This window comes from Acomys minous (genome assembly GCF_964271855.1).
Source record: "Acomys minous genome assembly, chromosome: 15".
Lineage (NCBI taxonomy): Eukaryota > Metazoa > Chordata > Mammalia > Rodentia > Muridae > Acomys > Acomys minous.
Genome location: NC_140497.1, coordinates 6,726,472 through 6,798,111, shown reverse-complemented (window position 1 = coordinate 6,798,111; position 71,640 = coordinate 6,726,472). Strand labels below are relative to the sequence as shown.

General features: G+C 48.5%; 2 long non-coding RNA genes across 4 annotated transcripts; both read right to left on the bottom strand.

The window, feature by feature from the left end:
- Positions 1-25,749: 25,749 nt before the first annotated feature.
- Positions 25,750-46,045, bottom strand: LOC311585442. 2 transcript variants are annotated; one of them, XR_014775227.1, is made up of 3 exons: positions 45,741-46,045; positions 43,389-45,497; positions 25,750-26,484 (listed from the first exon to the last, which is right to left on the bottom strand). It is a non-coding gene; the product is annotated as an uncharacterized lncRNA (long non-coding RNA). The 2 variants fall into 2 exon arrangements; XR_014775228.1 differs by lacking the exon at positions 25,750-26,484 and adding an exon at positions 41,205-42,270.
- A 10-nt stretch (positions 46,046-46,055) lies between these two features.
- Positions 46,056-51,777, bottom strand: LOC311585443. Of its 2 annotated transcripts, none has more exons than XR_014775229.1 (3): positions 51,613-51,777; positions 49,953-50,082; positions 46,056-46,713 (listed from the first exon to the last, which is right to left on the bottom strand). It is a non-coding gene; the product is annotated as an uncharacterized lncRNA (long non-coding RNA). The 2 variants fall into 2 exon arrangements; XR_014775230.1 differs by lacking the exon at positions 46,056-46,713 and adding an exon at positions 49,062-49,404.
- Positions 51,778-71,640: the final 19,863 nt, after the last annotated feature.

Sequence of the window (71,640 nt, the reverse complement as noted above, 5' to 3'; positions counted from 1 at the left end):
GGACTCCAGGGACCCTTCCCACAGTGTCTCCAGCTGGCCAGATGCAAGGGTTGTTTCATCTTATCTTTATTAGTAATGAAACAGCACCCACACAGCTACTTAGACAATAAGGAAGAAATCTTCCTTCCACCTGTCGCCAACTTCACGTGAGGAAACTGGTAAGCCAAAGGAGCAATATGGATTTCTGTGAGCATTGGGACACCGAGGTCATTCCAAATTAAAAATAACGAAGTTGAAAATTTGCAGTAAGGGGCTGGAGAGATGGCTCAGAGGTTAAGAGCACTGACTGCTCTTCCAGAGGTCCTGAGTTCAATTCCCAGCAACCACATGGTGGCTCACAATTACCTATAATGTGATCTTACTCTCTCTTCTGTCCTAAAAGAGTACATGCAGGCAGAGCACTGTATACATAGTAAATAAATAAATAAATAAATAAATAAATAACTCTTTAAAAAAAAGCTCAGTAAAAAAAGAAAGAAAGAAAGAAAGAAAGAAAGAAAGAAAAAAGAAAAAAATTGCGGTAAGAGGCTGACTGTGGTGTTTTAAGAGGGACACAGCGTGTGTTAGTGGGAAGTCTAATTGGCCCTAGGGGCTGGGAATGCTGAAGAGTCTGAGCTTGACTGGGAGTTAAAGAGTATGTGAGCGCTGTGGGTTCCCTGCTTTGTGTGAGGGGAAGACTGAAGGAGAAGAGCACCTGGCTCTTTGGTTTCATTTAGTGATTGAATGTCCCTGTTACTAGTGTGAGCACAGTCACTAGTTACATGGAAAAGTGAGGAAATGCAAACCAGCTCAAACTATCCAAGATGAGAAGAAAAAGATACAGTATAACAAATAATAACCAGAAAGTAAGACAGGAATGAAACGTAGGCACATCCGTTATTACACTAAATGTGAACAAGATAAATTTCCGAAGTAAACTCAAGAGGTTGTCAGGCTGACTCTGTAAAATATACACTCACGCTCACATTTTAAAGATCCTTCTGCCTGTGCTGAGAAAAGCTATCAGTGACCAATAGGTAAATGGACATGAGCAAATGAAACCATAAACAGGAATGCTCATAGCAGAGACCTTAGTGGCCGGCCATGGCTCTGAACAGCACACAAGCAGGCGGCACGGTCATGAGACTCAGTTTGTCAAGGTGGGTCAGTAACCAAGGGCTGGTGGGCTCAGTGACAGAGCAGAAACAAAAACGGTAACAGGATGACAATTTCCATTGAGAAGCTAAAACAGCCCCAGCACAAGAAGCTCCTTATGACTTGTAACTACAGGCGAGGGACTTCACAGAGTAACCAGAACTTTGTTTTCCCCCATCAGGTGCCCAGAAATCTGCAAGAGCATCTTAGGCTTCTCAGTTACCATGGGAACGACCCAATATTAATAGATGTCTCAGGCAGCTTGGTCTGCAAGCAGCCCATCAGCTGGCTGACTTGCTCAAGTCAAGTTAAGTGCAGAGAGAAGCCGTGTTGAAATTCTGATGACTGGCAGGGGGGTCCCTAAATCTTGGAGCAATTTCTTCTGCTTATGAGAGAAAGGGCCTTCACTAGCTGTAGTCTTAAATAAGTGCGGGGGCCCTTGGTCTCAGCAGACATTACCTGCCTTCATGCATAGTCATGTTTGTGAGTTTTATGTAAATCCAAGCCCATTTTCCAGTTGACTAGATGGCCACTTCTATTTGTTTTTTCTTTTTTCTTTTTTTTTTTTGATTGATTCTCCATTGACGGTGGTGCTCACACTTCAGCTCCCAGTCTCTTTCTCGCCTTTCTACTGAAGCATTAACTATCGCTAAACAAGTGATTAGCTCCACATGGAGACAGCGACTTAAAGCAACTTCAGTGAGTCCTGTGACACACCCTTTGTTAAGTGAAGGCTGCTTCACTGTCAGCAGCAACCCATAATTTACCTGCTTGGGCACTGTGATGCTGTCTCTTCTCTCCTGGTCCTGTATTCCCAGCATTCATCCCAGACCTCAGCCAGGAGATGGAGGCAGCGACACCAGACCGTTGGTGGCATCAAGAACCCCAGCAGCTGAGCCTGGGACACTCCTGTAGGGCCAGGTCGCTGCCCAAGCCTGACCTCTGGGAAGAGCGTGCTGCCTGCCACATCATACAGTTGCTACAACAAACCCCAGGAGAGCAGTGTGCTATGCACACACATCATGCATTCTCTAGTTAAGCACTGAGTCTTGGGACCCTCAGGTGAGTGTACATTCAGCCATGTGTCAGGTCCCCAGGCCCAGCAATTTCCAAAGTTTGAAAACTGTCTGCAGATGGCACTTCATGAACAGGGACATTGAGGTTCACAAAGCTGATAGCCTGATAGCCATCCACCATGACGCTCTTCCACTCCATGCATACCTTGGGAAAGCACCTTAATCCCTAGGGAGACCCTTCAAGTCAGAATACCCTCAGGGGTTCTGTTCTGGGGAGCGGTGATGGTTCCTAACTAGTAATAGGAAGTACCCTCCCCTTCCTCTTTTGGCCTAATGCATCCTCAAGAGATTGTGCCGTTGGCCTCCATCTGGGGACAAGTTAGATTTCCCTGGAAATGTTCTTTTGTATGAGACAAAAAAAAAAAAAAGTCCCATTGGCTGGAGAGATGGCTCAGTGCTTAAGAGCACTGACTGTTGTTCCAAAGGACCAGGGTTCAATGTCCAGCGCCCACATAGCAGCTCACAACTGTCTGTAACTCCAGTTCCAGGGGATCTGGCACCCTCACACAGACATACATGCAGCAAAACACCAATACACAGAAAAATAAATAAGTGTTTTGCTTTTTTTTTTTTTTAAAAAAAGAGTCCCATCAGAGATTTTGATCCAATGGCCTGAGATTGAACCTTGTGATCAGAGCTTTTAAAGTCTCCAGGTGAGTCTGATGCCTAGCCATGTACACAAGCCTCTGGATTCAGGAGAGACCCTAGTGGGTCCCCCAGTGCCTGAACCCCTCTTTTATTTTCTACAAACTTACTTTTGTAGTCACATCTCTCAGCAATTCTATTTGTTACTTTTCTGGTTACTGTGAAATATGCTGGACAAAAGCAACTTAAGGAAGGCAGGATTTGTTGTTGGTTAGGTTTTGGTGTTTTTGTCTGTCTGTTTTTTGAGACAGAGTTTTTCTGTGTAACAGCCCTGACTGTCCTGCAACTATCTTTGTAGACCAGGCTGGCCTTGAACTCACAGAGATCCACCTGCCTCTGCCTCCCGAGTGCTGGGATTAAAGGCGTGCGCCACCATGCATGGCTAGAAGGAAGGATTTATTTTAGTTGGAGGTGCAGTTCATTGTGCTGGGCAGTCGTGGTGGCAGGAGCAGAGATGGCTGGTCACATTGCATCTACAATAAAGAAGCAGGGGTGAGGGGACTGCTTAGTGCCAACATGGCTTTCTCCTTTTCTGCTTTTTGCCCAGCCCAAGATACCAGTGTTCAGGACGGAACCACCCGTCACCACAGCACTGTTCTACTTATTCACACCCACGGTGCCATCTGTGTACTAGGCAGCTTGTAACACACAAGAGAACTCCTTGGAGAGGACACAGCATCGCAGGTGACTCACCTGCACAGACCACAGCAGGTGCACACACCAGGCACAGAAGTCAGGAAGTGAGACCCACTGCTACTGTGGAGCAGGGCTGGACGTAGGTCATGCTGAACTACACCAGAACATGACAGCTATTGGCAAACGAAGGGTGAAGGCTTCCTGGAGCCGGGGTGGCCGAGGTTGGGGAGGTCTGTTGGTCTTGTGGAAACTGAAAAGCATGGGATTAACCATGTGAGGGTGGAGATGACAACACACAGGGTGCTCAGGAAGTCACACTTCATCTTTGAGGTTTGACTTTGCCCTCCCCCCCCCCCCCACTCATCTGGGAGTGACAGCGCCTCAGAGAAGACAGCCAAGGCCTCTCTCCTCTTGCCATCTGAGGCTTCTCTTATCCTCCTTTCCCAAGGATGCCACCCTTCTTGATAGTTCAAGGGTGGGGCTCCCTTAGTGGTCCCTCGGCACATCTAGGTAACTCTTGACATACCATGATAGCCCTCGCGTCCTTTGATGACAATGGCATACCATGGTGACTCTTGGTGTCCTTTGACAACTTTTGGTACTCTGGTGGTGTCCACTGGTGACCAGTGGTGTCCCTTGGGGACACTTGTGTCCATTGAACACCTTTGGCATCCCTTGGTGACCTTTAGTGACCTTAAGCAACCTTTGGTGCCCCTTGGAGTCCCGTGGTGGCCTTTGACAATTCTTGGTGCCCCTGGGAGTCCCTTGACTTCCCATAGTGACCGTGGTGGCTCTTGGAAATCCTTGGCTACAGCACGTCACTCTGCTGTGTCGTTGCACAGCATTTTCTTTTCGTGTGTCTGTTCTTATAAGAATACCTTTCACCAGGCAGTGGTGGCGCATGCCTTTCATCCCAGCACTCGGGAGGCAGAGGCAGGTTGATCTCTGAGTTCCAGGCCAGCCTGGTCTACAGAGTGAGTCCAGGACAGCCAAGGCTACACAGAGAAACCCTGTCTCGGGAAACAAATAAACAAACAGAATCCTTTTCATCTTGGACTAGAGCTCCTACTACCACAAACCCACTTCCAAATAAGGCTGCAGACTTGCTGTGGTCTGGGCCTCACATGTGGGAGAGACAGATGAGACCTTAGCATTCTGGAAGTCTGAGATTTCTGTGAGTGGCTGATGGACCTCTTATCTTAGGGCTGCCATTTGCCATAAAGCTTTCCAGTTACCACACTGGGAAGGAGAGTCCTGCGGGTGCAGTACGCTGGCTGCTGTTCTGGAGGTTGCTGGTACCAGCTCCTACCCCCAGAGGCTGAGATGACGCTGACCACCCTGCTAAAAACACTCTCGGGTTTTAGCAGACGTAGGCATGACCACTGCCCAGAAAGAGAGACATTTGGACATTGTTCCAAGGAATTCAAGGACCAGTGACACTTAGGGCCAAGTACTAGATCCAAGGGCGCTGCGTTTTGTTGCCTCAGCACCACCGAGCGCGATAGCCAGGCAGTGCAGGGCAGGGAGGAGGGCAGTGGGCCCTGAGATAGTTCCATCCAGCCCTTCCATTACCTTGATGGTGACCTTGTGAGAGCCCCCGTCCCCCTAGCTGATTTCATCTTCATCTTTAAAGTGCAGGTGGCTCGTGTCACACATATTTGTTTGATTCGGGTCTGGTTTTGTCAGTCTCATCTCGAGTGAGAAGTGCCACACAGCTGTGCGGCATTGTCTTCATAATAACCTCACTCTGGCACATTCTCACCCACGTCTCATACTTCAAATTAATATTCCACTGAAGGGAATATGTACAGTCACAGTGTGTCTGATCTCCTCTGCCTTCGCTGTGGGAAGTTGACGGAGTGGCCGCATTGTCCCAAGGCAGCCTACACTTGCCCCCTTCCAGGTCAGAGAGTCTGAGCCTGACTGCGACGTCATACAGAAACAATGCCTGGGCTGTAGCCATCCAATGCCAGTTGCCATGGTCAGCTTGGGACTGAGGGCTCAAAACACAGGCATTTACTCCACAGCTCCCTAGGCTGGAAGTCTACAAGGGGAGTTCCAGTCCCGGAAGCTCCTGCTAAGGACCCTCCTTCTGGCCAGTCTATTGGCTACCTTCTTACTGTGTCTTCCTGTGGCAGAGAGTGTGCTGGAGAGACAGACAAATAGCAAATTCTGTGTCGTCTCTTCTTACAATGGTGTAGACTCCATCAGGAAGACCCCACATGCATGACCTAATTTTGGGTAGATACAGGCATATAAATATATAAGCATAGGATTGTTTTGTATCAACCTGCTTTTTAAAAAATGTACTGTCTAGCCAGGTGGCAGCGGTGGCGGCTGCAGTGGCGAAGGCAGTAGGGCATGCCTTTAATCCCAGCCCTTGGAAGGCAGAGGCAGGCAAATTGCTGTGAGTTCAAGGACAGCCTGGTCTACTAAGAAAGACCAGGGCAGTCAAGGCTACACAGAGAGACCCTGTCTCGGAAAAACAAAAAACAAAAACAAAAACACACACACAAAAAAACCAAAACCAAACCAAACCAAACCAAAACAAAAATCCTGTCTACCTCACATTATTGGTGTGCTGGGGTCTGAGGCAGATCTGACGACATCTGTGTGATTGCCCTTTTGTCACCTCTGTGGTGCTTAGGGATGGACACCTGGTGTGGATACAGCACAGAGATCTGGAGCCCAGCACTGAGCAGTGAAAGCGTGTAGCAAGAGCTAGGCCTGTCTGTGTTTGGGTAGCCTCATCAAGGGTGCCACGAGGGTTCCTGGCTGGGTGAACAAAAGGCCCCAGGCCTTCTGTCTGGTCATATTCTGAGTTAGAGAGAGGGCTATTGTACTGTCTTGGTGGCTGAGACCGTAAGCATAAGCAGGGCTCTGGAGGCAGCCCAGAACATTCTCGCTCACCAACGTCCTTGTCTCGTTCCTGTTTCCCACACAGCTTTCTTGCAGTCTTGGGAGAAAACAAAAGCATCTTGCACCAAGGCCAAACACATCCACTGTGTCCCAGAACCCAGACAGCACACCTTGTGTCCTTGTGCGAGCAGCAGCAGCAGCAGCAGCAGCAGCAGCAGCAGCAGCAGCAGCCTCAGGACTCAACCTCTTCCTTCACAATCACAATGCTGTCAGCGTTCGAGGGGTTCCTGCAGCACGAAGGCACTGCTGACCAGTCACCCGGACAACTAGACTTCTCGAACCCTGTGCTTCCCGCTTTGCAGTGTTAAAGAACTAAGACATGGCAGCACATCCTGGAAACCACCTAGGGGAGCCAGGCTCCTACTGCACTACTGCATTGCTCTGTAGCTGCCTACCGCACTGTGAGAAAGCCTGTGCCTACCGCATTGTGAGAAAGCCTGTGGCTGCTCCAGGCTCTGCCCTTCCACCCCTAAAATCTGACAGCATTTAGTGCTCAAAGACGGATCTCTTCAACAAGGTCAAATGCAACAGAGTTGCAAGGAAAATCTCTCTCTTAGGGAACTTTTCCTAATAGAAGCATTCTCCACACCCGCTCCTAAAGTTCAGTCAACAAGTCGCCCAGCCTTGACCAACATGCTCCACAGCCCCTCACAGAACATTAAATGATGCTTGGTGCTGATGCTGGTGTACTTTAGATGATGAGAGGGCAGCTTTGCACCTCAGAAGATGCAGAACAGCACGGGAAAGCCTTGACTCACATGGTCCAGCGATAGAGAAGTGGGTGGCTTAATACGTGCGTGTGACGTTCCCAGGGAAGGGGCTCAGGGTTAATTTGGTGGTTGACCCATTGAAACTGTTGACTGCAAGGAGAGCCCTCGCTGATCACATGGTTATTCTCGCAAGCGCAGCAGGCTGAAAGCCGATCTGGCCCACCAGGTAATCAGGGGAAGCCGCTGCCTCGAAGAGCAGAACAGCTCTGTGAGATTCTATTACTTGTCGTCTTTCAAGCATTATAATGAGATTATAGTAACCCTAAACTGACTGAAAACAGAAATCTGGCTGGCTGTCAAGTTCATTGTGTGTGGCTTTGTCACAATCCAGATCCAGTTCCTCTGAACCTGTGGCAGTGATGGGGGGGAGAAGGTTTCAAAGAACTCCTGAGACCCTCTGGGTTGAGCTCCGGCCTGAACACTTGCTTCTGACCACTGTGCCCTGTTCACCTGTGGAGACTGTCAAGGCTCATTCCTTGTCACATGTGATTCAGAACCTTGTAGCATGATGTTGCCATGGTTCTCCCATCCCCAGTCAGCAGCAGGCTTTCCATGTGTCCAGGAAACACACTATTTATTCCGAGATGGTGACTCTCAAGGTATCAGTTCACACACCCACAGTGGCCTTCGCCTTGAGAAAGAATCTGGGGACACTTCGGCCCTAATTGGTGACACAGAAAACTCTCTTGGTCCTTTTTGTAGGTTTATTTTTTATTACCTTTAATTATGTGTGGGTATGTATTTGCATGTGGGTGTGTGCATATGCGTGCAGGTTCCTGCGAAGGCCAGAAACATCAGATCCCCTGGTGTTGGAGTCACAGACGGTTATGAGCTGCCCAGTGGTAGGTGCTGGCAACAGAACTCAGGACCTCTGGAAGAGCAGCAGGTGCTCTTAACCACTGAGCCATCTCTTCAGCCTTTCCTTTCCTTTAAAAAAAAAGATTTATTTATTTATTTATTTATTTATTTATTTATTTATTCTGCCTGAATGTGTGACTTCACACCAGACAAGGGCACCAGATCTTATTGTAGATGGTTGTGAGCCACCATGTGGTTGCTGGGAATTGAACTCAGGACCTTTGAAAGAACTGACAGTGCTCTTAACCTCTGAGCCAACTCTCTAGCCTCCCTCTCTTTTACTCTTAAAGAAGTCGTTTGTCTCACTGGAAAGGTACCTTCCTTCTTGTATCATGAAGAGCCAACTGGGCCACTTGTCTGCACAGCCACAGTGTGACTGGCTTATGAATGCCACATTCCTTTATCTGCATCTCCTGCTAACTGTCTACCAGCACACACAGGTGCCACTTCTGTGATTCCCTTTAGTATCTATATCAAATATGCCATCAGAGACTGGAAAATAAAGAAAGAGGCTCCCCAAATCCCTGTGGCCAGCAGGGACTCTGGGGCCTGCCTCAGGGCCCACAGCTGACACTGAGCATGCCACTGCTCCACAGAGCGACAGCTAGCGCTCATTCTGGATAGACAGTTCTCCTCAGCAAGGTAATATTTTAGAACAGCAAGCAGGAATGCATGAGAAACACCCAGTCTTGAAAACCCTTTGCTCTTGAAACTAACAGCACATAACCTTTGACCTGTAGAACCCGTAGAACAGGTGCCAAGGAGATGCATGGTCCGTGATCTCAGGCCTCCCAGGGCTGGAGACATTGTGTGAGCTTAAGGGGTCCTGGGAGGCCACCTGAGTTTAAATGGCAGCAAGCCTCCTCTTCAGAAAAGAGAATCTGTCACTCAAACCTCCAGGAAGACGTGAGGTGAGATGGCTGGGACTGTGGTGACCTTTCTAGAACTTCCCCTTGGGCAAGGACTTGCTCTGAAGCCTGCACTTCGTGTGTTATCTGGAGAAGGTGAAGCAGCCCTACTGTCTCCTCATGTCCCCGGGTCCTCGTCATCTTGCTGGACAGCCATATCACGAAGGAGACAGCCTGCTGTTGGAGGCACAGCCTGACGCTGCCTAGGTGCCTAGGATCATGGCAGGATGCATGCTCACTGACCTCCTTGCAGCTCAATACTGTTGCTGAACTACAGGGACTCCAGGCTCAGAGCAGGTGTCACAACACTTAACTGAGGGTGCAGCTGGCTTGGGAGGGGGCAGCACGGACACTCAACAGCTTACTGCCTAGGCTGGGTGGCGGGGCGGGGGCGGGGGAGGCGGGGTTTGGTAGGGCAGGGCAAGGTGTGATTAGGTTTGCTCCCACCCCTTCTCTCCTTCAGGCAAGGGCATCCGCTAGGTTAGATGATTCACTCTCTCTGGTTTTCCTGCTCAGCATTCCTCACCCCTGTCTCTGAGGAGCTGAGTCATGTGTACTGGCATCTGTGTGTCCATCCTCTGCTGATGAGGCACTCTGGGCAGAAGCCTAGGGGTGTCTCCCTCATTGTCCAAAGAAATGGGGGCTGGAAGAGGGGTGGATTCCTCTCTGCCACTGCCTGTTTTCCTGACTCCACTGTGTAGATCGCCTCTGGGCCCTGAAGAACTGGTTCTATGTATTCCATGACGTGGTCGTCCATTGCCCAGGGCTCAGGTTCAGTGAAGGAAGGAATGGCCTCTCCCAAAGCCCCACAGAGCCCTGCGCTCACACTTCCTACTTATTAAGTGCCCTGATGCTATTCAGAGCAGCAACAGCAATCTCGGTGACTTCCTCCCATCTCTGCCCCTCCTCCAGCCGTAGGACAGTGACTCAGTCCCTGTGAGGAGCAAAGGCACCTTGTCAATGTGGCACCATGAAACCAGCTACTCAGCTGTTGACTGTGGAAATCCAGGCATAGTTGGCCAGGTTTCCCTTCATACTTACAGCTGTGTCCTGTCAAGAGAGGACATGGCTGCTTATGCTGCACAAAGCACAGGTGACTTTGTCATCCAGAAGGAGCCAGAGAGGAGCCCCATGATGCCTGGCCATAGTCGTATAGTCGGGCAGCTCCACAGCTGAGGGTATCGCATCCTTGAGGAAGCTTAGTCATTCCGTGTGTGTGTGTGTGTGTGTGTGTGTGTGTGTGTGTGTGTGTGTGTGTCCTGCGGCAGAAATCAAGTGCTGGCAAATACCTAGTGTGGAACACAGCACACACACCCACACCCACACCCACACACACACACTCACCAGCTATAGCGAGGAGCTTCAAGGAATATAATGGGCTAGTGTGGAGGGGGCACTGCTGAGGGAGGGGGCACTGCGGAGGGAGGGGGCACTGCTGAGGGAGGGGGCACTGCTGAGGGAGGGGGCACTGCTGAGGGAGGGGGCACTGCGGAGGGAGGGGGCACTGCGGAGGGAGGGGGCACTGCGGAGGGAGGGGGCACTGCTGAGGGAGGGGGCACTGCTGAGGGAGGGGGCACTGCGGAGGGAGGGGGCACTGCGGAGGGAGGGGGCACTGCTGAGGGAGGGGGCACTGCGGAGGGAGGGGGCACTGCGGAGGGAGGGGGCACTGCGGAGGGAGGGGGCACTGCTGAGGGAGGCCTCTCTGGAACCATGAGCCCTGGACAGGATGGGCGTGCACAGATGTGGGATGTGGGCTTTGTGGAGGGATGGAGGCTGGACAGTGTGTGAACCACTCGAAGATGGGCTGTTCAGGGGGGATCTGCTCTCTGGGGAATGAAGTTATACCACGCGCAAGGGATGGAGGAGGGCAGAAGGTGGGTCAGAGGGCTTGGAGAACCAAGACTTCACTTTCATAACATTTCAGAGCAGAACAATCTGCAGAGCTGGCATGGCCTGTGTAGCCAGCTGCCTTTCTGGCCTATATGTCCAGCCTGCCTCTGCCAGCTCTCTTTTCTTTTCTCTGACCCATTAATGAAGCCCGTGAGCTGGCTGCACCTTCAGAGGCCGAGCTCCTTGCTCCTGGAGACAGCACCCAACTTATGGAGTTTCTTCCCAATGGACTCTACTCACTCTGGCAGGAAGATTCCAGCTCCCATGACCCAAGGGTGGTGTAGCAGAACACCACCGGGGAAGGTTGCCTAGGCCAGATAGCAGTGCCAGATGAGCCAGACTCCTTGGAGCCCCACCCACACAGTGACAGGCTTCTGACTGCCAGAAGCAGACAATTTGATCATCAGAGTATAACTGGAGCGGTTGAAACGCAACACATATGTTTAAATCCATGAGCTCTTAATTAAACTGAAAAATAATTGGTGCCAGTGGAAGATGCTAATGAATGATTCATTATCTTAACAACTAGTAAATAAAGAGAAAGGTATCAAATACTTATCCCGCCTCCCCAATATAAACTGCACAACTCGTTACCAGACTTAAAATGTCAGGAAAATGTTCTTCTTAGAGATGTGTCCAGCTGGTAAGTGGAGGAGAGAGAGTGATGGCCCTAGGGTCTGGTCTTGCTGAAAGCTGAAATGTATTCATGTGTCTCTTGAGATGCTGAGCGTAAGTAATTCACAGTACAAAAAAGGATGAGGTGACTCGGAACCTTCAGAAAGTCCACCTCAAACAGAATCTGACCAGCCCTGATCTAATCACAGCTCAGAGGACATGCAGAGCAGGAAGTTAAGTGCAACTGGGAAAAGCATGGGCACCTCACCTTGGGGGTGGGTGGCTGATGGGACGGATGGCTGCTTTCCCAGGAGTAAATCACAAGAAACTGAGGAAGAGTGAAGGAATGGTGAGCAAGATCTGCAACTTAAAAGTCAGGACATATCTGAAATCACGATGGTGCCTGTCTTATATTCATCTTAACTTGAGTTAGAAGGCAAATTAACAAAACAAAACAAAACAGTGAGAGATCACTGCTGATCAGGCATTTTATGGTGTTAATGAACTAGTGTTAGATTTCACATAACCTTAATTTAAAAAGAGAATCCTTCTTTGAGGGTTCATTCTTAAATCTTTATATACAACCTTTTACATTTGGGATTTGCTGCGGTGGGGTAGGGAATGAACAATGCTTAGCAGATGGCAGCTCATCACTATCCTCGGCACTGTTGTAGGTGTCACATGAGTTTAAAAATGAAACACACATGTATGCACGCACAGGCACTCATAGGCTCACCTGATCAGACAGCGGACTACTTCTACTGCGGAAACACAGATTTTTCTTTCTCTGTGTGCGGTGTTCTTGAGGGTGTACGTGCTCAACACACACAGACATAGGTGGACAGTCTGCCATGTCCGTAGGCACACATACTCAGACGACCTGCGCTACAATTGCTTTCCTTGTCGGAGATAACGCACAAGGGAGCCTGTGAGCAAAAATTCGAACCAGGAAGTTATGCTATAAAGTTTAGGAAACTTTGGGAGGTTACATTTTGACACACTAGGATCTTGCTTTTAACAATGACAGAATGCTACACAGAAACACTGCGCTTCCTCCGGTATGGCTCTTTATCTTATTCTGACACATTATTGCTGGTTAAATTGTAGCGCTGACTTAAAGGCAGGACTCTTCAAGGGAGTCAGAAATTAAGGCTTCACCAAATGGTAATAAAGCTATTAAAAATGCAAACAGCAAACAGCTACCCTCTGCAGGTTAGACAGCTAATCCAAACTAGCAGTTTAAAAAGCAGAGCAATTACACTTTTATTTAAATGCAAGGAATATGAGCAAGAATAGAATGAGGAGCCTTGTTTAAATGCATTCTTTTGAATATTTATTAGAAATAATACATGTAGTTAAGCCACTTATCTGATTTCAGCGAACAAGTAAAATGCAAAAGATCAATTTTCATAATTATAGCAAAGAAGCCTGTCTTTCATAAAAATCTCATTAATAACACCATTATTACCGAAAAAATATCTTGGTATTATTATTGTTATTCTAATTATCAGCAAAATGCTACTGATAATGTTGTCATAAAATTTCCTTTTAGTATCCTATTAAGAGAGATCGACTAAGTAGTGGTTTAAGTTCAATCTAGACCCTAAGTGGCGGCATAAAGATCTCCTTTGTGTGTTTGGGAAAATACATTCTGTGTATAATTACAGAAATCAGTATGAGTTTGGCAAACAGGGCCTTAGGAGGATATATATGTCCGAATGTGGTTATGCAGCCAAACGCATCTACAGATGCACACACCCATAGATTGCTGTGAAGGTCAGTTGTGTGTGTGTGTGTGTGTGTGTGTGTGTGTGTGTGTATGTGTGTGTAGTGCACGCCATCATTTTTTAACAAGATATTTCTGCTTTGTGGCCAAGAGTGGAAGGGATGCCTTTAAAGTTGGTGCATGCGGGACTTTTAGCTTCATCGACATCTTTATAGGGAACCCTTCCTTGATAGTGTTCGGGAACTTCTTCTGCGAGCTGGGAATGTCACCTCACACTCAGAAACCTGCTGGAGAAGGCTGCACTCCCTGCTTGGTTCCTGACAGTTTAGTTGATGTGGGACAATGGCCAGTCCAAATCTTGGCAAACATCACTTCGGCAACACGAAATACTGTAGAAAGATTCTGAGACTTCCGTGTGCACAATGAACACTATTAAAGAAGGAAAGGATGGGAGGCAAAATTGGCTGTGCAGTTAATGTTGAGGCCGTTTCAGTCTTCATTAAAAAAAAAAAAACAACAACATGATTCTATAAGCTCCAGTGTCTTTGTTTTCACCCACCCCAGCTTTCGGGTACACAGGCAGGGGACAGAGTAGTGCAGAGCCTTGCCTCTTGACAAAACTACATTCTTCCTGTCTGGAGACCTACAAAGAAGCTGGTGATGCCGGGTGTGCTCGCCAGCGTTGGGGGGATGATACAGATGACTGATTAAACAAACAAAAAGTAAAGCACTTAATTTAATACCTGTGTGTGAGCATATTTAAATATCACTGTGCTGGCATGAATAAAGGCTTATGAATACGGAAAGCAGCCAAATGCGGAGCCTTGTTTAGAATCAAAGCTGAAGGACTGCTTTGAATCCGAACAAATAATAATTTTTTTTTTACAATGTAAAGAAGTGGAAATAGCCACAATGAAGCAAAAGCCTTATTTTTAACTTTCCTTACTTGCATGTCAGCTCATAGCTGAATACATTTAAAAAAAAAATCTGGAAGGAAGCGGTCACCTTGGATTCCCTAGTGGCCTGTCCTGGTCACTCCAAATGTGACAGGGAAGGAGCCCCAGAGGGCTAACTTTTGGGGGCTGCCTGCACTTGCAGGGTGCAGATTGGCTGTGGCTGCAGGACACATTCTTCTCTAGAAGAAGGGCGCGTGTCTCCCAGAGCTTCCGGAACTGTCCTTGTCAATTTGGGCAGTCCGGGCCTCCGTAGGTGAGGTTAGGGACAATAACAGTCCCCTGCACAGTGCAGCTGCAAAGAGCCCTTGGCCCGAGAGGGCACTGTAGAGAGCTGCATGATGGGGGAAAGTGGAAGCAGGTGCCCTCGTGTACACCTAGTGACCGTCGATCAATCAGTGGGTCCCCAAGAACCACCCGGATTCAGGACTCGTGGCCTCTGAAAGCACAGTGCCCCTTCTGCTCTATGGGAGAAGCTCTCGTCTCTGCTTGGAGACTGTATCGCTACAGCATGAGCTCTGCCCTGGGGGATCCTGGGCAGATGGCTACAACGGGGGTGGGGGGGGGAGGGAACTAAGTAAGGGGCGGAGGTGAGAAGACAGTTGGACTTTGGAAAAGGGAGCCTAAAGCAGCCTGTCTCCGTGGAGGGTTCCTCCTGGTCTGGCTCATGCAAAGCATGTAAAGTGACTGAGGCATGCAGGCTGGTAACGCAGGGGGACCTGGTCACCAGGAGGTATGAAGGTGGTGGGCGCTGGGCTGAGAAAGAGTGGCTGCTGTGAGCAACCCACAGGCCGAGACTGAGGCTGGGGAAGTGGGAGTTGAGGCCCACAGTGGAGATGTTCAGACCACACTGGAAGTCACTGGGAGCTCAGACTTCCTCTCTCAGCTTCCTGGCCACCACGGGGTGAGCAGCTTTGTTCTGTTGCATGCTCTGGCCATGACTTCTTTTCCTTGCTAGAAGCCCAAAGCAACAGGCCAATACTTCTGAAACTGTGGGCCAGATTAAGTCCTTTAGCTTGATTTTCTTAAATAGTCTACAGCAATGGAAAGGTAACCAACATATCTCTCCCATCTGCTTTAAAAAAAAAAAGCCTTAAGGGCTGGAGAAATGGCTCAGAGGTTAAGAGCACTATCTGTTCTTCCAGAGGTCCTGAGTTCAATTCCCAGCAGCCACATGGTGGCTCACAACCATCTACACTGGGATCTGATGCTTTTCCCTGGCATGCAGGTGTACACGCAGATAGAGCACTGTATCCATAAAATAAAGAAATAAAATCTTTTTAAAAAGAATACACATAGCCTTAAAATCACTTCTGACCATTGCTGTTGAGCTGGGTGCAGTCTCTGTGGTTGAGGTCATCAGTCTGTGGCTCCAGTTCTGTCTGTCATGGAATGACAATTCTAATAAAAGACGTAGGAAAACAAACCACTAAAAAAGCAAAGTGATCCAAGCCTGGCTGTTTTTTACCAGGAGAGTCAGCATACTCTCTCTCTATTATTATCTCCTTGAGAAATTGCTATAGACACCTGGAGTTCTGTGTCTGAGCGTGCCTGTCTCCTTGTATGGGGTTTCTCAGTCTGAGGAGCAGGCTAGCTGTGAGCCAGTTGGAGCCTGGTGGTAGCTGGGGTGCATTCTGCCGGACAACCATTCTACCACTCAGGCAATGAATATGCTTAGGACTGCCAAAAAAGGGTTGCTCGCTTTGGCTGCCTCTTGCCCAGTGTGGTGGCATCATTTAGATCAATGGTTCTCAACTTGTGGGTCGCAACTCCTTTAGGGGGTCGAATGACCTTTTCACAGTGGTCACCTAAGACCATCTACATATCAGATATTTACATTAAGACTCATAGCAGTAGCAAAATCACAGTTATGAAGTAGCAATGAGAATAATTTTATGGTTGGAGGTCGCCACAGCGTGAGGAACTGAACTAAAGGGCCACAGCGTTAGGAGGGTTGAGAACCGCTGATTTAGATTACAATGTTGAGGCACGACTATGCCTTTTCTTTTCTTTTTAGGGGGCATTGTTCCTTGTACACAATTACCAGGACATTCAGAACAAAGAGAGAATATAGCTGTTTTCTGAAACTAAAGGAGCATTCCCTTGGGGCTGTGTTATGTTTTCATCTGTACCTGAGCAGTCACACTAGTAAATACCAGTGGTTTACTTATTTTTTTTAATCAGAAGAGGTTGTTGGGGTTTTTTGTTTTGTTTTGTTTTGTTTTTGTTTTTGTTTTTTTGTCTTGTTACGTGACTCAGGCTGGCCTCACACTCCTTATGTAACTCGGCAATCCTCCTGTCTCTGCTTTCTAGAGTGAGATGGTAGCCACCATGCCTGCTATAGGTGGAACCTTGTGAACGTCTAGTGGACACCAGGCAGGCAAGCATAGGAAATGGTTTAGTACCCTTAGGACCCCGTTCAGTTTTGCTCACCGAGCCATGACCCATGTGCCTGGGCCTTGAAAACCTGACTGAGGGCAGCAGGAGAGTCGCACACAGACACAAGTAATGGAAAGCCAGGATTGGCTGGGCCCTGCGCTCTGAGGGAGATGCGCCAGCACCCCGGATGCACTGCACATTGATTATGTACAACATGAAACGAGGATGTGCATGAGCTAATTCTAGGTAGGGGAGCAGTCTCAGGGGATCACGACCGTGCAGTCACTCCAGAGAAGGAATCTGGGCCATTCAGTCAGCACGCTGGGCAGATACTGTTACCTGCAGGCCAACCATTCGTTAACATCTATACTTGGGCCAGAGGAAGAGCCTGCCTTGGTGTCCTTGGCATGGTGAGCTCCTGTCAGTGCCACACATTCACTCAGGACCTCTGCCGATCACCGCAGCCTCTCCTCTTCTAAATATGGACATGGAAGTCTGGCTCCTTCACTTGCACGGTGCACGGTGCACACACCACTCTTCAAGCAATGCACCTAGCAACCGTGGACGCCTTCCCCCACCCATTCTGGCTGCCTGTGCACCCATCTTGAACAATAGTCAGGGTTTGGTCTTTCCTAATGATAATCAAATTGGGTGTGTGTTCAAATATATTCTCAATGTTTTCAGGTATGAAGAAAGGAAAGGTCGGTCCATGCTCAGCTGGCCTTGGCTATGGGTGCGGTAAGACAAAGGGTCCTCAGAGTGAACTTAAGAAGAACACCCCCCCTTTTTTTATCATCCTATAACAAGCACAATGGATTGTACACATACGTATAATTAAAATCAGATGCATATGGGAAAGCCCACGGAAGGTGAACAAAGACCTACATAATCTAAACTTGTCAAACAAATTGGAGAACTGAGTCAGTAAAATGGCTCAGCACATATGAAAACATTTGCTGCCACATCTGGTGGCCTGCTTTGGATGCCTGGAACCCACGAGGTAGGAGAAGCGTGACTCCTGCAAGCTGTCTTCTGACCTCCACATCCTCAAGGTGACACATGTGAACCCAGACATACAAACGCTCAAAATAAATAGATCTAAAAGCATTAAGAAATTATCACAAAAAAAAACAAAACAAAACAAAACAAAAACCCAAAACGTCCTTCTCTTAAAACCCATCAAAGGAAACCTCAAACAATCACCGGGCTCCTGGAATCTCTTCACTCGTATGCCCACTGCACTGAGTGTCCTGGGTTCCCAACCTTTTTTTTTTAAATGGCCTTGCTCTTTCTGCTTTTGCAAGTTCATGTTAGCCTTTATTTAGATTCTTTGGGGGAAGAGGCCCCAAACCTAGAAACACCCGGAACAGCAGCAACAGAAGAGAGGTCTTTGAAAACACTGACACCCCTCTCTAAACAGGCTTTCCTTCACTCCCCATGCTCATGTGCAAGGACGTCTCTGAACGTCTCCCGCTCCACCAGCGGAATCTCCCACCAAGACCTTGAAGAGATGCTTTTAAGTCTACAGGACCAAGCAACTTTGGGCCTCCCTGTAGGGGCAGGGCTCTCTGACTGCTGCTGCTGCTGCCGCTGCTTCCCCCCCACCCCGCCCCCCCATTCTTCCTCCCCGTATCCTTTTTCCCCCCTCCTCCTCTCCCCCTCCCTTTTCTCGCCATCCCTGTTATTTTCGGGGTCCCACAGAGCTGCAGCACTGTGCTTACGAGCTGGTTCCCGCACACTTCATCTTTCCCAGTTCTGTGTTTATTGGCGAGGCCGTGTGCAATGGAGTCTCTTTGGAAGGGTGCCTTGAGACAAGGAGCCATAGTGGTTTTGCTGGCTTTACGGAGCCACCTTGCTGACCATGGACAGACCGGTGCTGCAAACGGCCCGTGTGTCCATGGTAACAAGCGGTTCAACATTAACTTTTCAGGAACTAAAGGAGGTAATTATTTTCTTCTCTCCATTTGTATAGTTCATAATAGCTATAATACTGTCCCACTACCAGGTCAGACAACTCCTGGTGACTAATGACCAAGTGGTCATTTTCATTTGTGTGTTTTTTCTTAAGGGCCTTTGATTTCACCCCCCAGGATTTTAAACTCCGCTGGTCACTTGCTAACTGCCAGAAAATGTCCCTGTGGGTCATGGCCGCCTCCACACTCTGGGTTTTAAAACAAAGAGTGTCCTGCTGTGTGGCCCAGGCCTGCTCCCTGTGTTTCTGAGAACTGGCTTAAGCATCTCTGTGAGACAGCTGGTGAGGTAACCGACAGCAACAAAGGAGTATGTCCTGTTAACCAACCCAGAACTCAGCACCACTGCAGGGTCCGGCCCTCAGGTTCCATGGACTCGAAACCAGGAAGACCTTCTCAAGGTTCCCTTAGCACGTGTGAGCCGAGCGTGGAGCCACAGGGCCACCTTCCTTCATTGGGAGGGCTTTGTACTGTGATGAGGCACAACATGCTCCTTTGCTGGACAGGCCTGTAATCTGGGACTTGCTTGCCTATAGATGCCTGGACACGCTTGTAATCTGCTGAAGGAAACCACCATGATGGTGAGGGACAGTGAATCCTCTTACGGAGCCTGCAGTACCCTTCAGAATGATGTGCAGGCATAGGGATCCTAAGACTGACCACATGGTTTTATTTCCATGGCTGCTTCAGCCACTGCAGCACACGCTGGGCTCCCTGCTTCTGTCTGCACTGGAGGCTTCCTTTCCTCCCTCTCTCCACCCCCCCACCCCACCCCCCACCCCCCGCAGGCTCCTTAAGCTGCCTGAAAGGTCGGTGTTTTGAGGGAGCTGGAACAGGTAGCATTCTGCTGAACAGACACCTGGAGAGCTGCATCTCTAACTTTTTTCATAAAAAGAGCCTAAACCACCAGGGCTGAGGGTTTCCTGGCCCAGGTAAATCGCCCAACTCCCAGAGGAAGAGTTGAGATAAAAGTGTCCCTCACAGGCTCAGGAGTTGAATGCTTGCTCACCAGCTGGTGGCGCTATTTTGGAAGGTGGTTGTTAGGATACCTGGTATCAGGGCTTTCAAATGAATCTGGAAGGTGAAAACTGTGCTTGAAAACAAAGCCTCACCCAAGGTAAATGGTCAGAGGACCTCTGCCAGAGGCTTAGAAACATTTACACCACCGGAGAGGGAGAGCTCACCTATTGCCAGTGATAGATGGTGATAGGTCCCTACCTGCCCCAAGGCAAGGCTGGTATACCCTGCCCTCTACCTAGGGGTGGGTGGAGTTTCCCCTCTCCTGGAAACCCTTCACTGTATAATCCAGACATTTTGGTTCCTCCCTGCTTTTTCCTCCTTCCCACTCTCCTCTCCTCCCCTTGCCTCTTCCTTTCCTCCTCCTCTCCCTCTCCTCTGCTCTCCTCTCTCTGTGTGCATCTCTCTCCCTCCCCCTCCAGAGCTACTCTCAATAAACCTGCATTTATACAATATAGCTTCGTCTCACCATTAGTTCATCCCGTTTTAATCAATCAGATAGGGGTATCCAGTGATTGGTGGAAGGTGAAGCTGTCGAGGGCAGACCAGAGATAACAGAGAGGGTCCTAGCAGCTCCGACTGCAGGTGGGCCTGCCAAGTCTTTATCACCAAAAGTTAGTTAGGATAAAGTAGTGGAAAATTACCCTTGGCAGGTTGTGGGCAAAGTGTGCTGCAAAGAGATTACACCACGCAACAGACCTACCTACCACAGAGGTTTATGGGGGCAGGGGGAGAGCAAAAGGCTGTCTTGGAGTGGGGACATGAGAGAGAGGTAGAGAGAGCATCTGGGGTGGCCAGGTCCCTTTAAAGGGTGCGTGTGTCACAAAAGGAAAATACACAACTCAGCAACGGTGGAAATGTGGCACACCTCTGGGAGTGGGTGATGGCATAAGCTGTTGGTGTTCAGTAGCTGAAAGGAAGCTGGTGCAGCATCAAATTCATACCCAGTGGGCGCTTCAGGCAGTGGGGACAGCACGCCACTGGGGAGCAGGCTTTCAGAGGGGGTTCCTATCTCCGGGTCTTTCTTTCTCTCTGCTTCCTGCCTGCCGTCATGGGAGCCTCATGTTCCTGAAACATGTTCTTGGTTCACCACGGGCCAGGAACTAAGATCCAAAAATTAAGGCCAAAATCTCAATACTGTTTGAATCTTTTCTATCCAGATTGTTGTTAAGCCATGAAACCAAGGAACACACGATGAGTCCAGGGTGCAGGAAGGAGTCATTTGTCTGGTCTTCTGCCCTCTGGGTAGGTTGGTGGAAGAGCTGTAGGCCACGAAGTAACTCAGAAAACAAGCTCTTTTGCAGCCAGCACTTGTCCCCTCAGCTTACATGGAATCTCTCCCTGAGAACAGGAAGGAGCCGCACACAACACAATGAGAGAGGCAGTGACAGGTGCTCCTGGACCAGCACTGAGTTCCCAGGTGTCATAACGGAGTTAGTTAGTTAGTTAGTTTTTAAAGCCCGGCACTTCATTTTTTATTTATTTTTATTTTATATGCATTGCTGTTTGCTTGCCATGTATATCTATGTGAGGGTGTCAGGTCCCCTGGAACAGGAGTTACAGACAGTGTGAGCTGCCATGTGGGTGCTGGGAATTGAACCAGAGTCCTTTGGAAGAATAGCCAGTAAGTTAAGAACCACTGAGCCATCTCTCCAGCCCCCATAATGGAGTTTTTGTTTGTTTGTTTGTTTGTTTGTTTGTTTGTTTGAGACAGGATTCCTCTGTGTAGCCCTGGCTGTCCTGGACTCCCTTTGCAGACCAGGCTGGCCTCTGCCTCCCGAGTGCTGGGATTAATGGCGTGTGATCCTACACTGGGCATATAATGGGGTTTTAAGCAGCAGTTCTAAGGCTGTAGAAGCTGCACCTCTTGACCCTCCCATGAGGAGATGTCAGGACCTCTTGTCCTGTTTTTTGGCGAGACCCTTAATGAACGCCTACTTAGTCATGCTAGGACACCAGCAGCCGACCAAACAAAACGCACCGAGTCTAACTTGGTGAAACAATGAGTTGGAGTAGGGATTACTTACAAGAGATTGGCTGAGGGGTCACCTCAGGAACATGGTTGGCCACACCATGAGAGAGGAGCCCTCCCCTCAGCAGCTGATAACCTCTCTCACACCTTGAAGAGGGCTGGGGGCCTCATGGTCTACAGCACTTTAGCCCCTCCCTTCCCTCTGTGATTAAATGTTAAAAGTGATTAAATGTTAACAGGCTCAGCCTTATGCAGGTCTCCTGTGGGTAAATCACAACTGCTGAATGAGCAAGATGCCCAAAGGATGGTGTTCTACAGCACTCCCTCTCTCCCTCCCTCTGTCCCTCCCTCTGTTCCTCCCTCTTTCCCTCCCCCCCTCCCTCCCTCCCTCCCTCAAGCTCTTACATTCCCTCTGCTCCCTTTTCTGCAGTAAGCAGTGAGCCTTGGAAGGGGTGATAAAGGCATCCTATTTAGGGCTGGGCATTCAACAATTCCTTTTCTAGGTACTTTGACCAGTTCTATGTCTCCACGGCAACTGGCACGGTAAATACAAGATTTCCTAGATATGGTCCACAGTAGCAGCCATCTACGATCATAAATATAAATATTTCAAAGGCAATTTCACAGGTACAGCATATCCATTTACTGAAACAGCAGTGTAGTTTCCTCACTACAGCCTAGGTCTTACACAGCACTGGATATTGACAGTACCAGATGCGGAACAAGCCTCAAACTCAGCTGGAAAGCAGTTGGTTATACACCTAACAGTCATGCCTCTATTGCATCGGCAGTCACACCTTTCCCGGCAGGTTGACAACATAGCATGCAGGATCTGCAGCCAAGCAGGACTATTGTAAAAAGTTCTCTTCCAGTAGCCTACATGATACCTTCTAGAAAAAAAAAAAAGCCAGCTGGCAAGGAGGAAGCCTCCTGTTCTGTCCCAGCTTGATTTTTCATGTCTTGCAACCAAAATACATAGATATGTTCAGCTGTGGAGCCTGACCATCTTAGTTTTGGTGGGCAAGAAACAGCAGGGGTCTCTGGGGCCAACAGCAATTAGAGAGTAGCTCATGTCTGGCATTGGAACTTGTGGCTTCTGGGAGTGTCTTGTTTTAAACCTACACAAGGTGATTTTCTTTGAACTCCTTAACTATTGTTCTAATGTTTAGAGGCATGGGCAGGCTGTTGGCACACTGTTTCTCATTCACCTTGTTGGATGGCATCTGTGTCCATCAGCTCCTGAGAATTTTGTAGCTATGCCTGGCCATAGCACCTGCGTGAACTCTCATCCTGTCCCTTTCGGTGTCCTTGCACATCCTACAGGTGCTTTTCTAGCTCAGAACGCGGAAACATTTTGTAAGGCGGCCTTTTTACAAAGACTGGACAGTGAAGAGCACTGCAAGTGGTGATTGGTCTCTGGAGTCAGCAGCTAAGAGGCTATTAAAAGAAACAACAGCAAGTTCTCATACAGTGTAAGAAGGTGCGCTCCTTGTATTAATTGTTTCCTCAAAAGATCCTTATTCAGGCAGGGAGTGGTGGCGCATACCTTCAGCCTCAGCACTTAGAAGGCAGGGCAGTCAGATCTCTGCGAGTTCAAGGTCATCTAGGGCTACATGGTGAGATCCTGTCTCAAACCAAACCAACCAAGCAAACAAATAAATGTTCAGGATAGCAACAGGGATTGGAGGTTCTGCCTTAGTTAGCCGTCCACAATCCACCCATTCATTCTCCACAATCTCCAGGAGATCCAATAACAACTTAAAAAAAAATTTAAAAAAGATTTATTTTATTTTCTGTGGAAGAGCGGTTTGCCTGCATGTGTGTATACTCGTCAAATGCATTCCTAGTGCACTCAGAGTCTGGAGGAGGACATCAAATGCTCTAGAAGTGGAGTTAGAGCTGTTTGTGAGTGCTATATGGATGTTGGTAACTGGACCCAGGTCCTCTGCAGAGCCCCCAAGTGCTCTTAACCACTGGACCATCTCTACAGTCCTCAAAATCAACAAGTTCTGGCCAGCACTGGCACATTATTCTGAGCAGTGGGTAGCTCTCCTGCACGCAAACATAGAAGTGAAAACTGCATTTTCTCCAGGTAACTAGTTCTCCCTCGGTGCCGGTTGACTACCTGCGCACACTTGGAAAGGGGACGTTAAAGTCCTAGCTGCCAGATCTCGGGCACCTTTCACTTCTCTACTCACCCACTGGTAATCGGTCAGTTGATTCCAGACCTGGCCGTAGTGAGTCACTGGAAGCATGGGCCTGAGAGGCTGCTTCAGCGCCCTGATTGTCTGGGTACTGCAGCAGTATATTATAAATTTTCACAGAACCATAAGTATGGCTTTTTGTTTTGTTTTGTTTTGTTTTGTTTTCGGTTTTTTGAGACAGGGTCTCTCTGTGTAGCCTTGGCTGTCCTAGACTCGCTTTGTAAACCAGGCTGGCCTCGAACTCACAGTGATCCCGCCTGCCTCTGCCTCCTGAGTGCTGGGATTAAAGGCGTGCGCCACCACACCCGGCACGTATGGTATTTTCTATAGAAGCTGTCTGCATCCTGCCAGCTGTGGGCAAGAGTTCCCTCTACCCCGTCCCTCACCGTCCCTGCCTTCATTCTCTCCTCACTCCCTGGGTAGCATTTAGTTTAACAGAATATGTTTTTAGAGTCTTCATAAGGCGCGCCAGTTGTTTAAATAAAAAGTTGGAGATGGTTAAAGAATCAGTGTCAGGCGGTGTTGTGGCAGAGCAGTGGGGAATGCATTTGGAGAAAAAAGGAAAAGAGGTTAGAGAAGGGAGAGAAGAAGAAGAGAGGAGGGCAAGCAGGCAGGACAGAGGGAAATTGAAGGACACGCGAGACAGTCGCTGATCACGCTCATGAGCAGTGATCAGGCTGAGGCTGGGAAGCCCCTCTGTTTCCATCTGGAGATGCCATGATGTAGCTCATCACGGTTAGGAGTGACAGGACTATATGCCCGCAAGCAAGGGGACGATTTACTATAGGGCAACTGGGAAGGAGACAGAAATGGTGAATGGGCAGGAATGTTCCTGGCTGCTTCCTCTCTTGCTCCAAGTCCTGTTGCCCAAGGTTAAGCTGGGTATTTGAGGCCTTTTCATCCCAGGTCTTCCTGGGGTGGGGGAATGGGGGGTTGGGGAGGGGTGCAGAGATGGCAGCCCAGCATGTCAGGAGCCCGCCTTGTCCTTACAACCACAGTACTTTGTGAGCACGCCACAGAGCGCTCCACACCAGCGCCTGCCACGTGTGCCTTGGGTACAGGAGCACATCACCTTACCTGTAGGGAGGACATTGGTGACAAGGAGCAGCACAGAGGGGTTGGGGTGAGGAGCAGGAAGGTAAGCATGAGCTGGGATGATGCTGCCTGTGTTTTTCCGGGGCCCCCAATCAGTGAGGGAAATGGTCAGGATACACAGGGCCAAGGCCAGCCTCCGTTCCTGGTCCAGTGACTAGTGGTTAAGCAACGGCCATAAGGAGTGACTCTTCTGAGGTGGCTGCTTCTCTAAGCATGAAGGAGAGAGGGCAGAAGAAGCTCAATTCTCAATGAGGAGAGAAGACATAGAAATAAATTGGCCTGGCTAAGGGGTCAGACTGAGGCGTACACATCCTAGCACTGGAGCATCATCCTGTAATTACGGCCCCAGACCATTAGATGCTGAGGCACATCACACAGAGCTTTCCAGGCAAGTTGTTGCTGTTGTTTTAGATGCTTGAGTATGCTTATATGCTACCTTTTCTAAAAGCAGAAAGTAGAAATAAGGCTTCACCCACACACACTGTTATAAAAGAAGCAGAGCGTAGATAAAGAAAACGTAAACAAAAGTATCTATCCACTGTGGCAGACGGAAGGTAGTGTGGTGTGATGGTTACTCCTTCCTGTCAGCTTGACTACATTTGGAATCACCGTGGAAATGCACATGTGGGTATTTCTGTGTGTTAGTTAGGCTGACTGCTGCTGTTATGAGACACCGTGACCAAAGACAGCTTGGGGAGGGAAGGGCTTATTTAATTTATGTCTTATTTATTTCCCATCACTGTTCATCATCAAAGGAAGTTAAGACAGGAACTCACACAGGGCAGGAACCTACAGGCAGGAGCTGATGCAGAGGCCATGGTGGGTGCTGCCTACTGGCTTGCTCCTCACAGCTTGTTCAGCCTGCTTTCTTACAGAACCCAGGACCACCACCTCAGGGATGACCTCCCCCACTATTGGCTGGGCCCTCCCTCATCAATCACTAATTAAGAAAATGTCCTACAAACTTGCATACGGCCCTATCTTACAGAGATATTTTCTTAATTTCAGGTCCCCACTGATCAGATGACTCTAGCCTGTGCCAAGCTGACATAAAACTAGCCAGCGCAGTCTGTGAGGGTGTCTTCAGGCAGGATCTGGTGAGAGAGGAAGACCCATCCCCAGTGCCATCTGGGAGCCTAGGATGACTAAATAGGAGGAAGCCAGCCGAGCAGCTGTTCCTCCTCACTGAGGATGCAACGTGGCCACCAGCCTCAAGTTCCTGCTATGGAAGCCTTACATGTGTCAACATGAATTCTTCCTTGCGTGCGTTGTTTCTGTGAGGTGTTTGGTCACAGAGGTGAACAAAAGTGATAACACGGGTGGACACTGGACGGTGGGGTGGGAGCGACGTGAAGCCTCTGGCTCCTTGGATTCTTTTCTTCCTTCCTTCCTTCCTTCCTTCCTTCCTTCCTTCCTTTCTTCTTTCTTTCCTTCCTTCCTTCTTTCTCCTTCCTTCCTTCCTTCCTTCTAATATTTTATGTGCATGTGTGTCCACACATCGGTCACTCACCGTTTCCTCGGCTCCCTGAAAACCTGACACGGCTGTCTTCTCAGAGGCTGAGGACCAAACACACTGAACTTCGGTGGGAATCTGAGCAAAGCAGGAATTTATGCCCAATGAAGCTTTCCGCCGGCTGCAGCTTTCCTCCCGCAGGCTCTGGAGAGCCGGCTGCTTCCCCTGTAACACCGGGAACAAGTGGGGCACCGCGGTGCATGCCTGTAATGACAGGAGAAATGAAAGCAAGAGGATTGCTATGTATTCAGTGACAGCGGAGGTGGGGGGGGAGTGGGGGGGGAATGTGTGTGTGTGGGGAGCAAGATGTTGCTGCTTTAAGAAATAAAACAAACAAACCAAACCAAACCAAACCAGAACAAGGTAAGACATTTAACCTCTTTGGGTTTTTTGTTTGTTTGTTTTTGTTTTTTTTGTTGTTGTTGTTTGTTTTTTTTTTGAGACAGGGTTTCTCTGTGTAGCCTTGGCTGTCCTAGAATTGCTTTGTAGACCAGGCTGGTCTCAAACTCACAACAATCCACCTTGTCTCTGCCTCCCAAGTGCTGGGATTGAAAGCGTGTGTCACCAAGCCCAGCTTGACATTTAACCTCTTATTCCTGTTTCATACAAGAATCTTTTCCTTTAAGAATAGACAAAGGTTCCTCCAATTATGTCATCAATACACACAAACCCTACAAAATCTACATAAAAAAGACTAACATGTGAATTTATCAAAATCTTATCACAGCAATATGAAAGGACACACACACATATGTATATATTAGCAACACACAACTGGGAATTAACTTCTAACAATTCTTTCAACTGAATCACAAAAATGAAACATTTAGGTGTTTATATCACAGAATAGAGGACAGAACATGTTAAAAGCCATAGGGTGATATAAAAAGGCCCACACACACTGATGTGCACACGTTGATGTGCACACAGATGCGCTCACACTGATGTGCACACACTAACACGCACACACAGATCACTACTTGGGCATAGATCAGAAGACAATACAAGCTTGTCACCTCTCTGGAACTCCATCTGCAGATATGAATCTGGTCCTAATTAAGCCCTAACAGGATTCTTTTGCGACAGAGTCAAAAAATTTATGCAGAAAGACAAGTTTCTAGAAACATAAAAATAATTTTGAAAAAGCACACAATTAGGGCTACCTAATTCCAAACCTCAGTCTACAGCTGCAACGATCAAGACAATGCTGTATTGGCAAAAAGACAGACGGGGATCAATACAGGAGGATGGAGGCTAGAAATAGACTCACACGATTGATTTTTGACAAGAGTACAAAGATAATTCAATGGAGAAGAGACGGCCCTGTCAGTGAGCGGTACTGCAGCCTCTGGACGCTGTATGAAAAACAAACCCTTCATAGCTACAAATTGATCCCAGACATAATGTAAAATATAAAACTGTAGCAGTTTTAGGAGAAATGTAGGAAAAAAACATTGCATTCTTGGTTGTATAAATTGTTCTTAAATTTGATGTGAAAAGCATAATCTATAAAGGAGAAAATAAAATTATCAAAATTCAAAAGTGGCTCTGCCCAAATCACTACTGGGAGAATAAAGGTAAAAGGTGCGGATGCCCTGAGATGCTTTTAAATTACTGCCTGACAAAGAGCTTATGCAGGTATAGAAAGAATTGTCAAAATCCATCAACAAGACCAATCTGCCTGCTGGCAAAGTTGGCTAAATATTTGAAGACACACTTTACCAAAGAAAAGTCACACAGAGATGCAGGCCACACCTATAAAATACCCAGGCTCGTTATTCACTGGTGAAATGCTGCTCTGTTTGATGCTCGTAGTCTACTTGCTGATGGCTGGATTTTCTTTTTAATTGCAATTTTAACTGTTGGTGGGATTGCAAAGTGACCAGAATTCTCACACAGGCAAAATGGCAACACATTTTGAAAACACTTTTCAGAATTTTTATGAAATTAAAATTAATCTTGCAAGAATTTGTGCTCTCAATCACAGATATTTAGCCAGAAGAACTGAAAGTGCAAACACACACACACACACACTCACACACACACACACATACACACACACCCCTTTAAAAAATGCTTATGACAAGTGGTATAAAACAACAATAACAACCTTGTTTTTTGAGACTACCTATATCTCCCAAATGCCGGGATTAAAGATATACCCCACCACAGCCAGCAGCTTTTAAAATTTGTTATAATATCCCCAAATGGGGATATTTCAAGACAAATGGAGGAAAAAACCAAACAAACCAACTTTGTATTTTTGGTTGGATAAAATGTCCTTAAATATGATGTGAAGCTAATTCTATAAAGGAAAATTTAAAAGTGTCAAAGTTAGAAAGTTTGGTTCTGCCCAAATCACTTCTAATTGATAAAATTATGATTCAAACCTAACTAGAGGGGGTGTGCTCAGTGAGAGAGTGAGGCAGCCTTCTAGGTAGGACAAAGGAATTAAAGACACCCCCCCCCCGTGTGTGTGTGTGTGTGTGTGTGTGTGTGTGTGTGTGTGTGTTCACAATCTCCTCTGAGAGCATTAGTCTCCTTAGAGTAAACAACTTAGAAGTTTCAGAAAGTCCCCAAAACTGACCAGTTCCACTAGACTCATATCCCCCCAAGCTTGTCGGCGCTGTAAGGACTGCTTGGAGACACCTCAGAGAGGCCCAGAGGCATGGAAAGTTTACTCTTCAGCCAGTTGAGCTGCCTGCAAATTGTGCAGTGAGTTTCAGGTTTCTAGCTTTCTTGAGTTGTCACCCACACTAGAGTGGCTTTGGTGATGCAGCTATTTTTGAGTCAGTTCTTTCTGTAAGTGACTGCTCACTTAATGCTTCTGTTAATAAGCCAAACAAACACATTGGGTCTTGTGGTATATTTTTTTAAGATTTATTTATTGATTATGTATACAATTTTCTTGCTTGCATGTACACCTGGACACCAGATCTCATTATAGATGGTTGTGAGCCTCCATGTGGTTGCTGGGAAGTGAACTCAGGACCTTTGGAAGAGCAGCCAGTGCTCTTAACCTCTGATCCATCTCTCCAGCCCTTTTGTGGTATTACTACCTTGGCCTGTCATTAGTTGGTGTCCTACTTTGCTTTCCGTCCACGGCTGTGGTGGAACATCATGAACAAAATCAACTTGGGGAGGAAAGAGTTTATTCCAGCTTACAATGTGTGGGTCCACCATGAAGGGAAGTCATGTCAGGGACTCAAGGCAGGAATGGAAGGAGATGCCATGGAGGAACTCTGGTGATTGGTTTGCTGCCCATGGCTTGCTCAGCTTGCTTTCTTCTACCTCCCAGGACCAACTGCTCATGGGTGGTGCCTCCCACAATGGGCTGGGTCTTACCACAACAGTCATTCATCGAGAAGATGCCTCGCAGCTTTGCCTACGTGCCAGTGTGATAGAGGCGATTTCTTAGCTGAGCTTCCCTCTTCCTAGCTATGTCTAGGTTTGTGTCACGTGACAAGAACCAAACCGCACGGTTCCCTATCTAGGTTAGTAGCTGTTTGCTCACGTCTCCCCAGGATTTGTTCCTCAACGACGACAGTCTTGACTTTACTATGCTCACACACAGTCATATGTCATGCACTCACAGAAATACCTGTGCACACCAGTGCAGTCCATTGTCCTAATTAACCTGTACACCATACACTCACGCATACACTTGCCTGGCATGGAACATAGCTCTAAGGTTTTTGGAGAAGACACATGTTAATTATACCCATCATTTCCTCCTTCTTTTTCCTAAAACAGGAAACTGCACAAGGAACTCAGTGCTGCTTAATGCAAATTTCCAGAAGCCAGCAGCAACTGTGCAGCACTTCCACGTGCCTTGAAGTGAGCGTGGTTTCAGAGCACTGTGGCACTATTTCTTCTTAAATGACTGTTCCTGGAGAATCTAACAATGACCGTGCAAATCTTTGCTCCGGGGGTTTCTAAAATACCCCGGTACCTGTAGCCACCACAGAACGGTGGCTGGTGTCTAAACATGTAGAAAGAGATGCCATTAGGGCTGAGGGGACTGCAGAAAGCCAGTAAATTCCAGGACCTGTCCATCCCCGAAGTCTTTGGCTATGTATTTCACTCCCAACCCTCCCAGAAAGCCCAGCTCCTCTATGCAATGACCATGGAGTCAGAACTTCCGCAGACCACCCATGATCTTGAATCAAGAGTAAAATGACGCCAGGCAGTGGTGATGCACGCCTTTAAGCCCAGCACTCAGGAGGCAGAGGCAGGCAGACCCCTGTGAGTTCGAGGCCAGCCTGGTCTGCAAACAAGTCTAGGACAGCTAAGGCTACACAGAGAAACACTGTCTCAAAAAACCAACCCCCCAACCAAAAAGAGTAAAATGACTTGTTCCCCCATTCATCAAAGCTCTTTGCACCCACATTTACAGCGACACAGCTCAGGACCTACACTGAGACTTTAGGGGCTGGAGAGATGACTCAGGGTTTAAGAGGATTTGCTGCTTTCCCAAAGAACGTGAGGGTACACGACCATGGATAACTCTGGCTCCCTGCTACCTGACATCCTTGTCTGACCATCAGGCCAGGTACACATATACTTGTGAAGGCACAGGCTGCACATACATTTGTGCAAGCAAACATAAAATAAGTAAATCTTAAAAAAATTTTTTTTTAAAGCTGAGAATCTGTAGTTTTCGGCAGCAGAGTCTCCAGTCACAGATTAGGAACAGACAAATCATTCTAATATTAGGACTCCTCAGGGGTTGCGTCTTCTGTTACCTCAGGAGGAGATGCATCTATAAGGTGTCTGCTGTGCCTGGCAGGGACTGGCCTTTCAAGTGGCACTGGGTGTGGAGGGGAGACCTATGTGTGCCACTCCTTCCAAAGCCCCAGCGCCTGAGTCTCTGTGGTGCCATCCTGAAAAGGGCCTGCTCTCTCTGTCCAACACTGCAAACTAGAAACCAAAAGCCAGTGTTGCCTTATTTGGAATTTAGCTTCATTTCTAATCTTTGGGTTCCCTTCCTCCCCTCTTCCCTCTCTCCCTTCCCCCTTTCCCCTCCCTTTCTCTCTCTCCCTCCTCCCCTCCCTTCCCTCCCCCTCTCCCCTCTTTCCCCCTCCTCCCTTCTCTCCCCCTCCTCTCTTCTCTCCTCACCTCTGTTCCTCCTTGCCCTCTTTCTTTACCCTCTCTCCCTTCTTAAGGTCTCTCTCCCTCTTTACCCACCCCCACCCCCGCAGCCAAGTCTGCATGTGCAGAGCACTGCCCCTCAGTGTGGGAGCCACAAGTCACACTAAGATAGGGGTCCTGCCTTAAACAAAGGGTGAAGGAGACTGAAAAAGAGGCCATGCGTGTTCAAGTGTGACAAGCCCTGGGGGCCGCAGTCGGGGGCTTCTAAATGGTCAAGTGGGAACCAGAAGCAAAGATCCTACCATAGCTCTGGCCATGGAGGACAGACACAGTCCACACAACCCTGAGTGTCACAGGCAAGCAGGACCCACCTGCCATGTGTTGGCCCGGCGTTGTGTGCCCCCCAAAGCTACCCATAGCACTCGCGCTCTCATATCCAGATCGCCCATTTTGAAGCGTATCTCCACAGAGCTATTTAAAGTCCTGACTGCTGTGCAGTTTGCATTTGATATACGATGTCTCATTTATTAGCCTTCATATTCAAATTCAGAGTGTGTGATTTCACTGAGAGATCTGCAGAGGACTGCGGGTGCAACGGAGACGCCTCTCACCTCAGGTGGTGTCCCGGCCTGAACTCGTTTGGAGACCAGGCAGATATGGCCAGCAGCAGCCCCTAGGCCTTGCACCCAGGCCTGGTACTATGGTGTCAGCTGAGTCTTCAGTCTGCAGCTGGTGTTAAGCTCATTAAGGACCCTGAGGCTATCCTGGCCTCCCCTGCAATCTCAGGAAGGGGCCCCTGATTGGGGCTGGCGGGACCCAGCGGGGGTCCGGCAGCTCAGTGTGACAATGCTAGGGCTTCTCTGCCTCTGGCTCTGTGAGTGGCAGTAGCCAGTGCTGCCTGCTCTGGAGGACTCCAAGGTGGGGCTACCCGAGATGCAGCTCTGAATCTCACCTCCTGTCGCCTGATTGGCAATTACACTGCCCTGCTTGCCGCAATCAGATCTGAAATCATCTCTGCCTGTCACGGACTTGCATGGCACCCCTGGAGCAGGGGACCGTGATGCACCAGAGCTGAGGGGTTGGAAGAGGTGGCCCATTCGGTCTAATTTATTCTAAAGGCCCCTAGCCCACCACCAAGGCAAGGGGACAAAGTACCTGAAGCCGTACCTGCTGGCTCAGGGGACAGGGGAAAGGGTGCTGGTGTTATGTGTATAACTGCAAACACAGCATCTATGTGGCTTTCTACCATCAGAGGTTTCTCCTTTCTTTCCTCCCTCCTTTTTTCCTTTCTCCACCCCCCCCCCACCTTCGTTCCTTCCCTTGTGTATCCCAGGAGGGCCTAGAACTCACTATGTAGCTGAAGGTGACCGTGAACCCCTGGAGCAGGTGTGTATTGCCTGGTCGTAGGCAGTGCTGAGCCCAGGGCGTTATGCATGCTGGAGTAAGCACTGGACCTACTGAGTTCCTGTGGCCTCCACTCTGGCTCCAGCGTCTGCCTCTGAAGAGCTTCCTAATGCCTCCTGAACTATGGCTGCAGAGACCTCACTGCCTCCATATCCATGTGCCCATAGCACCCAGGGGATGGTGGGGGTGGCCCCTCCCCCCTAGCTCACCCACACTGCTTGCTGAACTCCTCTCTGCAAAGGCAAATGGGCTATTTCACACTGTCTATGTCCCCCTCAGGGACACAGGCATGCAGTTGGCATGGAGGTGTGCCCTGGTCATCACTGCAGGGACGTCAGGCCTGCTCAGCCTTTCACCTGGTAAGGATACCAGCCTATCTGAGAGCTCCCCACCCCAGAACTTCAACCAGGTGAGATTTAGGGGACCCCTCCTAGGCAAGTTGTAGGGGTGGAGCCAGCTGCCCACTTCCTGCCAAGCCGTTTCTCTCAGGCTGAGGTCTTCTGTCCTGGGATGCTTGTCTTGAGCATCTGTGCCTCCGGCCTTGGAGACTGTGCCCTCTCCAGCACCCTTGTGACCCCTTATTTTTGAGGTTCCATCTGTTCTCTGTCAGCCCTTTTCTCTTTGGAGCTTTAAGTCAGTATCTGGGGCTGTGGCGCCAGACTCAAGCTGGGTCCTCATGGTTCTGGGAGTGAAAAATCTTAGTTTAAGGAAGCAGTCAGGAGCTGGGCATGTGGTGCACGCCTTTAATCTCAGCACTTGGGAGGCAGAGACAGGTGAATCGCTGAGAGTTTGAAGCCAGCCTGGACTACAGAGCAAGCCCAGGACAGCCAAGGCTACACAGAGAAACCCTGTCTCGGGGGGGCTGGGGGGAAAGGAAGCAGCCAGGGCTTAATGCATCAGGAGAGAAGTCTTCCTGGTTCTGAACAGCATCTGGGCTTTGCGGGCAGTTTCCGGTGTTCTGGTCTCTGCCCTCACGTGGTCTTCGTCTCTCTGTGTGTCCTTGCTCCTATTCAGTCATTCTGGGTTCAGAGCTGCCCGAGGGTCTGAATCTCATCTAAACCAATTGCACCTACATTGGTGGTGCTAATAGGGACACTTTCTGAGCATGGAGCAGAGGCTGGAGGCGGGGTGGTCGTGACTCAACCCAGGGTTATGCTGCCCTGACGGTCAGAGCACCTTGCCTAGGCCTCCCTTTCTCTGCTGTTCTCTTAGTACCAAGCCTGGCAGCCCTTTCTTATGTAAGAAAGTCCCTGGTCCTCACAGTGCACTCATGACACCATCCAGGCTCCGGAGCCTTCCCCTTTCTTCCTCTTAGGGTTGTCCATCCATGTGGTCCTTCCTACAAGCTGCTCCTGAGTCAGGAGTGGAGGCTGAGTTAGTATCTGGGTGGGACGGGGTGAGGGGCAGGGGTCTACGTTAGTTAGCTATCTGGTGCTGCAAGAAAGGACTAAGAAAATCAGTGGCAAGAAGGAAACAGGGTGTGGCTCACCACGTCAACATCTTCAGTCCATAGCTACTCAGCTCTGTGGTCCCCTGTGGCCAGGCAGAGAGCATCACAGTCACAGTGGGGAGTGGTGGAGGATCAGAGATGCTCAGCCCTGGGCAGCTAGGAAGCAGAGGCAGAAGACTCAGGGACAAGGACACCGCCCCCATGACCTAGTTCTTACCTCTGGCTCTGACTCTCTAAAGTTCCCACCAACTTCCAACACATAATACTATCGGTTGACAGTCAAATATGGATTCGGGGGTCACTTCAAACCCAAACCAGAACTCTCCCATTGTGCTCACTGCAGGGGCCTCTTCTCTAGGTATCTGTGTATTAAGGACAGAAATATCCCAGACGCTGTGTATCTGTTATGGAGACAGGGTCTCACGTAGCTCAGGCTGGCCTCAAACTTATGTAAGTGAAGATGACCTTGAAGGATTCACCTCGTCCTCCTGCCCTCTTCTTACAGTGACTTAAATTACAGGCATGTCCCACCAAACCCAGCCTCACTTCCTTATTTATTTTTGTCCACATGTACATGTTGGGGTGCAGCGCCCACACGCCCGCGCTGCTAGTCTAGGCTACGGCGGATTGAAAAGACGACACAACAATGGGTCACTCCTGCTAAGAGAATGCCGTTTATTGGGAGTAACAGAGCTGCTTATATAGGAGAGGAACCAGCAATGGAATAGCACTGTGCAAAGTCCCCAAGAGGGAGCAAATCGAGGGCCAAATAATGAGACTCAAAACAAGGAAAATGAAGGCAACCAGTGAAGCACAATGTTTCAACTGCAGAGAAAAGCAAGTAATGTTTCAACTGCAGACAAAAACAAGTAATGTTTCAACTGCAGACAAAAACAAGTAAAGTTTCAACTGCAGACAAAAACAAGTAATGGTCAGTACCAGCACCTCTGCAGTTCCCCACATTGGGGGATGGTCTTGCGCACTGTGTGTCAGATGCTGATTTCTGTGCCCCAAGATCTGGTTACAGTGTTGTGTAAAAATTCTTCCCCGTCATCTCTGATTGGTTAATAAAGATGCTGGTTGGCCTATAGCTGGACAGAGAGGACAGGAGGCAGGACCCCCTGATCCTAGTCAGGGGGTATCGGATTGGACCAGGGAAGAAGAGAGAGAGGAGAGAGAGAGAGATGAGAAGGTCACCATGAAGATAGCCAGATGGAGCAGAACAGCCACGACGAGATGTGGCTGGGAAGCGGCCAGGCCAGTATAGACCGGTAGAATAGATCAGTATCTGCCCAGCCGTGGTGCTTTAAAGCTTATTAATAATAATAGGTCTCTGTGTCATTTGGAAGCTAGAATGGGTAATAGAAAATAAACTTTATATTTTCGTGTACATCTCACCAGCACTGTGTATTTCAAACCATCTCTGCATGAGTGTTCCACAGATGTTGTAGCCAGGAGGTCAGACCACTGTGATGAAGCAGATTTGATAGTAAAGGAATTTTCACACGTGTTTTGTTCTCACTGTGCATAAAGCATGTGCTTGCACTGTGAGTATGCAAAAGCACTCTAGCTGTCAAACAGCATATCTTTTTTTTGGGGGGGAGAAGGTTTTTTAAGACAGCGTTTCTCTGTGTATCCTTGACTGTTCTGGACTCACACTGTAGATCAGGCTGACCTCAAACTCACAGCGATCCACCTGCCTCTGTCTCCTGAGTGCTGGGATTAAAGGCGGTGATCAAAATAGCATATCTCAATCCAAAATGTTTTGTGGCTAACAAATGCCAGCAGTGATATGACCTTTAGGAAAGATGACAGACCTGCTCGAAGCTTGCTGGTCACAGGCCTCCCATTTGTAGGTGGCACAATAAAACGAAAGCAGGAAAACAAGGGCTCCTGTGCTGGTTAAGGGCAACAAACCTCTCCACAGCTCTGAAGATAATAGAGCCACTGACCATCAGTTGAGGGTCCTGAAATCAGAAGCCAGGATAAGCCTTTTCCCTTTATTGGCTGCAATTCTCCAAGGTTTTGTCCCAGGAAGAGAACGTGGGCTGAGGCAGTGTCTGTAGAGCAACGCGGAAGGCAAGATGAGTGACTTCTGGCTTCTGGCTTGGTAGTCTCTATCTTGAACCCAGTGACACCCCCAGGTTCCTAGCCAGCAAGCTGGTTACTGCGGGCTTATAAACTGCCTTGTGGGGCATCCTAGGATTGGACAAGATGATCCAGCTGAAGGCACAGGAAGTGCTGGTTTGTTGGCTGGGATCATGTGACCTGTGCACTTGCCCTCATCTCAGGCACGATGATCATTTTTCTAAATGATGATGAAATATGCTAATTTCATTGTTCTTTTTTAATTGAAAACTGGAGAGGAGCTGGAGAGATAACTTGCCAACCAGTTCAATCCCAGCACATAGGTAAAAACCAGGCGTAGTGGCACACACCGACCACGAAAATCCCAGCACATAGGTAAAACCCAGGCGTAGTGGCACACACCGACCACGGAAGTCCCAGCACATAGGTAAAAACCAGGCGTAGTGGCACACACCGACCACGAAAATCCCAGAACATAGGTAAAAACCAGGCACAGTGGCACACGCCGACCACGGAAATCCCAGATTTTCATTCTAGCCAGTCTGTGAGATTTAGCTTCAGGGAGAGACCCTGTCTCAAAAAATAAGGAAGATAGTGATTGAAGAAGACACTCAGTTTTGACCCATGACTACCACCACACACACACACACACACACACACACACACAGCCCCACACTCACTTGAACACATGCACACAGGAACAAAAGTAACGCATGTGAATATTTAAACATGAATTATACATTTGTGTTTTAGTGGCAGTGTTTTAATTTAAAGCCCACCACAGTGGGAGAAGCAATTTATTTTACCAAGATAATAACCTTGGTAATCAATGTTTTCATTAAAATCCTGGAAGGCAGGTCACCAAGGAGAGACTTGATACCGTATGAGCATATTCAGGGGGAGGAGATCCCCCTCAGACACAGACATAGGGGAGGGGAGTAGGGGGGGGAAGTGGGAGGAAGGGAGGGATGGGAGGATACATGGGATGGGCTAACAACTGAGATGTAATATGTATAAATTAATAAAAATGTATTAAAAAAAAAAAAATAAAATCCTGGAAGGCACTTTTGAAACACCTGGCACATTCCTGTATGCCCCACCCACCCACCCGCCCCCCACCGCTCACGGAAATACTTCAGCAAACAGGATCACGTTCAGTTAGCCAGGGGCAGCATTCAGACTCACTGTTTTCTGTACATTCCCATGGAGGTCACTCTATCACGCACCCTCAAAGGCTCCCCGCTCCTGGCCTGGCACCCACGTGTGTGCTCACTGCTCCACACTGCCTTTGTTAAGCCTGGCTTCTTTACATTCTTCCTCCACTAAATAGATCAAGAAACACGACCTCTCTTTATGTGCCTCCCTCTGTCCAGCAGCATAAGGTCCAGCCTGTTTCCTGGCCCCAGCCCGCCTTCCAGAGAGGCTGTCCTTTCCAGTCTGCTCTCCAGGCCCTGCACACGCACAGCCTAGCCGCCATGCCCAGCTACCCCTCCCTCACAGGCTTCTTAAGGCCTCTTCTCCCATCCACAGCCCCCAACAGCTCCCTGCACACCCCTTGCTATCCCGTGTCTGTCTCTGAGCCTTTGCCAGCGCTGCTCGCCCACCTGGGAGGCCTCCCTTTTGCTTGTCCTGTTTGGCTGAGCCCCCTGGAGTTGCTGTGCTCCCAGGACAAAGTGGCCATGGTCCTACTTGCCTCTCACAGAAATGGCCACTGGCGTTCGTGCCGAGGTCATTCCAGTGTCCCCTAACACGGATCTCCTCCTGTCCCTATCAAGATGAACACCAACATGGAGGAATGTGCAGGGAGCCGTGCAGACTGGGCCTTCCGGCGTTAGCGAGACTCTCTTGGAGTGAGCTTGACCACCCTCTCTGCCCTTCGTCTCTTCTTCCCACTTCAGGACAGAGCCTTGATTTTGAGTGAAGGACTCCCTGACATCCATCTTATCGTCCCTCACTAGGTATCCTTTCTTGGGAACTGGTTTGTCTTCCTGAAGTTTTTTTTTTTTTCTTTCTTTTTTTTTTTTGCATTGGGGGTGGGGGGTGGGGGTGAGGTATGAAAAGTCTGGGAGAAATGCATGGCCCTGTGCCTACCTCTTAGACAAAGTCCTGGTTTCACTGCCTTCAGTGAGCCAACTGGGAGGTTTCTAAATGGCTTAGGCAGGGGCAAGCCAGTGAAGGCCCAAAGTGGCTTCTAAGGCCTTGGTTCTAGGCATGCCTGTTAGAGCCATGGGCACCACCTCTTAAAGGTATGGTTTTCTTTACTTAATTTGCATTAAGTAAGGAGAAGGAGAGACGCCAGCTCCTGCCTCAGAGACCCACCGCTCCCCACCCGTGAGTGACACAGACACCTAGAGCAAGCACCACTGTGGCCCCAGAAGAGACGCTAGGTCTCCCGAGGACATGGGTTCTCTGAAGCCAGTTCACGCCAGACAGGAACGGAGGCCTTCAAGCTTCAGCAGGGGTGACTTTTAACTGTCCGGCTCCTTTCTTTACGCACCAAATGGGATGTTTTAAGTTTTAAACACTCTTTATTCCAGACCCCAGGCTCCAACGTCTTTGTTTTCTATTCCTGTCTTGGCAGCTGTTTCAGCAGCATTCACATCCACCGCAGCTGTGGCTAGCTGTCTCCCTTCCCGTCCTGCAGAGCCACAGGAGCTCACCGCCGCCTGCCCTCCCAGGCAGCAGGCAGCCTCTCTCCTTTAGCTCTGATTGCAATGTTCAAACGCTCTGCTCTGTTCCCAACAGAAACACGATTTTGACCTGAAGGGGAAGGTCATCACTGTTACACCACTTGGACACACATGGACATCCTCCAGGGTTCTAAGCTTCTGGGCCACGGAATGCGTTCTTGGCATAGTCCCATTGTTATCTGTTGTGCTGATGTCTTGAGACATAGTATATGTGAACGTAAACAATTAAATGCCTATGGAATACGGAACCAGTTAAGTTTGGCTGGTCGGAGGACAACAGGCGCGAGACAGACCCAACTGAGATCACTGGTTTCCCAAAACCTTACAAAGAAGCTGGCTGGTGAGACGGGGACGCTGGTCTCTGACTTCAGCTGTGTCTACACAGCCTGGCCAGGTTCCAGAGTTTCCCTGGGACAGCCATCCTGGGAAACTTGCTTGATGCAGGTGTCATTGATGAGGAGGTTCAAAGCCAAGGGCTCTCACAGTGGTGCTGGCCTCAGTGTCTTGACAGACCTCTTCTAGAACGAGAGAAATTGTCCAGATAGTGTGTCCTGACCCTGCTAAGATGGAATGTGCCTTGGGACACACACACACACACACACACACACACACACACACACACACACACGTTTGAGGAACACACAAAGTATATATGGCTAGCACAGAATCTCAGGAACTTTAGATATGTCTGCTTCCCTATGTAATTTATCTTACTTGCAAAAACATGTATAATTTGCTTACTGTCATATTAAAATCTAGAGAATAGCCTCGTTTACAGGAGGCCCTTGTTCCTTCCTTATCTGCTTCTGAGGCATCTTGTAATAAGACTTCACCCCCCCTGGTCTGCAGTGCTTTTTCAATTTTTCAATCAATGTTGCTGACACCAGATAATTCCAACACAAGGGGCACATAACACTGGCCCCGTATGAGCGGTGACCTAATTTAGTGAATCTTGGACTGTTTATCCACAACATCTTGCCTGTGAATATTTGAAAGTGCATAACCATTGTAATCTCCGGTGGGGGAAGGAGAACAGAGGCCCTTCAGAGGCTCCGTGGTCTTAGAAGACGATGAAGCAAATTAGGCCATGCAATGTGCTCACTGAACAAACCGGAGCATCAGCTAATTGTAGGATCTGCACTCAGCCCCGCCTCGCCCCGCCCTGCCCCCAGCACCTTCTCCCTTCATCCTTCCTCTGTTTTACTCAACACTCTGGGTTCTTTCATTCCTACATAGCTCTGGGAGAATAGTAGCTAAAGTCTCAATGCTTTTTGCAGGGGGGGTGCGGGGGCGCAGTTATGTGGGTCAGTGTGAGAGAGAGCAAACATGAGCGGTCATGACAGAAGCACCTTGTCCAGGGATGCATCTTACATGTTCAAGGTACCATTTGGACCACTTTTGAAGGTGTTTTCTTTTTCTTTCTTTCTTTCTTTCTTTCTTTCTTTCTTTCTTTCTTTCTTTCTCTTTCTTTCTTTCTTTTGTGTGTGTGTGTGTTTTCCTTTTTTTGTTTTTTGTTTTTTTTTTTCAGACAGGATTTCTCTGTATAACAGCTCTGGTTGTCCTGGATTCACTTTGTAGACCAGGCTGGCAATCTCCCTGCCTCTGCTTCCCAAGTGCTGGGTTTAAAGGTGTGAGCCACTGCACCTGGCTTTTGAAGGTATTTTCTTGGCAACTATTAAAAATAAATATAGTGTGGGGCTTGAGGTATAGGTCAGTTGGTAGAGGGCCTGCCTGGCACCCACCAAACTGTGTTCCTTCTCCAGCACTGCCTAAAACTGGGCGTGGTGGAGCACACCTGTAGTCCCAGGACTCGGGAGGCAGGGGGGGTGGGGTGGGGTGGGCGAGGCAGGAGGATCAGAGCTTCAAGCTCATGTTCAGCCTACACAGTAGGTCAGAGGCCAGCCTGGGATAGTTGAGACTCCATCTCAAGCAAAGAATAATAGACAGATGGAGAAACAGTGTGATTAGAGACTAAGATGTTGCTATTAATTTCTTATTAAACAGAAAATCCCAAGAACGATACTTTGCAAGGAATTCATTCCCCAAAGAAACTATATCAGTTCGTTTACCTATAAAACCCTGACAATGTTTGATATTTTATAATTTTTCTCTTAGATAGAATTCAGCCAACATCAAGAGTAAATGGACATACAACTAATGGACAAAATGACAGCCCCTTTTATGATGAAAAATACTTTTAATTTTATTCAAAATGATCTCTGAGACATTTCCAGTTTATTTGCATGGTGGACCTAACTTAACATTTTCCTGAATTGTTTCATATTGATTATACAACGTTCCCAAATAAATACATTGTAATACTCCAAGCCTATGCATGTAAACTTCTCATGGTGTACTTTAACAGAATATATTAAAGACATTATTAAGCTTGGAACAGTTGTTTCTCCATTTGTTATTACCAAATCACAAAATAAAATTTCTATTTTTCATGACTTCACCTTCAGACATCTAATATCTAAATCTTTACTATTAAAGTTTACTTGGACTGGCAAGAGTAGAGCCCTGGGACCCACAGGGTAGGAGAGAAGTGACGTCTGAAAATTGTCCTCTGACCTCCATGTGCACCATGGCATGCACATCTCCCAATAACTGAATAAGTGTAAAACAAAAGTTTATAAATGTGTTCCCTGTGGCCTCCTGGGCCCAAGTCTGACTTCATACCGTTCCAAAGCCTCGTGTTAGCCCCAAAAAGGAATTTCTTGGTTGGTATAGACTGTTTTCACAGAAGACAAATTTCTGTTCAGAATTCTTGTTTTGTTTGGTGTCAGTCAGACCTAGTGATTCGTTTGCAAGGCAAAATTAAAGACAGAAAAGTGTCAACTGCTGACCAAAAGTTTGAAAACAAAAACAAAAACAAAAAGAAATTTGCTTACGATGCCATGTAATTCACATAGTGACACCTAGTATCAATGTCCCTCTGTCGTTCAACGTTAGTAGCAAGGTTCTTCAAAGGTTGCTGCAGGGTTCATGGACCACGGCCTGAGATCACGATGTAATTAAACAGAATGAAAGCTAAGATAAAATAAGATTGGAGAAATAGCTACAATGTGCGGTGATGCTTCTTCCTGCCGCTGGCTGCAAGGACGCCCTGATACTTACAAGCATAACCTGGAAAGGAGCTAGGAGGGTCCAGCTGCCCTCTGCTCCTGGGATGGCAGGCCCAATCCTTTCCTGCACTTTTGCTTCTTCCTTTTCCATCTCTTAGGGGTTCATAGAAAGACCAAGACTGTTGATGAAAGGCAGGAGCTGGTGAAGAGGAGTACCGAAGCCACATTGACTTCCAAAAGCAGTAGCCGGTGAAACTCACTTTAATAATGTATTTTATTGGATGCAGCATATTCTAAGCACAGTCATTTCTGTAGCCAACATTTCGAATAATCAGGGAGTCGTTCTCATTTGGCAGCTTTAAAAATCTAGTGTGTGTGATGTTCTGAACTTTGGGTGCTCAGGAGCCGTATGTGGTGGCCAGCTACCCTCCTGGGTTACATGGAGCCTAAACGGCATTCTGAGAGCAATCCAGGAAGAAACCCGGACAAAGTACAACCCAGGAAGCACAGAAAACAAGTTGACAAGCCAGCCAACAAGTTGTCCAACCTGGGACAATGGCGGATACCAAGAGGACAGAAGGAAAGGCTCTGGACGTTCTAGCCTCGGACTCGCTCACTCTGTTCTGTGTGCCCAACCCTGGGTTCTTCAAGTTCTGCCTGGAGGTCAGGTCCTCAGGAGGTCAGGTCCTCAGGAGGTCAGGTCCTCAGGAGGTCAGGTCCTCAGGCCCTACCATCCTGAGTTCAACTCGAACACAGCTGTGGGGGGAGGGTGGGGTGGATCCATCACTTGTGAATGGCTCGCAGCTCGTAAGGGTTGAGGTCTGGCCCTTGCGTGTGCAGGCATGCATGAACGTGTGAGAATGAGTTGCCCACGTGTGTGGGAAGGGGAGAGAGGCAAGGACAAACACAATGGGGAGGGTCATATGATGTCTCTGGCTACCAGTGCCACCAGCCCTCCCATCCAGGACCTCTGCACTCCTTCAGGAGACTCCCCAAGCTTCGACAGGCACTGCTTCATACAAGCCACCTTGTCCGTGCCGCTTACATCACACTGGCCTTCCCGCTAGTAATGTCCAAAATGGCTGCCCTATCCATGGTCTGCCTGGTTTCAGACAGCCTGAAATGCTCAGAGAACCAAACCCAAATAAATAAGCCTCGCCATCCACTTATTTCTTCTCCACTCATTTTCCAGCTTTTCCCTCGTGTTTACAAAACGATATTTTGTTGAGCTTCACGTCCATCCAAGCCCTCCCTGTTCAGGCTGTGAAGGGTCGGGAAGGATCCCTGGGAGGGTTGAGTACATAGGGGACGCCTTACCCAGCACGGCAGGTCAGACATGCTCTGCAGCCTTCCTATCTTGGGCTTGATCCTGCTATAACTGGCCTGGTGGCTTCCTTGGTGTTTCCTGGGAATGTGCTCCACCCAGTGAGAAGGCATAGAGGACAGCGACAGAGCCCTGCGGAGAGGCAGGGAAGAGGTCAACACAGAAGGATGACACAGACCTGCGCCACTAACATCCAATAGGCTGAGGCAGGTGAGTTGCAGTGAGTTCCAGGCCAGCTTGAGTTACATAGTAAGACCCAAAGCAAAGCAAAATGCAATATACTAGAGGTCCCTGGGACCAAACATATTGATGGAGAGGAGGAAGCTGCTTTACCTGAAGCCCCTGAGCCTCCCCTAGATCCTTGGAGTCCCTCCTCGATAGGCTCTGTGCCTGGAGACACAGGCACACTACAGGCTGCCCATTGCTGGTCCCCACACTCATGTCCCACACCAGGAACCACCAACCCCTGGCACAAGAGCATCCTTTCTGGTCCTGGCTCCAGAAAGGGGAGAATGGTTAGGAGGGAAGATGGAGGTGATTACATGAGACCACTGATGCTTCTGTGAAGGGACACAGAGTTGAGGTGGTCGGAGAGTGCTGACCCAGTCATCCTGCCTGCTTCTCTCTGAAATAAGAGGTAGAGTAGGGCGTGAAGTCCAAGCTAATGAGGATAACTTCAGCCCCTGTGGCTGGCACTCTTCTTCCATCTCTTCCTCCTGACTTCTGGCAATGCATTTAAATTTGCAAGCAGCAGCAAGAGAAAAAGCAACAGAAAAAGCCTCAAACTTTTAATCATTTGAGCCAAATGGCCCAGCCTTTTTCAGAAGCCCAAGGACCGACCGCAGGCCCGCCCCTGCTCCTGCCTTCCTCCTGCCCCCAGCAACAGAAGCAGCTCTGGACTTTGAAACGTTGTCACAGACAGAAACACTTGAGGCAAGGCTGCTCATGAATTCGGGCCGTATAATTTTCAGAGTCTGATGTCTTGCAATGATGACATTACTGTGGCAGCCCAGGGTCCAGGGCGGCAAGTCTGAGCAGCTGCTCCCGGCTTTGAAAGGCCCAGGACAATGGGTGCACTGTTCCCAGGGCAGGCCTCCAGCATTTGCATAGACTGTTCTGCCTGGTTGACCAGGGCCCTGTCCAGCTCGGCATTGTCCACAGATCACTTCAAGATGGCAGAGGTGACAGGATTCAGGTGAGAGCTGAGGTGGGATGACATCCAAAGGCATATGAGGAGAAAGTGTCCTGGGAACCTTAGCTGGAGCTAGTTTGCAGAAATTGACGTTTGCTTGTGAAGAGTTCCTCTTCCGGCTGCAGGAGCAGGACAACAAAGAGACTTAAGGGGAGCCTGCAGAGGTCTGTTGGGGGATCACCCTGGGGTACCCCCTCATCTAACAGTCTAATAAAGTGATAGGCCGACGGGCATTCACCCTTGGATGTTTAGTTATGCTGCCAAAACTGAGGCACACAGATTCCGTCTCTATGACGTCAAGTCACAGTGTGAAATAGAATCTCCTCTTTCCCTGAGACGACATCTTGAAAAACTGACACCAGTGTAGGAGCAGCAAAGGCAAGATGTAGAGATACTCAGGGGCAGAGGGTTTTTCTCAAGTCACTCTCCAACTGGACACAGCGCTGATGCACTCACAAGCTTTCACACCTCCAGAGATGTTCCTCACCCAGGCGCAGCTTCTTCCGCCACCAAGTGACTGTTCCCTCAAAGCAGATGTTTTGGCCTCGGCTGAGAAAGTTTTTGTAGACAAGAACATTCTCCCTGGAGCTTTGGCACCTCAGGCCGCCATCTTTAACTCGTGTGGGTAGGCTGAGGGGCTGGACAGCTAGGACGGGGGTCCCCAAAGCCTATCTCTTCCTCTTCTACATCTGTGCGCCTCTGTGCCTGAGGAGCCCCACCCGAGCCCAGACAGGTGCTAGCAACCCTGCAGCATCAGTTGCGGGGAGCTGGCCGGCTGCTGGTGCCGCTAGAACCTGGGGGATGCTTCCGCGTTCCCACCCGTGTTCACTGCGGATTGCAGCACCGCTCATCTTGGGAATATAGCGATTAATCCAGCCGCAGGTTTCCAGATAAGTGACTGTGATGGAGACTGTTGGCGAGAAAATAGACAATTATCCGCTGTTAGCTTTACATAAAGATCGCATTAACTCAAATTAGTTATCAGACAAAAGAACGTCGGCAAGCGCGCCCTGCCCGCCCGCGCCCTGCACGCGGGCACCTCAGGGTGCAGCCGGGCAAAGCGTGGGGCTGGGCTGAGGCCTGGAGACGTGGGCCGGGGAGTGGGAGGAGGGTGGGGGGAGCACTACGCTGGTGTTACTAGTGCTGTGCTAACCTGGACGGGGCGGGGCTGGGGGTAGGGGTGGCCTACCGGGCCGGGTCACTCGGCCCCTGAACTCCAGCACTCCCACATCAGCTCGTCCCACGCTGGTCCCTTCTGCAAGCTCTGTCCCTGGGGTCTGTAGTTCTTTCGTCGCCGGCAATAACGTCATTACTTCCCCCAGGAAGAAACAGCTTTCCTCGCTCACCACTGCCCTGCTAGGTGCACTGGACCACCTAGTGATCCAATCCTGCACTGCCACCGGTCACTGTCGTTGGGCCCCCTCAACCCCCTCCCCGCCCCCCACCCACCACACTTTGTGGAGGTCGTTCTCCGTAGGACTCCTAGAGAAGAAAGAGTTGCTGAGAGGGACAGGGCCAGAGGGGGATGGGGGTGGGACTGAGTGACCGGCGGGAGGAGCAGGTCAGTGCGGCCTCGATAGCCGAAGTTGCGCACTGTCCAGGCATCCAGTATCTTCTCCACCCTCATTCTCCTGTATCCCGGTTAGCAGGATGGATTTCACCGACTGCTGTCGGTGGGAACAAACACAGCGCCCAATATCCCGACGGGCTGCAGCGCCCAGCGGGGTCCCCACTGCCGCAGGCGCGCACTGGCGGTGGTGCTAGCGCCCGGCCGGCCTCCCCGGCCCCGCTGAATAGGGCGGATAATGACCCCCGGTTCCCAAGGCAAGCTCTCTGCTGCCTGGTGAGCCTTGGATTTGTGTGGTCCAAGCCTTTCCCAGCTTGTCCCATTCTGTCACCGGGATAAGGGGCTCCCTCGGCTCGTTTGCACCTGCGTCGCTTTTGGCTCCTTCAGGAATGCGCTGAAGCTTGTAATCAGCTTTGTGAAGCCATTGAGTGCACGGCTGAGTGAAACTTCCAAAGCTCGAGGAAAACTGGCCGGCTGAATAGGAGCCAGCATGGGGCTGCTCTCCAAGCCTCCGCGCTGCCAAATTCCAGCAGAGCGCCTCACAATCGCCTTCCCCACACTGAGAAAAGTGAGAAAAGAAAAGCGAAAATACCAGTCACCGGGGTTAGCTGTTTGTTCCCAGATTAATGGCAAGCGGCTCCCTCCTACTCCACCCCCTCCACAAAGCTCACTAGTTCAGGAAATATGACAGGGAGGGGAGGGCAGTTATTAATAGCTCCCTCCCCCCCCCCCCCCCCCGCCGCGAGGGTCTTCTGGGGCTCTGGAGGGTCCTTCGTTCTCAGTTGCTGAGCTGAGCTCCAGCATCCACGTGTGCCTTAGGCCTAACAGTTGAAGCGCATCTCTGCTTGAGTAGAGCTGCTGGGAGAAGCCTTTACAGAACCTCCAACCCAGTCTCCAGAAGGAACCACTAAGCACCTGCCTCCTTCTAAGCGGGCCCAGCAGGAGCCCTGCCATCATGTCCCCTCAGCAGCAACAGGTGTCCCTGGCCCTAATCTCAGAGGAGCAGCAGGCAGCACTCTTCCAAGCACTGTTTCCAAGACACAGTGGTGCTGTTTCTCTGTGACTCCAGGAATGGAGGTGCCCTGGAGGGGGGGCAGCCACTACAGGTGTTTCCCCTAAGTCGGCCTCAGGCAACTCTGCACTGATTTTCTAAGAGTCAGCTCTTCATGTGCCTCACAGGCTGCTTCTCTTCCGCTCAAGGTGAGTGAAGGCTCCTCTCTGGAAAACGAGATCCTTGCGGAAGGCAGGGCCGTCCTTCCCAGTGTCCAGGCACACCTGAGTTCTGAGTGGCTGCTCATCTAGGGCTCCTCCTTGTGCAGCTACGGCACGTTTTAGAACAGTGCACGTAGCGTGCTTGTGGAAGAGGCACGGGTGCACGCTGACCCCGTGGATGCTGATCTGAACTCAGCTTGTGAGGAACCTTCCAGAAGGAAAGCTAGAACCTTTTCCCTGGTGTGTTCACAAGACCCTTTACTCAGTAAATCCCTGTAGGGATCGCCTGGAGAAAAGAAAGCAGAGGCCATATTGCGATCTACACACAAAGCTTGCCTCACAATGGCCGTGGAGTTCCTTAGCTAATGAATTCCTTCCACCCTGAATGGGAAGTCTTTCAGGCTTCTTCCCTGAACGGGAAGTCTTTTCCTGGGAGCACGGATAGGTGGTTTGTGTTGGATCTGGCTGTCCATATATGCCCTCCATCAAAGAGAAGCTCAGTCTGTGGGGTTCTTGTTGCAGCACCTTGCTTCTGTGGGGGCCTCATGATGTCTGACTGTGGCTCTATGCTATAAATAGTCCCCTGGTAGATCGAAAGGCTTAATGGGCCTCTTTAAATACCTAACTTATTATAAAGCCCTGGGGAGAATAACATTAACAGGCAGGGAGGAACAAGAATCACGCTCCCCCTGTAGCAGCCTTATTACAGTGTTCTTGGTTGCACTCTTATGGTGCAGAGTGGGCAGGAATTTTCCTATTTATACACCTTAATGTTCGGTGGGGGGCTAGAGCACATGAGAAGGTGTGAGAGACAGCTTGTCTGAGCAAGGAGGAAAGTGAACTTAAAGAGGTCGAGGGACTGTCTCAGAGTTGCTCAGGAGCATCCCGGCTACCGTCAGCCAAGCAAGAAGGAGCAGCAGTTGGTGCTGTTCTGCACTTAAACACGTTCGGCAGTCTAGTGGACTAGCAAGGAAACCCTCCCTCTCAGACAAGCCGGGAAGGGCACAGTCCCCAAGTGAGAGCCTGTGGGACTCAAAGAAAAGCTAAATGACTCTGAGCGCCCAGACTCCACATGCTTCGGGCATCCCAAACGCAACGCCACCCACAATGCCATTCGAAGTTTACTTTTCCGTCGTGAAGTTTGACACGACACTTCCAGCAGCACCCTCTCATTCCAGTCAGGAGGATCTGCAGCAATCCAGAAATTAGTGAAATTTTATTCCTGGTAGGGGCACTGGATTAAGAAGCTGGGAGAGTGTGAAGCTAGTCAACGTGTAATTGCATGATAAGGCTCTCACGAGGAATTTATTGGCCAAGTTGCTATTTCTATTCCTTCCTAATCTCGCTTAGCACACTCGTTCTCTGCAATCTGTCTTCATAATCTTCTGTAGCAGAATGGCAGCCAATGGAAGCGCGCGTGTTTGGAGAGTCGGGGAAATATGCAGAAGTGCGATAAACTGATGCTAATTACCCATATTTAGGACACCGAGTGCAGAAGATCAAGGTTTACAAATAACAAACCAGAGCCAATGATGATGGCTTCCTTGTGTGGAATATATCGGAGGGGACCAGATAAGGGTTTCACGGGCAGCAGGGATTTATTGGTCAAAGGCTGTACCTTCCACTTCCCCACTTTTATATAGCAGTAAATTATTTCGGCTAAATTCGCCAGAACATCAGTCTTTCATTTGGCGATGTGCCGTGACTTGCTCTTTCTTTGTGTCCATTCAATGCAAATCCTTGTAGTTTAACATCAGCTGATAAGAAACAAATAATTGAAGTAATAGGTAATTCCCTTTAAATGGTGCATATAGGAGGGTCCCAGGAAAAATGAGACGAGGTAAAGAGCAGGGGCTGAAAGCGTAGCAGCTTCACCTTCAGCCCTCAGACCACATGCCTATCACGGTGAGCTCACGGCGTTGGCTCCTGTATGTGGCTCGGCCTGCTTGCTCACAAGGAGACCCACTTCCGGTGTGGCACCAACAGGACTTCTATCTGGAATCCTGATCATAGGATGTTGTTCTTGCTGCTGCTGCTGCTGCTGATGATGATGAAGAAGAAGATGATGGTGATGATGACGACGAAGACAATGATGATGAAGACCATCAAACAGTATCTAAGCATACCGTTCCCCTTTCACCACCTCAGCATGACTTAAGTGTTTGCCATTGGCCCCGTTCCCTCTACCACTCCTGGCTCTGAGAACAGACATAGAAAGGGTCAGAGTGGTAAGCTGGTGGCAGGTGGAGGACTATGGTGGTGTTCCTGGCATCACAGTCCTTGGTGCCTATGGCCTTTAAAGAGCATCGCACAGCAAGCTGCTTCAAACCTGCACGTTCATTTCAAAATCCGTACGTTAACTAAACGCAGCCAATGGCTCGCTTCACTCTTTGAGTTAGTCTGTAGCCTTTTCAGTTGGTAGTGGAGTCGGCATTCTCTGTTAGATACATATGGGAAAATGTTTTTTGAAATAAAGGGAGGGCAATTTACAACTGCTAAGTAAAAAGGTATTAGGAAGAACAGCTGATCTTGACACAGACTACTTTTCATTCTAGATCAGATGGATACAAACGCTCTAGTGCTTACCTCCATGGGTATGCACGCATCCTGGGTTTTCCAGCAAACCTGGGGTGTGTTTCCATTCCAGGTAACACCAGGAAAGAAAAAAAAAAAAGCAATTCCAGTGACTCGCTGCTGAAGCTGAGGGTACATCAGCCTATAGGGAAGATAAGAACATTGCATATGTGTGTCTCAAAACCCAAGGCAATTGGGGCAAGAGGCTTAATTAACTGAATAATGAGCCCATAGCATCTTGCCAAAAGCAGACCCATTGTTCTGTGAAAGTTAACTTGTTAGGAATTAACAAGCATGCTAACAATAGTGTGTGGTTAACACACAATATACATGCTGCTGTTGCACATGCATTCTAAAATTATTCATTCAGCTGGGCACGGTGGTGCGTGCCTTTAATCTCAGCACTTGGGAGGCAGAGGCAGGCAGGTCCCTGTAACTTTAAAAACAATCTGTTCTATATAGTAAGGCATAGGGCATCTGGTGTATAGAGAAACCCTGTCTCGAATAACCAAATAACCATAATAAATTACTCATTGGGAAAAACAAATACTTCCCCAAGTCCGGGTAGTGGTGCAGGATTTCTGGAAAACACACACACAGATTACAGAAAGAGCCCATTGCTCAAGTGGTTTGGGAGGCCCACATTCTAAAGAAGCCCATTTGTCACCTCATGGGAACACTCTTGTGCCTGAGGGAAGTGAGTCATGTGGGCCCTTGGTTGCTTTTGATTTGACCTAGAACTCCAGAGCCAATGGAGTGACATGGTCACTTGATCCCATTGGCCTCTCTTCCTCAGCTACAGGAAGTTAGCTCACATGCCTGGCTAGGGTCCGGCTCTTCACCTGGATGTGTCTTGTATGCATCACCAAGGCATCTTCCCCACCCGGTGAGACCACTGGTTGTCTCTGAAAGTTACTAACCATTATTTTCAAAATATGCCAAGTTCAGAAGACAGCAATTTACCAATGGAAGCTAATTTTAAATTCCTTTTAAATGAAGGCTTGTGTCTTTGAAGACAGATATGGGGACCAACTTTGACCTCACAGCCGGGAGTAGACGTGAAAAAAACACAGAAAGAGAAAAGTTAGTAGATAGTTACTATTAGCTGTTGTATTATGTATGTATGTATGTATGTCCCATGCAAGTATATGCATATGTATACCCCTGCAGGTATGATAACATGTGGGTGGATGTGAGCTTGTGTGTGCCCTTGCGGGTGTATGTAGATGTGTTTGTTCATGCAGGTATGGGCAGGTACACATATCTGTGTAGATGGGGGCATGTCGGGGTATATGTGTGTCCCTGAAGGTACGTACGTATAAGTATGTTTGTGTACACAGGTATAAGCAGGTGTAGGCAGGGGTGTATGTGTGTGTGCACGCACTTGCAGGTCTGTGCAAGTGTGTTTGTGTGCAGGTATAGACAGTTATCTATGCAGGTTTGCATTTCTACAGGCGTGGCAGGTACATGGGAAGGTGTGTGCATGTTCAGGGGTGAGTCTGCACCCTAGCAACCTGCAGTACTTTGTAATCCTGCCTGAGGGAAACCCAGGTGGAGGGGAAACCAGAGAGGTACAAAGAAGAGAGAACTAGCAGATGCATCTGAGTCAATCAGTGTCTCTCTGGAGACCAGCTGCCCCTACCAACGCCCTGGATGTGGTCTCAGCGCTCACCCCCCGGGGGTGGGGGTGGGGCGGGCCCCTGTGCTGCTCCTCATCAAGTGCTCTGCCCATTTGGCAACTCATATTTACGCTGCAGCACGCGAGTCTTTCTTTTCATCTTGGCTTTTGGGGAGCGCTGCTTCCTGCCTCTCGCTGAGCCCCGCCAGGCCAACGGTGGATATTGGGGGCATCTGAAATAGAGAGCTCTGGTGATTGGCTGAGAACTGGTCAGGGATGACTGCAAAGGATGCACACGCGCGCTTCAAGGGTCGAAATACATTTTCAGCTCCAATGACTCCAAACAGCTTCCAAGGAAAACAAGCAAACAGAACAAGGTGGGACCCTCTTGACATTATTCACCACAAGACTACCCGCTCCTCGTCACCTCCAGCCGTGTCTGTCTGTCTGTCTGTCTGTTTTTGAAGAAGCTGAAAGGTTCTCACATCTTAGCCCGTGGGGCAGTTGGCCCTTGACTCATTCTGGGGCTGTAGGATGACTGGTCACCACAGGGTCCTCTGCAGACACATGGCGCTTTCCCTGGTGTCTGCACTTTAAGGTGGGATAAGTACCAGCTGAGTCTCACTGATCATTACCCGTGAGCTGATGTGTTAAATAAGCCCCTTGCTTAGAGGTTGTAAATGACAAGATTTTTACGTTAGAGTAATTTCTGCCTATTTCCTGCTTGACGTGTCAGACCCTCATGGAAAAGTCCAAATTTGTCTACTTGACATGCATTTAACATCTCTTCCCCTTCTCCAAATTCTAGCATGCTTAACTACTGTTTGCCTAGATGTCAGTCTACACCTGTGGGGCTAACCTCTCGAGGCCTCTGAGAGGTCCCCAGCCTCAACTCCAGACAGCAGCTAAAGTGGGTGATTACTGGTATATTTACTGTAATTGATAAAAATCACAGGAAATGACATTTTTATTAGTCACTGACACCAAACCAGCACCTACAATAGACATTATGCCTACAGATCTATTTAAAAAAATATGCTTCAAAAGTCAGAACTTCTCGCTAGACCTCAAGTCTGTGGAATTATCTGGCCTCATTTTAATATACTGTGAGCCTCAGACCCCGGGGAATTCCCTAGACTTTGGACCTGTTTTGTGGGGGTTTGAGAGTGCATTGGGGAGACACGCTCAGAGACCTGGGACACAAGGATGTCCTGGACCAGATCTGAGAGGCAATGTGGGGAGAGTCCTGGATTTGGGCCCAACCTAGTGTTTCCTGATATTTGCTGAGCCTGTTGCTGGGGGGTGGTGGGTGGGCAGGCCAGTGTATAGACAGCTTTCCTGCCGTGGACCATAGAACCAAGCAGCCCAGATAAAACACAGCTTCCGAGAAAGTAAACACATTCTCTTCCCCACTGTACACATCTCCACAGAGGACCTCGCTTACCTGCCCAGAGACTCAGGCTGAGTCCCACAGGGTGAGCAAGGAAGTTTATTATTGGCCATAACCTGGGATATCGAGAAAGCCGTTGCCCTTGAAAACCGACTGCACGGGAGAGGGCAGCAGGGATGAAGGTGGAATTTCACATGCCAGGAATCCTGTCGTGAGAGGCCTTAGAATGCCACCCTGTGTGCCCAGTGCTATCCTGTGAACAGCCCTGTGCAGAGAGAGCAGGAGCTTGTTAGTCGCAGGACCTGGAGACCTTAGGCTGATGAGCTTCTGCCAAGGGGAGAGAGAGAGAGAGAGAGAGAGAGAGAGAGAGAGAGAGAGAATATGCAACAGAGCCAAGGCAAGAGGAAGGTCTCCTGAAAGAAATGAGAGATATGGGTGAGAAAGAGCTAACTGTTATGTAAATACCTAGGTGGCCAGGTGGGGAAGGCTTCTAAGTGTGTCACTGTGGGGGAATTAGGAGGGAGCTGTGAAATGCCAGGTGAGCCGGAGCCACATAAGGTAAGGAGGAGGCAGAGTAGCCTCCATGGCAATGACTGGCCCTGGCCAGGGCTGGGCACTGGTGTGGCTATAAGGGTGGTTCCAAGGCCTGAGAAGTTAGAGGAAGTGGAGTAACGGAGGTCAGGGAAACGAGTGTGGCAGTTAGGGCTGGCGAGTCGGAGTTCACCAGGTCAGGCGACTCCTTGTTTTCCTTGTCCACTTGGACAGCTCTTTGCTCACCCCGTGTGACTCAGCCATACAGCGGAGTTCAGCCTTGGACCTGGACCTGGGTGAGAATGGCTTACAGGTCAACCCCCTCCCTCTGCCCTAGTGGTGAGGACCACGGCAAGACAGAGGCAGTGGGCATTCAGGCTGGGAGGACCACCTTTACCTCAGACAAGGAGGAGGGTGGAGAAGTGGCAGAGGCCTGAGCCAGCAGACACCTTCAGTCTGTAGTTTATCCTTGGACCAAGGGTGGGGGTGGAAGTTTCCAACGTCACTGATATAAAAAAGAAGCCAATGGTCTGGAAACATGGCTATCGCACACACAAGCGCATCCAGCATCCTGAACACACATTCCACGCATACATTCGCCCAAAGAGGCTGCACTCTGCACAGAGGCCCAGCCCTGGAGACTGCTCTGCACTAGGGGCTTAAGAGCAGTCTTGAAGGATCAGGCTTAGGTCTGGGGAAGACGGCTCCGTTGGCAAAGTGCCAGCCTTGTAGGTATGAGGACTTAAGCCAGGTGTAGTGGCATCTGCCTGTAACCGTAGTGCTGGGGAGAAGGGAGAGGGGGGTCCTGGCCCTCACTGGCTGGCCACTGAGCTCCAGGTCAGTGAGAGATCCTGCTGCGAAAGATAAAATGGAGAGCAACTGAAGAGGGCATAGGGCATTGACTTCTGGCCTCTCTGTGCACATGTGTGCATAAGCACTCAAACGCACACACATGCATGTGCAAATTAAGCTTATCAATACTCCTTTAAAAAATGGAGACATTCTGTAACGTGGCACCCATTATGTCAGTGCACAATTTAAAAATTATTAGGTATGTCAAGAAATAAGAAACATGACTATCAGAGCCGGGTGGTGGTGGCGCACGCCTTTAATCCCAGCACTTGGGAGGCAGAGGCAGGTGGATCACTGTGAGTTCAAGGCCAGCCTGATCTACAGAGTGAGTCCAGGACAGCCAAGGCTACACAGAGAAACCCTGTCTCAAACAAACAAACAAACAAACAGACAAACAAACAAACAAACAAAAAGAAATATGACTATCAGACATGTCAAAAGTAGCAGAGATGAAAGGACAGAGGAGGTAAACTGAGTCACCACTGTAAGGATGATGAGCACTTGATGGGAAGAATGAGAGACAAGCAGAGCGACTTTGGAACCTCATGACCTTTCAGACCTGAGTGATGCTCATCTAAAACAAGTATCTGTAAGCACTCTGCCCAGAGCATTCTTGTCCGTGAAGACAAAGGTGTGAGGCAATCCTGTCGCATGTAGCCCAGCCCCTCCCTCAAGGGCGTGCACCACCCCTTCCTGAGTGCATCCTGGGCAGGCAGGATGGAGGTAATCTCAGTTGTCAGCATCTGAAGCCAACTAAAACCAAAGCCATGGACACTCCTGGGAGGGATTTTTGTTTTGTTTTGTTTTCCAGACAGGGTCTCTCTCTGTACCCTTGGCTGACCTGGAACTCACTATGGAGACCAGAGTGGCCTCAAACTCTGTCTCTGCCTCCTGAGTGCTGTTTCTTAATCAGATTATTTCAAATAGGAGAAGCCACCTTGGATGTGATAGGTGTCTTCTGGTGGCTGGCAGGACATGAAAGGGACTAGAGAGGCCCCTTAGCAGTTAAGAATATGCACTGCTCCTTGCAGTTGCAGAGGATGCTCTCAGCATCCATTGGGTAGCTCACAACTGCCTGTGACTCCAGCTCCTGGGGACCCAGTCTCTGCGGGCACCCACACTCTTGCACAACCCACATACATATACACACATGGTTAAAAAGAAAAGAAAAAAATTTTTGAGACAGCATTTCTCTGTGTAGCCTTGACTATCCTGGACTCACTTTGCAGACCAGGCTGGCCTCAAACTCAGTGATCCACCTGCTTCTGCCTCCCCAATAACTGGAATTACAGACGTGCACCACTGTGCCCAGCTAATAAAATCTTAAAATTAAAAACAACAACAACCAAACAAATAAACAAGCAAACAAACATCCTGTAAGCCAATCTAATAAATGTCCTTTTAATCTATATATTGGTCTGTTGGTTCCATTTCCTTACAGAATCCTGAGCCATCGTGACCTGACACCATACTGACTCTCCAAGACCTCCCGGCAAGTCACCAAGTGAGGCAGCTGCCAGCCATGGGAAGCCAACAAATTCAATCCTAATATCCTCAGCTGCAGCAGTCAACATGGACTGACCGTTTCCGTAGAGCTCCATGATTGAACTTCTGGTGTTTGCAATTGCACTTCTGGGGGAGCCCCGTGAGATTACTTTTTTCCTTCACTCTAGTTAACACGTTGAGAGGAGCATGAAGGCCTATGCATAGAGGTCCCCGGAGTCTCATGAGCAGCGAGTTAGTCAGATAGGTTGTTATACGTGCAGGGTGCTGGGACATGCCCAGTCCTCCGTCAGGAGACCAGGCTTGGGCATCTGCTCCTGAGAAGGAAGCTGCATTTGCAGGAAGCTGCCTAAATGGGCCTGGTTTGCATTCCCCTTGTTGAGAAGCTTTTGAGAAAGGAACACCCACCCACCCCCAACCAAATGCTACACTGGCAGGATGGGTGCCGTGCCCGATGGACACAATTCTCCTTTTGCAGTATGTTGGTACTGAGCTGGTACTGAGCCGGTACTGAGCTGGTACTGAGCTGGTACTATTGCAATACTGTTCTGCTGTGTTCTTTTTTAGAAATGCAAAAACACAGCTGGGCGTGGTGGTCCATGCCTTCAATCACTCGGGAGGCAGAAGCAGGCAGATCGCTGTGAGTTCGAGGCCAGCCTGGTCTGCGAAGTGAGTCCAGGACAGTCAAGGCTACACAGTGAAACCCTGTCCCCAAAAAAACCAAACCAAACCAAACAAACAAACAAAATAAATAAATGCAAAAACACTCCTCCTAATTTTTCTTTATTTTATTGAAAGCAAACTGTCATCAGATGGCTCATACCCCTATGTTTGGCTAGGTGTGGTGATACACACCAACACTCAAGAGGCAGAGGCAGGCAGATCTCTGTGAGCCAGCCTGGTCTACATAAGCCCAGGCCAGCCACGGCTACATAGTGAGATCCTGTTAAAAACAGGCAAGAGTCACGTTTGCGAGTGGGTGCCACTCACTGGTGCATGGGGTGGGGTGGGGGAACAGATGGCAGGTGTCTGAGGGACACCGGCTCTGAGCCGTGGGCCCTGGTAAATTAATGATGTGGGAACCAGGACACCTGATCTCAGCTGGGTTCTCCTGGATGGATGGCAAAGCCGTCCTGCAGAGGCAGTTCCGGGTCTTTAGCTCTCTCATCCTTGTAAATAATACATGGTGAGCATCTCACTCACAGTCACCACATAATAACATATGCCGTGAGCGGGTTTGGTTCGTGAATTCATTTTTCCCCCCCAAATCAGATTGGGAGGCTCTCTAAAGAGTTTCACTACGCTCTTTTGATCTCCGATCCTCACACTAACTTAGCAAAGGACCCCCCAATTCTATGAGTTCATCTAGTCGATTTCTCATTGAACTACGGAGCGCCCGGCACTTCGACGTGAAGCTCTCATTGCGGGAGAGCTGGGAATAGGTGATTTCCAGAAGCCTTTTCCGATCTAACTTTTAACAGAGTTTGAGTGTCCTTGTTTAAGCTTCTCATGGGATTCGGGAAGCCAGCCACAAGTGCTCCATGCCGGCATCCTAGCTGTGTGGGGAGACAATGCTTTGGGAAGTCTTGTGCTTGTTTGCACATGTCTGCCACACATGATCCCATGATCACCCCACAACTGACTGTCCCCCAATTAGCTGTCTCTCTAGAGACAGATCTAGGGGGCGATTAATTGTGGTGACCTTTTGGGCTGCACCTATGGATTTTAAGGACAGGGCTTTTCTTATCCTCTATCCAAGTTCTGAACCTTGGATAGTGAGTGTCTAGCCATAAAAGACTTCTAAAGTGCTTATTTAATTTTGAGACCTCTAAATCCATTCCTTTTTATTTTCAGGAAATCTGCGCAGGTTTTTAGACACAGTCATTCTTGTTGGCTTTATTTGAGGGTCTTTTGCTCCAGCACCAACCCTTTCTTAAGGATGGAGAATGATGAATCAACAGTGTACAGTAAGTAGCTTTTCTGTCACCCACCATGGTAGCATCTGTCACTGTGTCTCATCTCTTCTACCTCAGGTCCTCTGAGAAGCCCTCCAGGACAGGCTGTACATTAGTGGCAGTTCTGTGATGGCAGCGTTCCTGTGAGTGCTGGCTGCCACGGCTCCTGTGCACCCGTACCTGGCTTCCTTCCTAACGCCACATGGATCGAGTCTCCTCTCATTGAAAGGGAGAGGTGTGACAACGAGGGGTACTAAGCCACGGCATAAATTAAGAACAATCACTGCTGACATTTTCTAAAACAAGACTCCTGTCATCCAGGGACTTTAAAGTGAACGTTTCTGGACCGTAGGCTGTCAGTCTAGGGGTTAGATGAGGAAGAAGTCGGGCTGGTAGATCTGGGATACTTCTCCAGGCCTGATGACCTCAGTGCACATCTGGTGCAGTGCCTCCAAACACTTCAGGAGAATGGGCCTCACCTCATGATTTAGCCTGGAAGAGCTCAGATCGCCTCCCCTTTTCCATGGATTGGTTCGACTGAAGGCCAGTGTGGTGCGGTGTGGCAAAGCTTGATACACAAAACCCCAGAGGTAGAGGCTGGAACTAGCCGCCTTTTCTCACGAGCGATCAAGATTGTGGGGGCTTACAGGGGGGAAAGGGAGGATCTTGAGAGAAAAACGGAGGATGCTTACAACCCGACAAAAGAGAGAACTAATGTAGCCAGCAAGGCAGAGCCTCAAGACAGATACAAGGCAAAGGCCTGAAGCCACACAGATGCCCTCTGTGTTCCCACTAGGGGGATGCAGGCATGACTTGAAAGGTGCTTGCTCTAAAACTTGGAAACTAAGAAACTCCTAGCCAGTTCAGTGGACTGACAAAAGTTGTTTGTTTGTTTTTTCCTTTTCAGAAATCCCGTAAAATGAGAATTAGGTGGTAGAGGAGAGGAGAGAAGAGGGGAGAAGACAAGGGACAGGCAGGGAGAGACCTATGAACGATACATTTAGACGGCATGAGGGATGACAAGGGGTGAGAAGGCTTAAGAAAGCCAAGGGCAAGTACACAGCATCATAAGAGACACACTAGTCCTTAGGCAGAGCCGGGGAGGCCCAGATTACAACATTAGGTTCTGAAATGACCATCTGAAGCCCAGAGAAAGCTGGTGGTCCAGGAGGACCTTCCCCAGCCGCCGCTGGCAAATACCCCACCCACAGCACAGTAGGCTTCTCTACGGAAAACCAGGCTGAGTGGGGAGTAGATGCTGAGACCACAGGCACAGGCTAAGTAAGGAGAGAAAATGAAAGGAGCACGATGATCTAGTAAAATCCGCAGACTGGACTGCAGGTCCTCGACCCCGTGCCACTCAGTGCTGAGACTGACTGCTGGTGAAGTGAGGAACGTTCTGCTGAGGCAGAACTCCTGAGGGAAACAACCACAAATAGCTGGCATCTGGGCACTCCTGCAGCAAAGCCTCTAAGTCAGATGCCACCGAAAAGCTTCCAAGTGTCGTGCAGCCCATGCCTGAGGCTACCACCAATTTTTTCTTTTTTTTTTATGCCTTGTTTTTAAATTGGACACATATTAAAGGTTGCTAGATGGTTTCAGAAAGCCTCCATATGAAAGACTGCATCTAAAGCCAACAAGCAAGGGGGACTCAGAAAAGGTAGAATAGAAAGCATTTCCTAGAAAAACTCAGAAAGCATTTAATTCATTAAACAAAAGCCATACAATATTTAAAACAAAAGGACAAGCTCAGGGAGGAAGGTCTGGGGTATATAAGTATGATTACCAAATAAAACGGATGTAGAACAAAGGAGTGATGGGACGGAGGAACTGTGTGCTAAAACGAAACCAGGAGAGAAAGAAGAAAATAGGAGAGAAAATTATGAAAATCACAAGATGATACAGAAGTTATCACCCTAATAAGAGTTCTACAAAGAGAGAACAGAGGAAACAGGTTTTAAAGACATAATTTACACGGATTTCTCAGAATCAAAGCGTATCTTAAGATTGAAAGAACACATCAAATTTCCAGGACTACGGATAAGAAAAGCCTCGTGTCCATGCATACCACGGTGCGATCTCAAAAACCAGAAGTTAAGGAAATAAAAACCTAGAAAGGCTGTAGGTTGGATTTCAAAACTAAGCAAGAGAAACAAACTAGGTCACACATAAAGGCTTAGGACGCAGCTTGGCTTGCTTAGAGCCAGCACCACAGACTGGCGGTGGCCGGCGCATCCTGCCAGGAGCCAGTGTCTGTCTCACTCTGTCTACCACTGTGACCATGTGATAACACAAGGAAAAGGGTGCATGTGCCCCTCTCCACCTCCAATGTAAAAGGAAAGAGTTTGGCATAAATATGACAAAGGACACTGCAGAAGATAACTAAGAGAAAATAAAGAGTATTTAAATAAGTGGGCTAAAAGATGGATATGGTGAGGACAAAGCTGCAGAGAGTGTGCGCTCTGCCTCCGTCTTTTCAGCAGGAAGGAGAACTCGGAGCCGGGTCCATGCCAGGCAAACACTTTACTGCTGCCCCATGCCCCCATCCTTCCAGAGGAGGAGGGAAAAGGTCTTGGTAGGTTAGTTATGTGGTCTCAAACATTTGGTCCTCTTTCCTCAGCCTCTCGGGGCAGTTGGAAACAGAGGAATATAATACCATGCCTGGCAAACAGAAGGAATCTCTTTGCTTATATTTATTTGAGGGCAAAGTTAAAAATTGTATATGGAAATTCAAAACCCACAGAAGAACCAAAACACCTTGACAGGGGGAGGGGAGCACAGGGAGGGAAAAGTTTGGGAACTTTACCTGTTTTCCAGGTTTATTAGGTTTATTAGAAACTCATACACAGCAGGACTGCATGATGTTGGCACAAAGACAGCTCAGTGGATCAATGTTGCAAAAGTGAACCCTAAAAATACAACTAGGTAAGCCGGGCAGTGGTGGTGCACGCCCTTAATCTGAGCACTGGGGAGGCAGAGGCAGGTGGAACTCTGTGAGTTCGAGGCCAGCCTGGTCTACAAAGCAAGTCTAGGACAGTCAAGACTATACAGAGAATCCCTGTCTCAGGAGGGGAAAAGTAGGACTAGGCACATATGGCCAGTTGATTTGGAGGGAGGGTGCTTGCTTTATTTATTTATTTATTTATTTATTTATTTATTTATTTATTTATTTAATTTTATTTAAAGGCAGGGTCTTAGTATGAAGCCCAGGCTAGCCTTGGTCAGGCATCTACTCTCAAATCCCTAATCCTCCGTGCCTTAATCTTACAGGCTGGGATTATGGCTAATGGGCCACCATATCTAGCTGTTCCAATTGATTTTTTAAAAAGATTTTAATTTTTATGTATAAATGTATATAAATGTATATACATATACATATATGCACATCACATTTGTGTCTTGCAGAGCCCATGGAACTGGAGTTACAGATGGTTGTTAGCTGCTGGCTGGGTGCGGAAAAGCGGCCCAAGGTTCTCTGCAAGAACAAGTTCTCAAGCCCTGAGCCATCCCCCCAGGCTTGATTTTTGACAAATGTTGAGGCAGTGGAAGGGAAAGGGTGGTGCCTTCAAGATACCAGGCGAGAGCAAGTAATCCTGTGCAAAACACACAACACCCTCCCCTCACACCATGACCGGTGCATGAGCAGGGCTATGTGATGCTCATGTCATCTGACAGAACTTCCTGGGAGGCGGCAGCTCCCTTTGCCCTGACTACTGGAGAGCCCACTCTACCTCAGGATGCTGAGAATGCAAATACGGCTGCTGTGAAGTGGCACTGCTTTAGTTAGTTAGTTAGTTAGTTAGTTAGTTAGTTTGTTTGTTTTGAGACAGCCTCAGCTGACCTAGAAGTCACCTTGGCAAACAGGCTGGCCTAGAACTCACAGTGATTCTCCTGCCTAAGCTTCTTACGTTCTTGGATTAAAGTTATATGCCTCTACGGTTTGCTTATTTATTTTAACTTGATAACTGCCAAATTTACTTTTCTAAGATTTGTTTGTTTTATATATATGGGCGTTTGGCCTGCTGGTATACCTGTGCACAGTACTACATGCTGTGCCCTTGGAGGTCAGAGGGTACAGTTGGCTCTTCTAGAACTGAGTTACAGACCCTCGTGAGCCATGGTGTGGGTGCTGAGAACCAAACCCAATTACCCTGCAAGAGTAACAGGTGGTCTTAACCATTGAACCATTGCTCTGGCCCCCCTACATGTTGAATTTAAATAGCTGCCTAAAATAATTGGCTATTGATTTGAAATTGAGAAATAAACTTGTAATAACTTGGGTTTTGGCATGAATTTCTTAATTATACAAAAAGTTTGGAGTATAAAGGGAAGTTAGTAAAGGAGGCCTTCATCAAAACTCCTTAAAATGTTTCTTCTTCAAAAGTCACTGCATTTGTCACGCAGCTGCTTTGTGTTCAGAATATGTGACATCTCTAGCAAGGTATGATTCACGCCTTGAATCTCGACCAAGAGCGAGGTCATCCTCAGATGCAGCAGACCCTGTCTCAAAAAGCAAAACAAGGTAACTCTTAAAATGTCATAATATAAAAATAACCCATAAATGTGGTTAAAACATAACAAAATATTTCCAAGGAGATGTCAGGATGACTAAGAAGCATCTGGAAAGATGATGCCAGCATTAGTAGTAATCAAGAAAAGCCAAATTAAAACTCCAGTGGGACAATTCTACATATTCAGCCATGTGTGGATACAGAGGTGGGTAAATGGAACCCTCAGGCCTGCCAATGTCATTGTGGAAAGCAAACAGATATGACCAGTGAAAGGATATGCTTAGTTAGCAGAGTCCTTGCCAAGCATGCACAAAGCCTTGGGTTTGACTCCTAGGACATGCAAGAGGGCATGGTAAACACACTCAAAATCTTAGTACCTGGGAGTTGGAGGCAGGAGATCAAGAGTTCAAGGTCATTGTCAGCTTTGTTTATGGGAGCTGGAAGCCAGCCTGGGTTAGACTTTCTGCTGAAGAAGAAGAAGAAGAAGAAGAAGAAGAAGAAGAAGAAGAAGAAGAAGAAGAAGAAGAAGAAGAAGAAGAGGAGAAGGAGGAGGAGGAGGAGGAGGAGGAGGATGATGACGACGACAACGATGACGAGGAGAAGGACAAGGAGGAGGAAGAGGACGAGGAGGACGAGGAGGACGAGGAGGACGAGGAGGACGAGGAGGACGAGGAGGACGAGGAGGACGAGGAGGACGAGGAGGACGAGGAGGACGAGGAGGACGAGGAGGAAGAAGAGTACAAACATGTTTTCTGCCATTTAAATTAAACAAACCCAACATAGGACATACTCTTTTAATCCTTGGGGTTAGCAGAAAAGAAATGATATAAAACTGAAAACAAATCTTCACCAACTGGTGAGTAAACAGACTGTGATATCACTGTACAGCGAAATATTATTTAACCAAAAAAGGAACAACCTATTGATCCACATACTGTAATGTGGATGAATCTCAAAAAATTATGGTAAGAGAAAGAAATCAGGTGAAGAAGAAAGTTTATAAAATTCCATTTATAGAAATTTCTAGAAATTGCAAAACATTCTGTAGTGATGAAAGGCAACATGTCGCTGTCTGCGGATGGAAGTGCTGTGGGGTCCGAGGGTAAACAAAGAACACCTGAAGGTGGTAGATGTGTTCATTGTCTTGATTGTACTCCTGCCATTTTGTCAAACTGTACCAGATTTGTACTGTATTAGACACAGCTTATTTACAAGTCAAGTAACCATAAACAAACTAATTAAAAAAAAAAAAGGTAAGGTAAGGACTCTCAAGTGACACAATAGTCGAGAAGACAAAATCTCAAGGGACTATCCTCATACCAATATTTTACTTGATTCTTATACCCAGCTAAAGTACCACTCTTGCACTGCTATCATTTAGAAGACATCACCGGCCAAAGCAAGGGTGGAAAGCAAGGAGACAAAAAATAAGGGATCCAGTGGGTCTGGGGAGGTAGTTCAGCTGGTAGAGAGCGTGGGTAGCATGCATGAGACTCTGGCCCCGCCCTTGAACCACACAACTGAGATGCAAGCACCCAGAAAGCGGAGGAGTAGGAACAAACGCTGAAGATCATTCTTAGCTACACAGAGAGCTGGAGGACGGTATGAGGTACACAAGACCTTGCCCCAAACAATTATCAGCAAGGCGTCCAGAAACGTGAGACGCATGTGGAAGAGAGATGGACCGTTGTGTGAGGGCCTTGGCCATGCAGCACAGTCCAACTGGAAGCAAGTAGACACGAGGTGGCCCTCGAAGGGCTGGCACCAAGAAGCTGAGCTGATGGTGCTCCTGCTGCTCTGTCTCTGGCAGTAAATGTTACTCTGCGAGAAACACAAAAGGCCAGGCAGGTGAGCAACCTCACAGAACAAAGCCATTAGTGATGTCAGAGAGTGCAGTCCCATGGGAAAGGAAATACGACCCTGCTTTACCATGGGTTCAGCCATAATAGCTCTGTCTATTCAAAACAAACTCCAAATGTCAGTGGAACAAACCAGGGTTCACCTGCTGTGAGAAAGCGGGGTGGTGGGGAAGATAGGGGGAAAAAAAGCAAACCAGGAAAGTCTCGGTTGCTAAAAGGTCTGACTGAGTAATGACTAAAGTGAGCAAATCAACAGCATTTGCCAGCACAGAACGCAGATACATGGATATAAAGACGTGGGAGAAGATGACTAAAGTGTAAGAAGTTGCTGCTGGGAAACGCGGTTGAGATGAGTAAAGGGAGGAGCTGCTGGCACCTTGGAAGCCCGGCCATGCTGCTGGTCTGTTGTACAACGCCCATGTTTATTACATTAACCATAACCTCATCAACTCTAGATTGCTTAGTGACATGCCCTTTGGTAGATCACTTAACTGCTGGTTTCTTCTGAGGACCTAGTATAGTTCAGTTAGAGGGTGCACTCTTAGCACGCTGGAGGCCCAGGGTTCAAACCCAGCTTACTGTACTGACTGCTCAGAAGAGCGTGAAGGTTGAGAGAGAGCTGGCATAGGCTGTGTGGTATTGTCTCTGCACAGTGTTCTTCCAGAGGGATGAAGGTGATTTACAGCGGTGCAGGTAATTCCACAAAAGAAATTGGATTAATAAAAAGTAAGAAAAAAAACGAGGCAAGTCTGGCATGGCACCCTGGAGTTGCTCAGTTTCCTTTCTCTCTGTAACTGTGTCCCCAAGGGGAAATTTCACGTATGTGCCCACGTATGTGCCCACTGGTGCTGCCCATCTCCCCCCCCACCCCCTAGCCTTCTGCAACTCCCACAACACAGGGACTTGATTTTTAACTTGGGTGGCCCAGGTCAACTAGAGGGCAGCTGCCCAGCTGTGTGAAGGGCCTGCTGCAGAGGGAGGCCTGGGAGACTGTGCACTGTGTGAGAGCCTGCAGGCCTAGAGCGCCTGCCCTGGAGGCAGACAGGGCCTCAGGATGCATGCACAGTGCTTATTAGGAAAGATGGCGCACAGTCAACAGTGAACACCAGGCCTTGAATGGCATTTCCCAGAGAGAGAGAGCTTGAAGCCCTGACCCAGGGACACTTGGTGGCCAGCAAGGTCTTTGCAGGCACACAGGTCAGGACAGGGTCATCCGGGAGGCCCTCAGCCTTCAGTTTCACGAAGGGGTTTGGGGAAATGTTGTGATAAATCAGTCGGCAAAATGCTTACTACACAAGAGTGAGGACCTGCTTCCCAGAACCCATGTAAAAAAAGACAGGTGAGGTGGCCCTCAGGGGCAATCCTCGTGCTGGGGAGTAGCAGGCAGATCTCGGGGTGCACTGGACAGCTCTCACAGCCTTCTGGGTGAGGTCCAGCTCAGTGAGACACCCAGTCTCAAAAGTCAGGGTGGCCCACACCTGAGGAATGACATCCAAGGTTGACCAACCATGCATGTGTGTATACAGATGTGTTCACATCCTGCCTGCATACGAACATATGTACACTCATACACGAAACACAGAAGAGAAAGGGAAGGGACCTCAGATGCCGGCATCCCTGGGATAGGGGTGGGGGTGGGGGAGCTTCTATATCAGGAAGACAGAGGCAGAAAGCCAATGCTGTCTCTGCAGTGCTCCCCAGGCAGCACCAGAGCCCTGGCGAGAGCGGCCATGCCTTCCCACACGGTGAGCTTAGACTTTTTCCCAGCGCTATGGAAGATAGGCTTTGTCCTTCAAGGCTTCTCACATGGGACTCTGTTACAGGAGTCCCACAGGCCGGCCCAGTGGGCGTCTGGCTGCACAAGCAGTTCACGTAAGCCTCTGACCTGAAACAGTTCCAGCAGTGTGCGGACAGCTGGGTCCTAATTCCAAATCTGCTTGGGACCTTTGATGTGCTCCTTCCAGGCTGAGGAGAGGTCCCTGAGGACCCAGTGTCTGCCCATGTGGCCCTGTCACCAAAACACTGCCTTTCTAGTGTTGGTTCCTGGCAGTGGCTTCCTGTCTTGTCTTCCCACCTGCAGTTCCCTCCTCCTTCTTGAAAACCTCTTTTTTTTTTTTTTTAATTCCTTTAACATTACATTTCTATGGTCTAGTCTTGGTGATAGACACTTGCAAGTTTTTTTAAAAAAATAAAAGTAACATCCACAGCCAGTTAGAAGTTAACAACAGAGAGCCCAGGGTCAGCCTCCCCTGCCCAGATGGAGTTGTCACAGATTCTAAACCACCTTGTGTATTTTTGCTGGTCATTGGAGAGAACAGAGAATCGAGTCAGGTTGTTGTTGTTGTTGTTGTTTTCCCCTCAAACAAGAGTCCAGCAAATGCTGGCCAAACTGTCCACCATCTTCGTGGCTTGTTTGATTCCTTTGTCCTCTTAAGTCTCCTCAACTTTACTCAACAAAACAGAAGAAGAAAATCCAATTTAAGGTAACAAAATCCTTTGGCAAAAAGTAATTTTAATAAGCAATGTTGAAATACCACTTTCAAGGGAAGTGTTTTCTCAGACTTGCATACTTGCATACTTGCAAATATATATATATATTTGCTGAACATACAAGGTAAAACTATTTAAAAAAAAAACTGAAACTAAAAATGCTGTTCAGATGTTGGGTTTTCAGGGCAATGGTGGTAACTCTGACTGCTCTGCTTGGTCTCCCTCTGTGCTGAGGATGGGCTCCTTCACACACTGAGCTTGTGGGGACATGGTGTGAACACCATCTCTGCCCCTTGTGCGCTGCCCACACACCCAGATCACAGACACAGTCACCAGCCTGCGCTCAAGAAAAGAAAGAACACATTGGTCCACACTGATTATATTAGGGCAGATGGAGTAAAACAGAGACATGAAGTTTGAAAATTCGGCACAGCTTTTGCTGAGGGTCTCTTCATGCAGACAAACATCCATGAGTGGAGAGCGGACATCCTTGGGGGGTGAGTTTGCCCCCAAACTCAACAAAAAGCTACAGAGACAAGTACCAGAGTTCATACATTAGCTGTATTCTGTCTTCCCTGATTTAAATTCGGATATATTAATGAGTGAGACGACAAGGCAAAAGCTTTCTTGCTCATTTAAAAAAATAAATAAATAGATGATTTATTTCAGTCTTTAAGCTGAGAATACTATTAGAGATGTTTCAATTTCAAAACACTGACTATGAAATTTGGATAATAAAGTAAATTATCCACTCTGTAAGGGAAATTATATAAAATTCTTAAAAAACTAATTAAACCAACATTTTACCATTCCAGAATGAATATATCACCTCTAGCAATTCTTTGCAGAAAAAAATAAGATTGTATTTGGAGCCACAGCTTAAATTGAGCTATGCAACTGCATGTAGGCATAAGCAACGTGTATTTCTAAATGAATCTATGAGCTGAGCTTCAATGCTGCTGTGAACAGTGTAAAATTTCACATTGTCCATGGCTCCCAGGCCTGCTAATTCTTTAGACCAAGCAAATATATATTGATAGCTTGGCAATCATTTTTAAAGCAGTATAAAAAGATTAAAATATTTTTAATTTAGACCAAGCAATTTAATATATGTTTCTGTTATCATAGCTTGGCAATCACTTTAAAGCGCTATAAAAAGATTAAAATATTTTCATTTCACTCTTCAAAGAATAAAAGTGCTCTACAGTAGGTGTGTCTAGCCTGTTGCCCATGGGCCGCATGCATTCCAGGATAACGGAATGTGCATCCAGACATGGCTGAAGATCACAATGGCATGTCACTCCACCAGAAGTTTGGGGTGCTGGCATTACTGCTTCTTAACCACATATACTGCTGCGTCCTGCCCAGCTGGGGTGGGCACTGGGTTTCCTGGTCTGCTCCGCATTCCTGCAGGAACTGGTGTTAACACCAAAATTGTCTGTCAAAAACCTAGTTTCCTGAAGCTGGGATGTCACCCAGAGCGATTTAACTCCACGTTCACACTGGGGCCGAGAACGACCTCCAGCCATGCCCTGGCTTCTCCGTGAATTAAGCACTCTGCACTGTTTCTGGGTTCACTGTGGGATTCTGAGGAGCCTGGAGCTTGGGAACCCTAGGAGTGGAGAACAGAGTGGGACCAGGCTCGATCCTGAGGGACAGACTCACAGTAGCTTTCCGTGCTCCCCTCCCCTGCGACACCTCCACAGCCAGGACCGGTTTTGTGTTTAGGGATTTCAAATCCGCAGGCCACACATTCAGATGCACACAATAAGGGCTAATAAGCCAGATGCCGGGAGGTAAGTCTGCTGGGATCAGCTCACAATCCATGTCCGCGTGGATATGCTGGCATCTAGACTCCCCTGTGACAGGAGCCCTCAGACTCCGCGAGGGGCTGGGTGGGCGAGCAGAGCAGGAGTGTGGGACCTTGTGAGACCTGCTTTTCCTTTTCAGGTGCCTGAAGCACTCTAACGCAAAGAGAGGCTCTGCCACATGGTCCTAAAGGAAAACCCATCTTAACACACAGTGCCACTTCAGAGCACCCGGAACTCATGGGGCGCCCAAGTATATAGCAAGTCTCCAGGGGATTCTGAGGCAAAGCGCAAGCTCCCTATTGCTCAGCAAGTATTGAGGCCGCAGTGGAAGCTCTGAGCCGGTTCTCTGGTTCTGTTTGTGGAATGAGACACGCCCCTGCCCAGCGGTGAAGCCAAACAGCTCCTCTGTCAACTCCTGCAGAGCCAGAGCAACAGCCAGGACCCACTCCAGAAGAGCACGGCAGATGTTCCACAGCCCCACTTCTGGACTGCAGGTCGGCCAGCACTCAGAAGGCCAAAGAGCTCCCTGGAAGCAGGCCAGCCTTCTCTACCCTGGTCCTGTGATCCACGCGCGTCTGCCCTGTGAACTCAACTCGCTTTAACGATTATGTTGTCTCCCTGCGATGTGCACAGAAGCCGGCTGTGTTGGAAATTACAACTTGTAAAATCCCAAAGCAGACATAGTTGCGGTGCTCACAGCATGCGGTTTGTTGACAGGCGCATGGTGATGTTGGGGTGCCTGTCCCCATGTGACCTCTACTCCCTCTGAGGACATTCACTGAGGAAGAGCTCCACTCACATAGAGCCAACGCAGGGACTGAAAGAGCAAGTGTGGGAAGGTGACCATTTGGGGACTAGTTACAGTAAATCCTAAATAAGTCTCCTGAAAATGTTACCATAAATGTTCTCCTCAAATGTATTTGAATATCCTCAAAACAGCTTCACTTTAAAATGTATGTTATTGACATTGATATCAAACTTGTAGCCTGTGGATTGGTTTTAAGTGTGCCCGTTTTTTATTTATATTTAATGCCTTGATGCAACTGAATAATCTAATTTGAACTGTGACTTTAGGTGGCGTCCCATTGTTTAAACTAGTGAGTGCATATGATCTATTTACATTAGGATAATAATGTGTCATCTTACTTTTTATGCTACACATAATTTCCCTTAGCAAGTAATCATGTCATTTATGCATTTGCACACCCTTTTATTTTTCCCCAGCCCGGAACACTGAAATAAGTGATTTATTGTTTTAATTGAGCATTTTAAATTTTAAAATGAAAAAGACTTCCCATTCTCTGGTTTCAAATCTACTTACCTGCCAATCAGACACTGCGTTCTTTCAGGGCCGCATGGTGGTCAGCAGCTGTACCTATGGATACAGTGAAGGCCACCCCACTGTCACACTGACCCTGCTGAGAGGAGCCAGTTTATCTACGCATAGTGCTTTCATGTACACAGCTCTTCCTGTGAGACACTATGACACGGCATGCCCATTTCACAGATGTAGTTATGATACATTTGAGGACAAAAGTGTGGTCATTTTGTACACACCAATAAATGGTGCCCCTGCCATCTGGCTAGCAAGAATGTTATGGTGCACACCAGATCCAGTTTATGCCTATGCAAACCCATCTTGTAAAAAACAAGGCACTGAGAAAACTGTCTGGACCCAGCAGGCATTTCGCTCACCCATTTCTAAAAACATATGCATGTGTACGTGCCTGCCTCCCCTGGTCTGCATAGACTGCCCTTCAGGAGACCCCAGCTGTGTCTGGAGTGGGATGGGGTCCGGTGGGCTGGGACAACCAGACAGAAGTAGGAAACAAACTCCTTCACTCCTTCCAGACAAATAAAGGGAACCTCCCCAATCTTTTTTTCCCCAAAATTCACTAATTGAAGAATCAAATGAGCACTTTACAAATAACAAATCCTGCTCTGATCTTAATGATTTTGACATAACCCTGGTAGTAGCCCACTGTGTACACACACACACACACACACACACACACACATCCACACACACACACATATCATCATCATCATCATCAACATCATTGTCATCTTAAAACACTTTTAAGGCTTTTCAAGTGTCCTCCAGGGTCAGCATACAGCACCTCCCTGACTGTGCCCACGGCAGGGGAGATTCTAGTGGCCCCTGTGGTCAGCCTCTCTGGGTCCTGGTCAGAGTATGGAGTACTGAGAGTGAGAAGCCAGCACTCTTGCAAAGCTCCAAGTCTGCATCTGGTACCACAAGCCCCCGTCCAAAGCCGCCATAACAAAGGCAGCTCTCCTTAGGGTCACATCACCACTGTCACCAATCACAACCCAACACTGTGCAAGCCACCCAGGGAACCTTCCACCCAGGGAGGACCAAGCAGTTACAGGGCCCATGTGGCTTTGTGTGCCAGACCAGATTCTCATGGCCTGTGCCTCTGTCAAACGACTGCAACATCATCGTTCCTTCCTGTGTGACATGTGTCTCACCCCGGAGACAGTGAGCCTTGTCCAGTTCATCTTAAAATCATGGGCACCTGGTGACAGGCCAGTCATGACATATGACATCTGCTGAGCAACAGGGATCGAGACAGCTCTCTGAGAATTCCTGTGCACCGAGCAGATCATCTCCACAGTCACCTCCGCCACACTTGCCTCCTAAGACCCAGGCTCCACCAACCGCTTTGGTCTTGTGCGTATATGCTTCTATATTACCTGGCCATTTCCTGGGGCCTCCTGATTGCTGGGCTCTGCAATTCTGGCGGGTATGTCCTGAGGATCTGGGTGTTTGGTAGCTTTGGTTTCGCATGCGACAACAGACCCACAGTTGAGAAAGCTCCAAGGCGACAGCAGGCGCCTTGGTCTTGTTTTCTCTTCAGTTCAATGTAGAAACAAAGGCCTGGTTCCAGCTTCTCCACCCAGCAGGGAGGTTCAAGCCTTAGTGAACATGCCTGTGGGGTTTAGCTTCTTAAAGCCCCGAGTCTGCTCAGGCCCCCCAGGTTCAACATGCTCACCTGGATGACTCTTCTTCTGCCACTTAATTGTTTGTTTGTTTGGTTTGGTTTTTTTCTTCCTCTTCTAGACTTTATGCTGCTTCTAACTGATATATAGGTGGCTTTTTAAAAAAATCTACAGGGAATTTTTTGCCTGTGGATTCTCTCACTCATGTGAAACTGGGGT